The sequence below is a fragment of the Solenopsis invicta genome, chromosome 14 (assembly GCF_016802725.1).
Source record: "Solenopsis invicta isolate M01_SB chromosome 14, UNIL_Sinv_3.0, whole genome shotgun sequence".
NCBI classification, from domain to species: domain Eukaryota; kingdom Metazoa; phylum Arthropoda; class Insecta; order Hymenoptera; family Formicidae; genus Solenopsis; species Solenopsis invicta.
In genome coordinates this window covers 9,395,229-9,466,362 of record NC_052677.1, presented here as the reverse complement: position 1 = coordinate 9,466,362, position 71,134 = coordinate 9,395,229, and the positions used below count along the sequence as shown (strand labels likewise).

At 32.2% G+C, this 71,134-nt stretch overlaps 5 protein-coding genes across 20 annotated transcripts; 3 read left to right on the top strand and 2 right to left on the bottom strand.

The window, feature by feature from the left end:
• Window positions 1-40,231: 40,231 nt before the first annotated feature.
• LOC120359495 lies at window positions 40,232-45,056 on the bottom strand. Its single transcript, XM_039457085.1, has 4 exons — window positions 44,987-45,056; window positions 41,024-41,380; window positions 40,810-40,940; window positions 40,232-40,588 (listed from the first exon to the last, which is right to left on the bottom strand). The coding sequence occupies exons 1-4, from the start codon at window positions 45,054-45,056 to the stop codon at window positions 40,232-40,234; spliced, it is 915 nt and encodes a 304-aa protein (XP_039313019.1).
• Window positions 45,057-49,168: 4,112 nt separating this feature from the next.
• On the top strand, window positions 49,169-53,975 carry LOC105199079 (ubiquitin carboxyl-terminal hydrolase 30 homolog). 4 transcript variants are annotated; one of them, XM_039457645.1, is made up of 8 exons: window positions 49,181-49,336; window positions 49,467-49,665; window positions 49,827-50,282; window positions 50,877-51,032; window positions 51,249-51,412; window positions 51,521-51,937; window positions 52,376-52,714; window positions 52,818-53,975. In XM_039457645.1, the coding sequence occupies exons 3-8, from the start codon at window positions 50,183-50,185 to the stop codon at window positions 53,070-53,072; spliced, it is 1,431 nt and encodes a 476-aa protein (XP_039313579.1). In that variant the 5' UTR covers window positions 49,181-49,336; window positions 49,467-49,665; window positions 49,827-50,182; the 3' UTR covers window positions 53,073-53,975. The 4 variants fall into 4 exon arrangements, with proteins under 4 accessions (XP_011164317.1, XP_039313579.1, XP_025995356.1 ...); XM_011166015.3 differs by having other exon boundaries at window positions 49,169-49,220; window positions 49,467-50,282; XM_026139571.2 differs by having other exon boundaries at window positions 49,467-50,282.
• A 253-nt stretch (window positions 53,976-54,228) lies between these two features.
• Window positions 54,229-57,381, top strand: LOC105199008 (mediator of RNA polymerase II transcription subunit 18). The gene is made up of 4 exons (XM_026139572.2): window positions 54,229-54,556; window positions 54,633-54,927; window positions 55,053-55,526; window positions 57,116-57,381. The coding sequence occupies exons 2-4, from the start codon at window positions 54,716-54,718 to the stop codon at window positions 57,123-57,125; spliced, it is 696 nt and encodes a 231-aa protein (XP_025995357.2). The 5' UTR covers window positions 54,229-54,556; window positions 54,633-54,715; the 3' UTR covers window positions 57,126-57,381.
• Window positions 57,146-66,113, top strand: LOC105199014 (RNA-binding protein 1). Of its 13 annotated transcripts, XR_003269278.2 has the most exons (8): window positions 57,409-57,583; window positions 58,397-58,613; window positions 58,851-58,943; window positions 60,186-60,233; window positions 60,430-60,477; window positions 62,072-63,290; window positions 64,320-64,406; window positions 65,137-66,108. XR_003269278.2 is itself a non-coding variant. In XM_026139561.2 (7 exons), the coding sequence occupies exons 2-7, from the start codon at window positions 58,405-58,407 to the stop codon at window positions 64,579-64,581; spliced, it is 513 nt and encodes a 170-aa protein (XP_025995346.1). In that variant the 5' UTR covers window positions 57,146-57,379; window positions 58,397-58,404; the 3' UTR covers window positions 64,582-66,108. The 13 variants fall into 13 exon arrangements, 9 of the variants coding, with proteins under 9 accessions (XP_025995346.1, XP_011164303.1, XP_011164287.1 ...); XM_026139561.2 differs by lacking the exons at window positions 57,409-57,583; window positions 62,072-63,290 and adding an exon at window positions 57,146-57,379 and having other exon boundaries at window positions 64,554-66,108; XM_011165920.3 differs by lacking the exon at window positions 62,072-63,290 and having other exon boundaries at window positions 57,408-57,583; window positions 64,554-66,108.
• On the bottom strand, window positions 65,662-70,594 carry LOC105198995 (SET and MYND domain-containing protein 4). The gene is made up of 7 exons (XM_011165887.3): window positions 70,081-70,594; window positions 69,241-69,784; window positions 68,459-68,784; window positions 67,888-68,096; window positions 67,651-67,775; window positions 67,102-67,311; window positions 65,662-66,748 (listed from the first exon to the last, which is right to left on the bottom strand). The coding sequence occupies exons 1-7, from the start codon at window positions 70,388-70,390 to the stop codon at window positions 66,427-66,429; spliced, it is 2,046 nt and encodes a 681-aa protein (XP_011164189.1). The 5' UTR covers window positions 70,391-70,594; the 3' UTR covers window positions 65,662-66,426.
• Window positions 70,595-71,134: the final 540 nt, after the last annotated feature.

Here is a 71,134-nt window from a genome sequence, read left to right as displayed (position 1 = left end):
ACGAAAGAGTTATATCAGTCAAAGTTCGAAATTTTTGAGTAAAATTGGTTTTTTTCCTAATTTTTCCAATATCTCTGTGTTCTGATAGCCCACAGAAGAGTTGTAACTTTTATCACGATGTATCGAATTGTTGAAGTGAAAAAGGGAAGACTTATATCAGTCAAATTGCGAAATTTTTGAGTAAAATTTTTTTGCGAATTTCCTTAATATCTCTGTGTTTTTATAGCCTCCAGAAGAGTTCTAACTTTTATCATAATAGATCGAATCGCTAAAATGCAAGACGAAAGTGTTATAACAGTCATAGTTCGAAATTTTTGAGTAAAATTGGTTTTTTTCCGAATTTCTCCAATATCTCTGTGTTTTGATAGCCCACAGAAGAGTTGTAACTTTTATCACGATGTATCGAATTGTTGAAGTGAAAAAGGGAAGACTTATATCAGTCAAATTGCGAAATTTTTGAGTAAAATCTTTTTGGCGAATTTCCTAAATATCTCTGTGTTTTTATAGCCCCCAGAAGAGTTCTAACTTTTATCTTAATAGATCGAATCGCTAAAGTGCAAGACGAAAGTGTTATATCAGTCAAAGTTCGAAATTCTTGAGTAAAATTGGTTTTTTTCCGAATTTCTCCAATATTTCTGTGTTCTGATATCCCACAGAAGAGTTGTAACTTTTATCACGATGTATCGAATTGTTGAAGTGAAAAAGGGAAGACTTATATCAGTCAAATTGCGAAATGTTTGAGTAAAATTTTTTTTGCGAATTTCCTTAATATCTCTGTGTTTTTATAACCCCCAGATGAGTTCTAACTTTTATCACAATAGATCGAATCGATAAAGTGCAAGACGAAAGATTTATATCAGTCAAAGTTCGAAATTTTTGAGTAAAATTGGTTTTTTTCCGAATTTCTCCAATATCTCTGTGTTTTGATAGCCCACAGAAGAGTTGTAACTTTTATCACGATGTATCGAATTGTTGAAGTGAAAAAGGGAAGACTTATATCAGTCAAATTGCGAAATTTTTGAGTAAAATCTTTTTGGCGAATTTCCTAAATATCTCTGTGTTTTTATAGCCCCCAGAAGAGTTCTAACTTTTATCTTAATAGATCGAATCGCTAAAGTGCAAGACGAAAGAGTTATATCAGTCAAAGTTCGAAATTCTTGAGTAAAATTGGTTTTTTTCCGAATTTCTCCAATATTTCTGTGTTCTGATATCCCACAGAAGAGTTGTAACTTTTATCACGATGTATCGAATTGTTGAAGTGAAAAAGGGAAGACTTATATCAGTCAAATTGCGAAATGTTTGAGTAAAATTTTTTTTGCGAATTTCCTTAATATCTCTGTGTTTTTATAACCCCCAGATGAGTTCTAACTTTTATCACAATAGATCGAATCGATAAAGTGCAAGACGAAAGATTTATATCAGTCAAAGTTCGAAATTTTTGAGTAAAATTGGTTTTTTGTCGAATTTCTCACATATTTCTTTGTTCTGATAGCCCACAGAAGAGTTGTAACTTTTATCACGATGTATCGAATTGTTGAAGTGAAAAAGGGAAGACTTATATCAGTCAAATTGCGAAATTTTTGAGTAAAATTTTTTTGCGAATTTCCTTAATATCGCTGTGTTTTTATAGCCCCCAGAAGAGTTCCAACTTTTATCATAATAGATCGAATCGCTAAAGTGCAAGACGAAAGTGTTATATCAGTCAATGTTCGAAATTTTTGAGTAAAATTGGTTTTTTTCCGAATTTCTCCAATATTTCTGTGTTCTGATAGCCCACAGAAGAGTTGTAACTTTTATTACGATGTATCGAATTGTCGAAGTGAAAAAGGGAAGACTTATATCAGTCAAATTGCGAAATTTTTGAGTAAAATTTTTTTTGCGAATTTCCTTAATATCTCTGTGTTTTTTAAGCCCCCAGAAGAGTTCTAACTTTTATCATAATAGATCGAATCGCTAAAGTGCAAGACGAAAGTGTTATATCAGTCAAAGTTCGAAATTTTTGAGTAAAATTGGTTTTTTTCCGAATTTCTTCCAATATCTCTGTGTTCTGATAGCCCACAGAAGAGTTGTAACTTTTATCACGATGTATCGAATTGTTGAAGTGAAAAAGGGAAGACTTATATCAGTCAAATTGCGAAATTTTTGAGTAAAATTTTTTTTGCGAATTTCCTTAATATCTCTGTGTTTTTATAGCCCCCAGAAGAGTTCTAACTTTTATCATAATAGATCGAATCGCTAAAGTGCAAGACGAAAGAGTTATATCAGTCAAAGTTCGAAATTTTTGAGTAAAATTGGTTTTTTTCCGAATTTCTCCAATATCTCTGTGTTCTGATAGCCCACAGAAGAGTTGTAACTTTTATCACGATGTATCGAATTGTTGAAGTGAAAAAGGGAAGACTTATATCAGTCAAATTGCGAAATTTTTGAGTAAAATTTTTTTTGCGAATTTCCTTAATATCTCTGTGTTTTTATAGCCCCCAGAAGAGTTCTAACTTTTATCATAATAGATCGAATCGCTAAAGTGCAAGACGAAAGTGTTATATCAGTCAAAGTTCGAAATTTTTGAGTAAAATTGGTTTTTTTCCGAATTTCTCCAATATTTCTGTGTTCTGATAGCCCACAGAAGAGTTGTAACTTTTATCACGATGTATCGAATTGTTGAAGTGAAAAAGGGAAGACTTATATCAGTCAAATTGCGAAATATTTGAGTAAAATTTTTTTTGCGAATTTCCTTAATATCTCTGTGTTTTTATAGCCCCCAGAAGAGTTCTAACTTTTATCATAATAGATCGAATCGCTAAAGTGCAAGACGAAAGATTTATATCAGTCAAAGTTCGAAATTTTTGAGTAAAATTGGTTTTTTTCCGAATTTCTCCAATATCTCTGTGTTCTGATAGCCCACAGAAGAGTTGTAACTTTTATCACGATGTATCGAATTGTTGAAGTGAAAAAGGGAAGACTTATATCAGTCAAATTGCGAAATTTTTGAGTAAAATCTTTTTTGCGAATTTCCTAAATATCTCTGTGTTTTTATAGCCCCCAGAAGAGTTCTAACTTTTATCTTAATAGATCGAATCGCTAAAGTGCAAGACGAAAGAGTTATATCAGTCAAAGTTCGAAATTTTTGAGTAAAATTGGTTTTTTTCCGAATTTCTCCAATATTTCTGTGTTCTGATAGCCCACAGAAGAGTTGTAACTTTTATCACGATGTATCGAATTGTTGAAGTGAAAAAGGGAAGACTTATATCAGTCAAATTGCGAAATGTTTGAGTAAAATTTTTTTTGCGAATTTCCTTAATATCTCTGTGTTTTTATAGCCCCCAGATGAGTTCTAACTTTTATCATAATAGATCGAATCGCTAAAGTGCAAGACGAAAGATTTATATCAGTCAAAGTTCGAAATTTTTGAGTAAAATTGGTTTTTTGTCGAATTTCTCACATATTTCTTTGTTCTGATAGCCCACAGAAGAGTTGTAACTTTTATCACGATGTATCGAATTGTTGAAGTGAAAAAGGGAAGACTTATATCAGTCAAATTGCGAAATTTTTGAGTAAAATTTTTTTGCGAATTTCCTTAATATCTCTGTGTTTTTATAGCCCCCAGAAGAGTTCTAACTTTTATCATAATAGTTCGAATCGCTAAAGTGCAAGACGAAAGTGTTATATCAGTCAAAGTTCGAAATTTTTGAGTAAAATTGTTTTTTTTCCGAATTTCTCCAATATTTCTGTGTTCTGATAGCCCACAGAAGAGTTGTAACTTTTATCACGATGTATCGAATTGTTGAAGTGAAAAAGGGAAGACTTATATCAGTCAAATTGCGAAATTTTTGAGTAAAATTTTTTTTGCGAATTTCCTTAATATCTCTGTGTTTTTATAGCCCCCAGAAGAGTTCTAACTTTTATCATAATAGATCGAATCGCTAAAGTGCAAGACGAAAGAGTTATATCAGTCAAAGTTCGAAATTTTTGAGTAAAATTGGTTTTTTTCCGAATTTCTCCAATATCTCTGTGTTCTGATAGCCCACAGAAGAGTTGTAACTTTTATCACGATGTATCGAATTGTTGAAGTGAAAAAGGGAAGACTTATATCAGTCAAATTGCGAAATTTTTGAGTAAAATTTTTTTTGCGAATTTCCTTAATATCTCTGTGTTTTTATAGCCCCCAGAAGAGTACTAACTGTTATCATAATAGATCGAATCGCTAAAATGCAAGACGAAAGAGTTATATCAGTCAAAGTTCGAAATTTTTGAGTAAAATTGGTTTTTTTCCGTATTTCTCCAATATCTCTGTGTTCTGATAGCCCACAGAAGAGTTGTAACTTTTATCACGATGTATCGAATTGTTGAAGTGAAAAAGGGAAGACTTATATCAGTCAAATTGCGAAATATTTGAGTAAAATTTTTTTTGCGAATTTCCTTAATATCTCTGTGTTTTTATAGCCCCCAGAAGAGTTCTAACTTTTATCATATTAGATCGAATCGCTAAAATGCAAGAAGAAAGAGTTATATCAGTCAAAGTTCGAAATTTTTGAGTAAAATTGGTTTTTTTCCGAATTTCTCCAATATTTCTGTGTTCTGATAGCCCACAGAAGAGTTGTAACTTTTATCACGATGTATCGAATTGTTGAAGTGAAAAAGGGAAGACTTATATCAGTCAAATTGCGAAATTTTTGAGTAAAATTTTTTTGCGAATTTCCTTAATATCTCTGTGTTTTTATAGCCCCCAGAAGAGTTCTAACTTTTATCATAATAGATCGAATCGCTAAAGTGCAAGACGAAAGAGTTATATCAGTCAAAGTTCGAAATTTTTGTGTAAAATTGGTTTTTTTCCGAATTTCTCTCATATTTCTTTGTTCTGATAGCCCACAGAAGAGTTGTAACTTTTATCACGATGTATCGAATTGTTGAAGAGAAAAAGGGAAGACTTATATCAGTCAAATTGCGAAATTTTTGAGTAAAATTTTTTTTCGAATTTCCTTAATATCTCTGTGTTTTTATAGCCCCCAGAAGAGTTCTAACTTTTATCATAATAGATCGAATCGCTAAAGTGCAAGACGAAAGAGTTATATCAGTCAAAGTTCGAAATTTTTGAGTAAAATTGGTTTTTTTCCGAATTTCTCCAATATTTCTGTGTTCTGATAGCCCACAGAAGAGTTGTAACTTTTATCACGATGTATCGAATTGTTGAAGTGAAAAAGGGAAGGCTTATATCAGTCAAATTGCGAAATATTTGAGTAAAATTTTTTTTGCGAATTTCCTTAATATCTCTGTGTTTTTATAGCCCCCAGAAGAGTTCTAACTTTTATCATAATAGATCGAATCGCTAAAGTGCAAGACGAAAGTGTTATATCAGTCAAAGTTCGAAATTTTTGAGTAAAATTGGTTTTTTTCCGAATTTCTCCAATATTTCTGTGTTCTGATAGCCCACAGAAGAGTTGTAACTTTTATCACGATGTATCGAATTGTTGAAGTGAAAAAGGGAAGACTTATATCAGTCAAATTGCGAAATTTTTGAGTAAAATTTTTTTTGCGAATTTCCTTAATATCTCTGTGTTTTTATAGCCCCCAGAAGAGTTCTAACTTTTATCATAATAGATCGAATCGCTAAAGTGCAAGACGAAAGAGTTATATCAGTCAAAGTTCGAAATTTTTGAGTAAAATTGGTTTTTTTCCGAATTTCTCCAATATTTCTGTGTTCTGATAGCCCACAGAAGAGTTGTAACTTTTATCACGATGTATCGAATTGTTGAAGTGAAAAAGGGAAGACTTATATCAGTCAAATTGCGAAATTTTTGAGTAAAATTTTTTTTGCGAATTTCCTTAATATCTCTGTGTTTTTATAGCCCCCAGAAGAGTTCTAACTTTTATCATAATAGATCGAATCGCTAAAGTGCAAGACGAAAGAGTTATATCAGTCAAAGTTCGAAATTTTTGAGTAAAATTGGTTTTTTTTCGAATTTCTCACATATTTCTTTGTTCTGATAGCCCACAGAAGAGTTGTAACTTTTATCACGATGTATCGAATTGTTGAAGTGAAAAAGGGAAGACTTATATCAGTCAAATTGCGAAATTTTTGAGTAAAATTTTTTTTCGAATTTCTTTAATATCTCTGTGTTTTTATAGCCCCCAGAAGAGTTCTAACTTTTATCATAATAGATCGAATCGCTAAAGTGCAAGACGAAAGAGTTATATCAGTCAAAGTTCGAAATTTTTGTGTAAAATTGGTTTTTTTCCGAATTTCTCTCATATTTCTTTGTTCTGATAGCCCACAGAAGAGTTGTAACTTTTATCACGATGTATCGAATTGTTGAAGTGAAAAAGGGAAGACTTATATCAGTCAAATTGCGAAATTTTTGAGTAAAATTTTTTTGCGAATTTCCTTAATATCGCTGTGTTTTTATAGCCCCCAGAAGAGTTCCAACTTTTATCATAATAGATCGAATCGCTAAAGTGCAAGACGAAAGAGTTATATCAGTCAAAGTTCGAAATCTTTGTGTAAAATTGGTTTTTTTTGTAATTTCTCCAATATCTCTGTGTTCTGATAGCCCACAGAAGAGTTGTAACTTTTATCACGATGTATCGAATTGTTGAAGTGAAAAAGGGAAGACTTATATCAGTCAAATTGCGAAATTTTTGAGTAAAATTTTTTTTGCGAATTTCCTTAATATCTCTGTGTTTTTATAGCCCCCAGAAGAGTTCTAACTTTTATCATAATAGATCGAATCGCTAAAGTGCAAGACGAAAGAGTTATATCAGTCAAAGTTCGAAATTTTTGAGTAAAATTGGTTTTTTTCCGAATTTCTCCAATATCTCTGTGTTCTGATAGCCCACAGAAGAGTTGTAACTTTTATCACGATGTATCGAATTGTTGAAGTGAAAAAGGGAAGACTTATATCAGTCAAATTGCGAAATTTTTGAGTAAAATTTTTTTTGCGAATTTCCTTAATATCTCTGTGTTTTTATTGCCCCCAGAAGAGTACTAACTGTTATCATAATAGATCGAATCGCTAAAGTGCAAGACGAAAGAGTTATATCAGTCAAAGTTCGAAATTTTTGAGTAAAATTGGTTTTTTTCCGAATTTCTCCAATATCTCTGTGTTCTGATAGCCCACAGAAGAGTTGTAACTTTTATCACGATGTATCGAATTGTTGAAGTGAAAAAGGGAAGACTTATATCAGTCAAATTGCGAAATATTTGAGTAAAATTTTTTTTGCGAATTTCCTTAATATCTCTGTGTTTTTATAGCCCCCAGAAGAGTTCTAACTTTTATCATATTAGATCGAATCGCTAAAATGCAAGAAGAAAGAGTTATATCAGTCAAAGTTCGAAATTTTTGAGTAAAATTGGTTTTTTTCCGAATTTCTCTCATATTTCTTTGTTCTGATAGCCCACAGAAGAGTTGTAACTTTTATCACGATGTATCGAATTGTTGAAGAGAAAAAGGGAAGACTTATATCAGTCAAATTGCGAAATTTTTGAGTAAAATTTTTTTTGCGAATTTCCTTAATATCTCTGTGTTTTTATAGCCCCCAGAAGAGTTCTAACTTTTATCATAATAGATCGAATCGCTAAAGTGCAAGACGAAAGAGTTATATCAGTCAAAGTTCGAAATTTTTGAGTAAAATTGGTTTTTTTCCGAATTTCTCCAATATTTCTGTGTTCTGATAGCCCACAGAAGAGTTGTAACTTTTATCACGATGTATCGAATCGTTGAAGTGAAAAAGGGAAGACTTATATCAGTCAAAATGCGAAATTTTTGAGTAAAATTTTTTTTGCGAATTTCCTTAATATCTCTGTGTTTTTATAGCCCCCAGAAGAGTTCTAACTTTTATCATAATAGATCGAATCGCTAAAATGCAAGACGAAAGAGTTATATCAGTCAAAGTTCGAAATTTTTGAGTAAAATTGGTTTTTTTCCGAATTTCTCCAATATCTCTGTGTTCTGATAGCCCACAGAAGAGTTGTAACTTTTATCACGATGTATCGAATGGTTGAAGTGAAAATGGGAAGACTTATATCAGTCAATTTGCGAAATTTTTGAGTAAAATTTTTTTTGCGAATTTCCTTAATATCTCTGTGTTTTTACAGCCCCCAGAAGAGTTCTAACTTTTATCATAATAGATCGAATCGCTAAAGTGCAAGACGAAAGAGTTATATCAGTCAAAGTTCGAAATTTTTGAGTAAAATTGGTTTTTTTCCTAATTTTTCCAATATCTCTGTGTTCTGATAGCCCACAGAAGAGTTGTAACTTTTATCACGATGTATCGAATTGTTGAAGTGAAAAAGGGAAGACTTATATCAGTCAAATTGCGAAATTTTTGAGTAAAATTTTTTTGCGAATTTCCTTAATATCTCTCTGTTTTTATAGCCCCCAGAAGATTACTAACTGTCATCATAATAGATCGAATCGCTAAAATGCAAGACGAAAGTGTTATATCAGTTATAGTTCGAAATTTTTGAGTAAAATTGGTTTTTTTCCGAATTTCTCCAATATCTCTGTGTTCTGATAGCCCACAGAAGAGTTGTAACTTTTATCACGATGTATCGAATTGTTGAAGTGAAAAAGGGAAGACTTATATCAGTCAAATTGCGAAATTTTTGAGTAAAATTTTTTTGGCGAATTTCCTTAATATCTCTGTGTTTTTATAGCCCCCAGAAGAGTTCTAACTTTTATCATAATAGATCGAATCGCTAAAGTGCAAGACGAAAGTGTTATATCAGTCAAAGTTCGAAATTTTTGAGTAAAATTGGTTTTTTTCCGAATTTCTCCAATATTTCTGTGTTCTGATATCCCACAGAAGAGTTGTAACTTTTATCACGATGTATCGAATTGTTGAAGTGAAAAAGGGAAGACTTATATCAGTCAAATTGCGAAATTTTTGAGTAAAATTTTTTTTGCGAATTTCCTTAATATCTCTGTGTTTTTATAGCCCCCAGATGAGTTCTAACTTTTATCATAATAGATCGAATCGCTAAAGTGCAAGACGAAAGAGTTATATCAGTCAAAGTTCGAAATTTTTGAGTAAAATTGGTTTTTTTCCGAATTTCTCCAATATCTCTGTGTTCTGATAGCCCACAGAAGAGTTGTAACTTTTATCACGATGTATCGAATTGTTGAAGTGAAAAAGGGAAGACTTATATCAGTCAAATTGAGAAATTTTTGAGTAAAATCTATTTTGCGAATTTCCTTAATATCTCTGTGTTTTTATAGCCCCCTGAAGAGTTCTAACTTTTATCATAATAGATCGAATCGCTAAAGTGCAAGACGAAAGAGTTATATCAGTCAAAGTTCGAAATTTTTGAGTAAAATTGGTTTTATTCCGAATTTCTCCAATATTTCTGTGTTCTGATAGCCCACAGAAGAGTTGTAACTTTTATCACGATGTATCGAATTGTTGAAGTGAAAAAGGGAAGACTTATATCAGTCAAATTGCGAAATTTTTGAGTAAAATTTTTTTTGCGAATTTCCTTAACATCTCTCTGTTTTTATAGCCCCCAGAAGAGTTCTAACTCTTATCATAATAGATCGAATCGCTAAAGTGCAAGACGAAGGAGTTATATCAGTCAAAGTTCGAAATTTTTGAGTAAAATTGGTTTTTTGTCGAATTTCTCACATATTTCTTTGTTCTGATAGCCCACAGAAGAGTTGTAACTTTTATCACGATGTATCGAATTGTTGAAGTGAAAAAGGGAAGACTTATATCAGTCAAATTGCGAAATTTTTGAGTAAAATTTTTTTGCGAATTTCCTTAATATCTCTGTGTTTTTATAGCCCCCAGAAGAGTTCTAACTTTTATCATAATAGATCGAATCGCTAAAGTGCAAGACGAAAGAGTTATATCAGTCAAAGTTCGAAATTTTTGAGTAAAATTGGTTTTTTTCCGAATTTCTCCAATATTTCTGTGTTCTGATAGCCCACAGAAGAGTTGTAACTTTTATCACGATGTATCGAATTGTTGAAGTGAAAAAGGGAAGACTTATATCAGTCAAATTGCGAAATTTTTGAGTAAAATTTTTTTTGCGAATTTCCTTAATATCTCTGTGTTTTTATAGCCCCCAGAAGAGTTCTAACTTTTATCATAATAGATCGAATCGCTAAAGTGCAAGACGAAAGAGTTATATCAGTCAAAGTTCGAAATTTTTGAGTAAAATTGGTTTTTTTCCGAATTTCTCCAATATCTCTGTGTTCTGATAGCCCACAGAAGAGTTGTAACTTTTATCACGATGTATCGAATTGTTGAAGTGAAAAAGGGAAGACTTATATCAGTCAAATTGCGAAATTTTTGAGTAAAATTTTTTTTGCGAATTTCCTTAATATCTCTGTGTTTTTATAGCCCCCAGAAGAGTTCTAACTTTTATCATATTAGATCGAATCGCTAAAATGCAAGAAGAAAGAGTTATATCAGTCAAAGTTCGAAATTTTTGAGTAAAATTGGTTTTTTTCCGTATTTCTCCAATATCTCTGTGTTCTGATAGCCCACAGAAGAGTTGTAACTTTTATCACGATGTATCGAATTGTTGAAGTGAAAAAGGGAAGACTTATATCAGTCAAATTGCGAAATTTTTGAGTAAAATTTTTTTTGCGAATTTCCTTAATATCTCTGTGTTTTTATAGCCCCCAGAAGAGTTCTAACTTTTATCATATTAGATCGAATCGCTAAAATGCAAGAAGAAAGAGTTATATCAGTCAAAGTTCGAAATTTTTGAGTAAAATTGGTTTTTTTCCGAATTTCTCCAATATTTCTGTGTTCTGATAGCCCACAGAAGAGTTGTAACTTTTATCACGATGTATCGAATTGTTGAAGTGAAAAAGGGAAGACTTATATCAGTCAAATTGCGAAATTTTTGAGTAAAATTTTTTTGCGAATTTCCTTAATATCTCTGTGTTTTTATAGCCCCCAGAAGAGTTCTAACTTTTATCATAATAGATCGAATCGCTAAAGTGCAAGACGAAAGAGTTATATCAGTCAAAGTTCGAAATTTTTGTGTAAAATTGGTTTTTTTCCGAATTTCTCTCATATTTCTTTGTTCTGATAGCCCACAGAAGAGTTGTAACTTTTATCACGATGTATCGAATTGTTGAAGTGAAAAAGGGAAGACTTATATCAGTCAAATTGCGAAATTTTTGAGTAAAATTTTTTTTGCGAATTTCCTTAATATCTCTGTGTTTTTATAGCCCCCAGAAGAGTTCTAACTTTTATCATAATAGATCGAATCGCTAAAGTGCAAGACGAAAGAGTTATATCAGTCAAAGTTCGAAATTTTTGAGTAAAATTGGTTTTTTTCCGAATTTCTCCAATATTTCTGTGTTCTGATAGCCCACAGAAGAGTTGTAACTTTTATCACGATGTATCGAATTGTTGAAGTGAAAAAGGGAAGACTTATATCAGTCAAATTGCGAAATTTTGAGTAAAATTTTTTTTGCGAATTTCCTTAATATCTCTGTGTTTTTATAGCCCCCAGAAGAGTTCTAACTTTTATCATAATAGATCGAATCGCTAAAGTGCAAGACGAAAGTGTTATATCAGTCAAAGTTCGAAATTTTTGAGTAAAATTGGTTTTTTTCCGAATTTCTCCAATATTTCTGTGTTCTGATAGCCCACAGAAGAGTTGTAACTTTTATCACGATGTATCGAATTGTTGAAGTGAAAAAGGGAAGACTTATATCAGTCAAATTGCGAAATTTTTGAGTAAAATTTTTTTTGCGAATTTCCTTAATATCTCTGTGTTTTTATAGCCCCCAGAAGAGTTCTAACTTTTATCATAATAGATCGAATCGCTAAAGTGCAAGACGAAAGAGTTATATCAGTCAAAGTTCGAAATTTTTGAGTAAAATTGGTTTTTTTCCGAATTTCTCCAATATTTCTGTGTTCTGATAGCCCACAGAAGAGTTGTAACTTTTATCACGATGTATCGAATTGTTGAAGTGAAAAAGGGAAGACTTATATCAGTCAAATTGCGAAATTTTTGAGTAAAATTTTTTTTGCGAATTTCCTTAATATCTCTGTGTTTTTATAGCCCCCAGAAGAGTTCTAACTTTTATCATAATAGATCGAATCGCTAAAGTGCAAGACGAAAGAGTTATATCAGTCAAAGTTCGAAATTTTTGAGTAAAATTGGTTTTTTTCCGAATTTCTCCAATATCTCTGTGTTCTGATAGCCCACAGAAGAGTTGTAACTTTTATCACGATGTATCGAATTGTTGAAGTGAAAAAGGGAAGACTTATATCAGTCAAATTGCGAAATTTTTGAGTAAAATTTTTTTTGCGAATTTCCTTAATATCTCTGTGTTTTTATAGCCCCCAGAAGAGTTCTAACTTTTATCATAATAGATCGAATCGCTAAAGTGCAAGACGAAAGAGTTATATCAGTCAAAGTTCGAAATTTTTGAGTAAAATTGGTTTTTTTCCGAATTTCTCCAATATTTCTGTGTTCTGATAGCCCACAGAAGAGTTGTAACTTTTATCACGATGTATCGAATTGTTGAAGTGAAAAAGGGAAGACTTATATCAGTCAAATTGCGAAATTTTTGAGTAAAATTTTTTTGCGAATTTCCTTAATATCTCTGTGTTTTTATAGCCCCCAGAAGAGTTCTAACTTTTATCATAATAGATCGAATCGCTAAAGTGCAAGACGAAAGAGTTATATCAGTCAAAGTTCGAAATTTTTGAGTAAAATTGGTTTTTTTCCGAATTTCTCTCATATTTCTTTGTTATGATAGCCCACAGAAGAGTTGTAACTTTTATCACGATGTATCGAATTGTTGAAGTGAAAAAGGGAAGACTTATATCAGTCAAATTGCGAAATTTTTGAGTAAAATTTTTTTGCGAATTTCCTTAATATCTCTGTGTTTTTATAGCCCCCAGAAGAGTTCTAACTTTTATCATAATAGATCGAATCGCTAAAGTGCAAGACGAAAGAGTTATATCAGTCAAAGTTCGAAATTTTTGTGTAAAATTGGTTTTTTTCCGAATTTCTCCAATATCTCTGTGTTCTGATAGCCCACAGAAGAGTTGTAACTTTTATCACGATGTATCGAATTGTTGAAGTGAAAAAGGGAAGACTTATATCAGTCAAATTGCGAAATTTTTGAGTAAAATTTTTTTTGCGAATTTCCTCAATATCTCTGTGTTTTTATAGCCCCCAGAAGAGTTCTAACTTTTATCATAATAGATCGAATCGCTAAAGTGCAAGACGAAAGAGTTATATCAGTCAAAGTTCGAAATTTTTGAGTAAAATTGGTTTTTTTCCGAATTTCTCCAATATTTCTGTGTTCTGATAGCCCACAGAAGAGTTGTAACTTTTATCACGATGTATCGAATTGTTGAAGTGAAAAAGGGAAGACTTATATCTGTCAAAATGCGAAATTTTTGAGTAAAATTTTTTTTGCGAATTTCCTTAATATCTCTGTGTTTTTATAGCCCCCAGAAGATTACTAACTGTTATCATAATAGATCGAATCGCTAAAATGCAAGACGAAAGTGTTATATCAGTTATAGTTCGAAATTTTTGAGTAAAATTGGTTTTTTTCCGAATTTCTCCAATATCTCTGTGTTCTGATAGCCCACAGAAGAGTTGTAACTTTTATCACGATGTATCGAATTGTTGAAGTGAAAAAGGGAAGACTTATATCAGTCAAATTGCGAAATATTTGAGTAAAATTTTTTTTGCGAATTTCCTTAATATCTCTGTGTTTTTATAGCCCACAGAAGAGTTCTAACTTTTATCATATTACATCGAATCGCTAAAATGCAAGAAGAAAGAGTTATATCAGTCAAAGTTCGAAATTTTTGTGTAAAATTGGTTTTTTTCCGAATTTCTCTCATATTTCTTTGTTCTGATAGCCCACAGAAGAGTTGTAACTTTTATCACGATGTATCGAATTGTTGAAGAGAAAAAGGGAAGACTTATATCAGTCAAATTGCGAAATTTTTGAGTAAAATTTTTTTTGCGAATTTCCTTAATATCTCTGTGTTTTTATAGCCCCCAGAAGAGTTCTAACTTTTATCATAATATATCGAATCGCTAAAGTGCAAGACGAAAGAGTTATATCAGTCAAAGTTCGAAATTTTTGAGTAAAATTGGTTTTTTTCCGAATTTCTCCAATATTTCTGTGTTCTGATAGCCCACAGAAGAGTTGTAACTTTTATCACGATGTATCGAATTGTTGAAGTGAAAAAGGGAAGACTTATATCAGTCAAATTGCGAAATTTTTGAGTAAAATTTTTTTTGCGAATTTCCTTAATGTCTCTGTGTTTTTATAGCCCCCAGAAGAGTTCTAACTTTTATCATAATAGATCGAATCGCTAAAATGCAAGACGAAAGAGTTATATCAGTCAAAGTTCGAAATTTTTGAGTAAAATTGGTTTTTTTCCGAATTTCTCCAATATCTCTGTGTTCTGATAGCCCACAGAAGAGTTGTAACTTTTATCACGATGTATCGAATGGTTGAAGTGAAAATGGGAAGACTTATATCAGTCAATTTGCGAAATTTTTGAGTAAAATTTTTTTTGCGAATTTCTTTAATATCTCTGTGTTTTTACAGCCCCCAGGAGAGTTCTAACTTTTATCATAATAGATCGAATCGCTAAAGTGCAAGACGAAAGAGTTATATCAGTCAAAGTTCGAAATTTTTGAGTAAAATTGGTTTTTTTCCGAATTTCTCCAATATCTCTGTGTTCTGATAGCCCACAGAAGAGTTGTAACTTTTATCACGATGTATCGAATTGTTGAAGTGAAAAAGGGAAGACTTATATCAGTCAAATTGCGAAATTTTTGAGTAAAATTTTTTTGCGAATTTCCTTAATATCTCTGTGTTTTTATAGCCCCCAGAAGAGTTCTAACTTTTATCATAATAGATCGAATCGCTAAAATGCAAGACGAAAGTGTTATATCAGTCAAAGTTCGAAATTTTTGAGTAAAAGTGGTTTTTTTCCGAATTTCTCCCATTTCTCTGTGTTCTGATAGCCCACAGAAGAGTTGTAACTTTTATCACGATGTATCGAATTGTTGAAGTGAAAAAGGGAAGACTTATATCAGTCAAATTGCGAAATTTTTGAGTAAAATCTTTTTTGCGAATTTCCTAAATATCTCTGTGTTTTTATAGCCCCCAGAAGAGTTCTAACTTTTATCTTAATAGATCGAATCGCTAAAGTGCAAGACGAAAGTGTTATATCAGTCAAAGTTCGAAATTCTTGAGTAAAATTGGTTTTTTTCCGAATTTCTCCAATATTTCTGTGTTCTGATATCCCACAGAAGAGTTGTAACTTTTATCACGATGTATCGAATTGTTGAAGTGAAAAAGGGAAGACTTATATCAGTCAAATTGCGAAATTTTTGAGTAAAATTTTTTTTGCGAATTTCCTTAATATCTCTGTGTTTTTATAACCCCCAGATGAGTTCTAACTTTTATCACAATAGATCGAATCGATAAAGTGCAAGACGAAAGATTTATATCAGTCAAAGTTCGAAATTTTTGAGTAAAATTGGTTTTTTTCCGAATTTCTCCAATATCTCTGTGTTCTGATAGCCCACAGAAGAGTTGTAACTTTTATCACGATGTATCGAATTGTTGAAGTGAAAAAGGGAAGACTTATATCAGTCAAATTGCGAAATTTTTGAGTAAAATCTTTTTTGCGAATTTCCTTAATATCTCTGTGTTTTTATAGCCCCCAGAAGAGTTCTAACTTTTATCTTAATAGATCGAATCGCTAAAGTGCAAGACGAAAGAGTTATATCAGTCAAAGTTCGAAATTTTTGAGTAAAATTGTTTTTTTTCCGAATTTCTCCAATATTTCTGTGTTCTGATATCCCACAGAAGAGTTGTAACTTTTATCACGATGTATCGAATTGTTGAAGTGAAAAAGGGAAGACTTATATCAGTCAAATTGCGAAATGTTTGAGTAAAATTTTTTTTGCGAATTTCCTTAATATCTCTGTGTTTTTATAACCCCCAGATGAGTTCTAACTTTTATCACAATAGATCGAATCGATAAAGTGCAAGACGAAAGATTTATATCAGCCAAAGTTCGAAATTTTTGCGTAAAATTGGTTTTTTTCCGAATTTCTCACATATTTCTTTGTTCTGATAGCCCACAGAAGAGTTGTAACTTTTATCACGATGTATCGAATTGTTGAAGTGAAAAAGGGAAGACTTATATCAGTCAAATTGCGAAATTTTTGAGTAAAATTTTTTTTGCGAATTTCCTTAATATCTCTGTGTTTTTATAGCCCCCAGAAGAGTTCTAACTTTTATCATAATAGATCGAATCGCTAAAGTGCAAGACGAAAGAGTTATATCAGTCAAAGTTCGAAATTTTTGAGTAAAATTGGTTTTTTTCCGAATTTCTCCAATATTTCTGTGTTCTGATAGCCCACAGAAGAGTTGTAACTTTTATTACGATGTATCGAATTGTCGAAGTGAAAAAGGGAAGACTTATATCAGTCAAATTGCGAAACTTTTGAGTAAAATTTTTTTTGCGAATTTCCTTAACATCGCTGTGTTTTTATAGCCCCCAGAAGAGTTCTAACTTTTATCATAATAGATCGAATCGCTAAAGTGCAAGACGAAAGAGTTATATCAGTCAAAGTTCGAAATTTTTGAGTAAAATTGGTTTTTTTCCGAATTTCTCCAATATTTCTGTGTTCTGATAGCCCACAGAAGAGTTGTAACTTTTATCACGATGTATCGAATTGTTGAAGTGAAAAAGGGAAGACTTATATCAGTCAAATTGCGAAATTTTTGAGTAAAATTTTTTTTGCGAATTTCCTTAATATCTCTGTGTTTTTATAGCCCCCAGAAGAGTTCTAACTTTTATCATAATAGATCGAATCGCTAAAATGCAAGACGAAAGTGTTATATCAGTTATAGTTCGAAATTTTTGAGTAAAATTGGTTTTTTTCCGAATTTCTCCAATTTCTCTGTGTTCTGATAGCCCACAGAAGAGTTGTAACTTTTATCACGATGTATCGAATTGTTGAAGTGAAAAAGGGAAGACTTATATCAGTCAAATTGCGAAATATTTGAGTAAAATTTTTTTTGCGAATTTCCTTAATATCTCTGTGTTTTTATAGCCCCCAGAAGAGTTCTAACTTTTATCATAATAGATCGAATCGCTAAAGTGCAAGACGAAAGAGTTATATCAGTCAAAGTTCGAAATTTTTGTGTAAAATTGGTTTTTTTCCGAATTTCTCTCATATTTCTTTGTTCTGATAGCCCACAGAAGAGTTGTAACTTTTATCACGATGTATCGAATTGTTGAAGAGAAAAAGGGAAGACTTATATCAGTCAAATTGCGAAATTTTTGAGTAAAATTTTTTTTGCGAATTTCCTTAATATCTCTGTGTTTTTATAGCCCCCAGAAGAGTTCTAACTTTTATCATAATAGATCGAATCGCTAAAGTGCAAGACGAAAGAGTTATATCAGTCAAAGTTCGAAATTTTTGAGTAAAATTGGTTTTTTTCCGAATTTCTCCAATATTTCTGTGTTCTGATAGCCCACAGAAGAGTTGTAACTTTTATCACGATGTATCGAATTGTTGAAGAGAAAAAGGGAAGACTTATATCAGTCAAATTGCGAAATTTTTGAGTAAAATTTTTTTTGCGAATTTCCTTAATATCTCTGTGTTTTTATAGCCCCCAGAAGAGTTCTAACTTTTATCATATTAGATCGAATCGCTAAAATGCAAGAAGAAAGAGTTATATCAGTCAAAGTTCGAAATTTTTGAGTAAAATTGGTTTTTTTCCGAATTTCTCCAATATCTCTGTGTTCTGTTAACCCACAGAAGAGTTGTAACTTTTATCACGATGTATCGAATTGTTGAAGTGAAAAAGGGAAGACTTATATCAGTCAAATTGCGAAATTTTTGAGTAAAATTTTTTTTGCGAATTTCCTTAATATCTCTGTGTTTTTATAGCCCCCAGAAGAGTTCTAACTTTTATCATAATAGATCGAATCGCTAAAGTGCAAGACGAAAGAGTTATATCAGTCAAAGTACGAAATTTTTGAGTAAAATTGGTTTTTTTCCTAATTTTCCAATATCTCTGTGTTCTGATAGCCCACAGAAGAGTTGTAACTTTTATCACGATGTATCGAATTGTTGAAGTGAAAAAGGGAAGACTTATATCAGTCAAATTGCGAAATTTTTGAGTAAAATTTTTTTGCGAATTTCCTTAATATCTCTGTGTTTTTATAGCCCCCAGAAGAGTTCTAACTTTTATCATAATAGATCGAATCGCTAAAGTGCAAGACGAAAGTGTTATATCAGTTATAGTTCGAAATTTTTGAGTAAAATTGGTTTTTTTCCGAATTTCTCCAATATCTCTGTGTTCTGATAGCCCACAGAAGAGTTGTAACTTTTATCACGATGTATCGAATTGTTGAAGTGAAAAAGGGAAGACTTATATCAGTCAAATTGCGAAATTTTTGAGTAAAATTTTTTTGCGAATTTCCTTAATATCTCTGTGTTTTTATAGCCCCCAGAAGAGTTCTAACTTTTATCATAATAGATCGAATCGCTAAAGTGCAAGACGAAAGTGTTATATCAGTCAAAGTTCGAAATTTTTGAGTAAAATTGGTTTTTTTCCGAATTTCTCCAATATTTCTGTGTTCTGATAGCCCACAGAAGAGTTGTAACTTTTATCACGATGTATCGAATTGTTGAAGTGAAAAAGGGAAGACTTATATCAGTCAAATTGCGAAATTTTTGAGTAAAATTTTTTTTGCGAATTTCCTTAATATCTCTGTGTTTTTATAGCCCCCAGAAGAGTTCTAACTTTTATCATAATAGATCGAATCGCTAAAGTGCAAGACGAAAGAGTTATATCAGTCAAAGTTCGAAATTTTTGAGTAAAATTGGTTTTTTTCCGAATTTCTCCAATATCTCTGTGTTCTGATAGCCCACAGAAGAGTTGTAACTTTTATCACGATGTATCGAATTGTTGAAGTGAAAAAGGGAAGACTTATATCAGTCAAATTGCGAAATTTTTGAGTAAAATCTTTTTTGCGAATTTCCTAAATATCTCTGTGTTTTTATAGCCCCCAGAAGAGTTCTAACTTTTATCATAATAGATCGAATCGCTAAAGTGCAAGACGAAAGAGTTATATCAGTCAAAGTTCGAAATTTTTGAGTAAAATTGGTTTTTTTCCGAATTTCTCCAATATTTCTGTGTTCTGATAGCCCACAGAAGAGTTGTAACTTTTATCACGATGTATCGAATTGTTGAAGTGAAAAAGGGAAGACTTATATCAGTCAAATTGCGAAATTTTTGAGTAAAATTTTTTTTGCGAATTTCCTTAATATCTCTGTGTTTTTATAGCCCCCAGAAGAGTTCTAACTTTTATCATAATAGATCGAATCCCTAAAGTGCAAGACGAAAGAGTTATATCAGTCAAAGTTGGAAATTTTTGAGTAAAATTGGTTTTTTTCGAATTTCTCACATATTTCTTTGTTCTGATAGCCCACAGAAGAGTTGCAACTTTTATCACGATGTATCGAATTGTTGAAGTGAAAAAGGGAAGACTTATATCAGTCAAATTGCGAAATTTTTGAGTAAAATTTTTTTGCGAATTTCCTTAATATCTCTGTGTTTTTATAGCCCCCAGAAGAGTTCTAACTTTTATCATAATAGATCGAATCGCTAAAGTGCAAGACGAAAGAGTTATATCAGTCAAAGTTCGAAATTTTTGAGTAAAATTGGTTTTTTTCCGAATTTCTCCAATATTTCTGTGTTCTGATAGCCCACAGAAGAGTTGTAACTTTTATCACGATGTATCGAATTGTTGAAGTGAAAAAGGGAAGACTTATATCAGTCAAATTGCGAAACTTTTGAGTAAAATTTTTTTTGCGAATTTCCTTAACATCGCTGTGTTTTTATAGCCCCCAGAAGAGTTCTAACTTTTATCATAATAGATCGAATCGCTAAAGTGCAAGAGGAAAGAGTTATATCAGTCAAAGTTCGAAATTTTTGAGTAAAATTGGTTTTTTTCCGAATTTCTCCAATATCTCTGTGTTCTGATAGCCCACAGAAGAGTTGTAACTTTTATCACGATGTATCGAATTGTTGAAGTGAAAAAGGGAAGACTTATATCAGTCAAATTGCGAAATTTTTGAGTAAAATTTTTTTTGCGAATTTCCTTAATATTTCTGTGTTTTTATTGCCCCCAGAAGAGTACTAACTGTTATCATAATAGATCGAATCGCTAAAGTGCAAGACGAAAGAGTTATATCAGTCAAAGTTCGAAATTTTTGAGTAAAATTAGTTTTTTTCCGTATTTCTCCAATATCTCTGTGTTCTGATAGCCCACAGAAGAGTTGTAACTTTTATCACGATGTATCGAATTGTTGAAGTGAAAAAGGGAAGACTTATATCAGTCAAAATGCGAAATATTTGAGTAAAATTTTTTTGCGAATTTCCTTAATATCTCTGTGTTTTTATAGCCCCCAGAAGAGTTCTAACTTTTATCATATTAGATCGAATCGCTAAAATGCAAGAAGAAAGAGTTATATCAGTCAAAGTTCGAAATTTTTGAGTAAAATTGGTTTTTTTCCGAATTTCTCCAATATTTCTGTGTTCTGATAGCCCACAGAAGAGTTGTAACTTTTATCACGATGTATCCAATTGTTGAAGTGAAAAAGGGAAGACTTATAACAGTCAAAATGCGAAATTTTTGAGTATAACTTTTTTGTGAATTTCCTTAATATCTCTGTGTTTTTATAGCCCCCAGAAGAGTTCTAACTTTTATCATAATAGATCGAATCGCTAAAGTGCAAGACGAAAGAGTTATATCAGTCAAAGTTCGAAATTTTTGAGTAAAATTGGTTTTTTTCCGAATTTCTCCAATATTTCTGTGTTCTGATAGCCCACAGAAGAGTTGTAACTTTTATCACGATGTATCGAATTGTTGAAGTGAAAAAGGGAAGACTTATATCAGTCAAATTGCGAAATTTTTGAGTAAAATTTTTTTTGCGAATTTCCTTAATATCTCTGTGTTTTTATAGCCCCCAGAAGAGTTCTAACTTGTATCATAATAGATCGAATCGCTAAAGTGCAAGACGAAAGAGTTATATCAGTCAAAGTACGAAATTTTTGAGTAAAATTGGTTTTTTTCCGAATTTCTCCAATATTTCTGTGTTCTGATAGCCCACAGAAGAGTTGTAACTTTTATCACGATGTATCGAATTGTTGAAGTGAAAAAGGGAAGACTTATATCAGTCAAATTGCGAAATTTTTGAGTAAAATTTTTTTTGCGAATTTCCTTAATATCTCTGTGTTTTTATAGCCCCCAGAAGAGTTCTAACTTTTATCATAATAGATCGAATCGCTAAAGTGCAAGACGAAAGAGTTATATCAGTCAAAGTTCGAAATTTTTGAGTAAAATTGGTTTTTTTCCGAATTTCTCCAATATTTCTGTGTTCTGATAGCCCACAGAAGAGTTGTAACTTTTATCACGATGTATCGAATTGTTGAAGTGAAAAAGGGAAGACTTATATCAGTCAAATTGCGAAATTTTTGAGTAAAATTTTTTTTGCGAATTTCCTTAATATCTCTGTGTTTTTATAGCCCCCAGAAGAGTTCTAACTTTTATCATAATAGATCGAATCGCTAAAGTGCAAGACGAAAGAGTTATATCAGTCAAAGTTCGAAATTTTTGAGTAAAATTGGTTTTTTTCCGAATTTCTCCAATATTTCTGTGTTCTGATAGCCCACAGAAGAGTTGTAACTTTTATCACGATGTATCGAATTGTTGAAGTGAAAAAGGGAAGACTTATATCAGTCAAATTGCGAAATTTTTGAGTAAAATTTTTTTTGCGAATTTCCTTAATATCTCTGTGTTTTTATAGCCCCCAGAAGAGTTCTAACTTTTATCATAATAGATCGAATCGCTAAAGTGCAAGACGAAAGTGTTATATCAGTCAAAGTTCGAAATTTTTGAGTAAAATTGGTTTTTTTCCGAATTTCTCCAATATCTCTGTGTTCTGATAGCCCACAGAAGAGTTGTAACTTTTATCACGATGTATCGAATTGTTGAAGTGAAAAAGGGAAGACTTATATCAGTCAAATTGCGAAATTTTTGAGTAAAATTTTTTTTGCGAATTTCCTTAATATCTCTGTGTTTTTATAGCCCCCAGAAGAGTTCTAACTTTTATCATAATAGATCGAATCGCTAAAGTGCAAGACGAAAGAGTTATATCAGTCAAAGTTCGAAATTTTTGAGTAAAATTGGTTTTTTTCCGAATTTCTCACATATTTCTGTGTTCTGATAGCCCACAGAAGAGTTGTAACTTTTATCACGATGTATCGAATTGTTGAAGTGAAAAAGGGAAGACTTATATCAGTCAAATTGCGAAATTTTTGAGTAAAATTTTTTTGCGAATTTCCTTAATATCTCTGTGTTTTTATAGCCCCCAGAAGAGTTCTAACTTTTATCATAATAGATCGAATCGCTAAAGTGCAAGACGAAAGAGTTATATCAGTCAAAGTTCGAAATTTTTGAGTAAAATTGGTTTTTTTCCGAATTTCTCCAATATCTCTGTGTTCTGATAGCCCATAGAAGAGTTGTAACTTTTATCACGATGTATCGAATTGTTAAAGAGAAAAAGGGAAGACTTATATCAGTCAAATTGCGAAATTTTTGAGTAAAATTTTTTTTGCGAATTTCCTTAATATCTCTGTGTTTTTATAGCCCCCAGAAGAGTTCTAACTTTTATCATAATAGATCGAATCGCTAAAGTGCAAGACGAAAGAGTTATATCAGTCAAAGTTCGAAATTTTTGAGTAAAATTGGTTTTTTTCCGAATTTCTCCATATTTCTTTGTTCTGATAGCCCACAGAAGAGTTGTAACTTTTATCACGATGTATCGAATTGTTGAAGTGAAAAAGGGAAGACTTATATCAGTCAAATTGCGAAATTTTTGAGTAAAATTTTTTTTGCGAATTTCCTTAATATCTCTGTGTTTTTATAGCCCCCAGAAGAGTTCTAACTTTTATCATAATAGATCGAATCGCTAAAGTGCAAGACGAAAGAGTTATATCAGTCAAAGTTCGAAATTTTTGAGTAAAATTGGTTTTTTTCCGAATTTCTCCAATATTTCTGTGTTCTGATAGCCCACAGAAGAGTTGTAACTTTTATCACGATGTATCGAATTGTTGAAGTGAAAAAGGGAAGACTTATATCAGTCAAATTGCGAAATTTTTGAGTAAAATTTTTTTTGCGAATTTCCTTAATATCTCTGTGTTTTTATAGCCCCCAGAAGAGTTCTAACTTTTATCATAATAGATCGAATCGCTAAAGTGCAAGACGAAAGAGTTATATCAGTCAAAGTTCGAAATTTTTGAGTAAAATTGGTTTTTTTCCGAATTTCTCCAATATTTCTGTGTTCTGATAGCCCACAGAAGAGTTGTAACTTTTATCACGATGTATCGAATTGTTGAAGTGAAAAAGGGAAGACTTATATCAGTCAAATTGCGAAATTTTTGAGTAAAATTTTTTTTGCGAATTTCCTTAATATCTCTGTGTTTTTATAGCCCCCAGAAGAGTTCTAACTTTTATCATAATAGATCGAATCGCTAAAGTGCAAGACGAAAGAGTTATATCAGTCAAAGTTCGAAATTTTTGAGTAAAATTGGTTTTTTTCCGAATTTCTCCAATATTTCTGTGTTCTGATAGCCCACAGAAGAGTTGTAACTTTTATCACGATGTATCGAATTGTTGAAGTGAAAAAGGGAAGACTTATATCAGTCAAATTGCGAAATTTTTGAGTAAAATTTTTTTTGCGAATTTCCTTAATATCTCTGTGTTTTTATAGCCCCCAGAAGAGTTCTAACTTTTATCATAATAGATCGAATCGCTAAAGTGCAAGACGAAAGAGTTATATCAGTCAAAGTTCGAAATTTTTGAGTAAAATTGGTTTTTTTCCGAATTTCTCCAATATTTCTGTGTTCTGATAGCCCACAGAAGAGTTGTAACTTTTATCACGATGTATCGAATTGTTGAAGTGAAAAAGGGAAGACTTATATCAGTCAAATTGCGAAATTTTTGAGTAAAATTTTTTTGCGAATTTCCTTAATATCTCTGTGTTTTTATAGCCCCCAGAAGAGTTCTAACTTTTATCATAATAGATCGAATCGCTAAAGTGCAAGACGAAAGAGTTATATCAGTCAAAGTTCGAAATTTTTGAGTAAAATTGGTTTTTTTCCGAATTTCTCCAATATTTCTGTGTTCTGATAGCCCACAGAAGAGTTGTAACTTTTATCACGATGTATCGAATTGTTGAAGTGAAAAAGGGAAGACTTATATCAGTCAAATTGCGAAATTTTTGAGTAAAATTTTTTTTGCGAATTTCCTTAATATCTCTGTGTTTTTATAGCCCCCAGAAGAGTTCTAACTTTTATCATAATAGATCGAATCGCTAAAGTGCAAGACGAAAGAGTTATATCAGTCAAAGTTCGAAATTTTTGAGTAAAATTGGTTTTTTTCCGAATTTCTCCACATATTTCTTTGTTCTGATAGCCCACAGAAGAGTTGTAACTTTTATCACGATGTATCGAATTGTTGAAGTGAAAAAGGGAAGACTTATATCAGTCAAATTGCGAAATTTTTGAGTAAAATTTTTTTGCGAATTTCCTTAATATCTCTGTGTTTTTATAGCCCCCAGAAGAGTTCTAACTTTTATCATAATAGATCGAATCGCTAAAGTGCAAGACGAAAGAGTTATATCAGTCAAAGTTCGAAATTTTTGAGTAAAATTGGTTTTTTTCCGAATTTCTCCAATATCTCTGTGTTCTGATAGCCCACAGAAGAGTTGTAACTTTTATCACGATGTATCGAATTGTTGAAGTGAAAAAGGGAAGACTTATATCAGTCAAATTGCGAAATTTTTGAGTAAAATTTTTTTTGCGAATTTCCTTAATATCTCTGTGTTTTTATAGCCCCCAGAAGAGTTCTAACTTTTATCATATTAGATCGAATCGCTAAAGTGCAAGACGAAAGAGTTATATCAGTCAAAGTTCGAAATTTTTGAGTAAAATTGGTTTTTTTCCGAATTTCTCCAATATCTCTGTGTTCTGATAGCCCACAGAAGAGTTGTAACTTTTATCACGATGTATCGAATTGTTGAAGAGAAAAAGGGAAGACTTATATCAGTCAAATTGCGAAATTTTTGAGTAAAATTTTTTTTGCGAATTTCCATAATATCTCTGTGTTTTTATAGCCCCCAGAAGAGTTCTAAGTTTATCATATTAGATCGAATCGCTAAAATGCAAGAAGAAAGAGTTATATCAGACAAAGTTCGAAATTTTTGAGTAAAATTGGTTTTTTTCCGAATTTCTCCAATATCTCTGTGTTCTGTTAACCCACAGAAGAGTTGTAACTTTTATCACGATGTATCGAATCGTTGAAGTGAAAAAGGGAAGACTTATATCAGTCAAATTGCGAAATTTTTGAGTAAAATTTTTTTTGCGAATTTCCTTAATATCTCTGTGTTTTTATAGCCCCCAGAAGAGTTCTAACTTTTATCATATTAGATCGAATCTCTAAAATGCAAGAAGAAAGAGTTATATCAGTCAAAGTTCGAAATTTTTGAGTAAAATTGGTTTTTTTCCGAATTTCTCCAATATTTCTGTGTTCTGATAGCCCACAGAAGAGTTGTAACTTTTATCACGATGTATCGAATTGTTGAAGTGAAAAAGGGAAGACTTATATCAGTCAAATTGCGAAATTTTTGAGTAAAATTTTTTTTGCGAATTTCCTCAATATCTCTGTGTTTTTATAGCCCCCAGAAGAGTTCTAACTTTTATCATAATAGATCGAATCGCTAAAGTGCAAGACGAAAGAGTTATATCAGTCAAAGTTCGAAATTTTTGTGTAAAATTGGTTTTTTTCCGAATTTCTCTCATATTTCTTTGTTCTGATAGCCCACAGAAGAGTTGTAACTTTTATCACGATGTATCGAATTGTTGAAGTGAAAAAGGGAAGACTTATATCAGTCAAATTGCGAAATTTTTGAGTAAAATTTTTTTTGCGAATTTCCTTAATATCTCTGTGTTTTTATAGCCCCCAGAAGAGTTCTAACTTTTATCATAATAGATCGAATCGCTAAAGTGCAAGACGAAAGAGTTATATCAGTCAAAGTTCGAAATTTTTGAGTAAAATTGGTTTTTTTCCGAATTTCTCCAATATTTCTGTGTTCTGATAGCCCACAGAAGAGTTGTAACTTTTATCACGATGTATCGAATTGTTGAAGTGAAAAAGGGAAGACTTATATCAGTCAAATTGCGAAATTTTTGAGTAAAATTTTTTTTGCGAATTTCCTTAATATCTCTGTGTTTTTATAGCCCCCAGAAGAGTTCTAACTTTTATCATAATAGATCGAATCGCTAAAGTGCAAGACGAAAGAGTTATATCAGTCAAAGTTCGAAATTTTTGTGTAAAATTGGTTTTTTTCCGAATTTCTCTCATATTTCTGTGTTCTGATAGCCCACAGAAGAGTTGTAACTTTTATCACGATGTATCGAATCGTTGAAGTGAAAAAGGGAAGACTTATATCTGTCAAAATGCGAAATTTTTGAGTAAAATTTTTTTTGCGAATTTCCTTAATATCTCTGTGTTTTTATAGCCCCCAGAAGAGTTCTAACTTTTATCATAATAGATCGAATCGCTAAAGTGCAAGACGAAAGAGTTATATCAGTCAAAGTTCGAAATTTTTGAGTAAAATTGGTTTTTTTCCGAATTTCTCCAATATCTCTGTGTTCTGTTAACCCACAGAAGAGTTGTAACTTTTATCACGATGTATCGAATCGTTGAAGTGAAAAAGGGAAGACTTATATCAGTCAAATTGCGAAATTTTTGAGTAAAATTTTTTTTGCGAATTTCCTTAATATCTCTGTGTTTTTATAGCCCCCAGAAGAGTTCTAACTTTTATCATAATAGATCGAATCGCTAAAATGCAAGACGAAAGTGTTATATCAGTTATAGTTCGAAATTTTTGAGTAAAATTGGTTTTTTTCCGAATTTCTCCAATTTCTCTGTGTTCTGATAGCCCACAGAAGAGTTGTAACTTTTATCACGATGTATCGAATTGTTGAAGTGAAAAAGGGAAGACTTATATCAGTCAAATTGCGAAATTTTTGAGTAAAATTTTTTTTGCGAATTTCGTTAATATCTCTGTGTTTTTATAGCCCCCAGAAGAGTTCTAACTTTTATCATAATAGATCGAATCGCTAAAGTGCAAGACGAAAGAGTTATATCAGTCAAAGTTCGAAATTTTTGAGTAAAATTAGTTTTTTTCCGAATTTCTCCAATATTTCTGTGTTCTGATAGCCCACAGAAGAGTTGTAACTTTTATCACGATGTATCGAATTGTTGAAGAGAAAAAGGGAAGACTTATATCAGTCAAATTGCGAAATTTTTGAGTAAAATTTTTTTTGCGAATTTCCTTAATATCTCTGTGTTTTTATAGCCCCCAGAAGAGTACTAACTTTTATCATAATAGATCGAATCGCTAAAATGCAAGACGAAAGAGTTATATCAGTAAAGTTCGAAATTTTTGAGTAAAATTGGTTTTTTTCCGAATTTCTCCAATATCTCTGTGTTCTGATAGCCCACAGAAGAGTTGTAACTTTTATCACGATGTATCGAATTGTTGAAGTGAAAAAGGGAAGACTTATATCAGTCAAATTGCGAAATTTTTGAGTAAAATTTTTTTTGCGAATTTCCTTAATATCTCTGTGTTTTTATAGCCCCCAGAAGAGTTCTAACTTTTATCATAATAGATCGAATCGCTAAAGTGCAAGACGAAAGAGTTATATCAGTCAAAGTTCGAAATTTTTGAGTAAAATTGGTTTTTTTCCGAATTTCTCCAATATTTCTGTGTTCTGATAGCCCACAGAAGAGTTGTAACTTTTATCACGATGTATCGAATTGTTGAAGTGAAAAAGGGAAGACTTATATCAGTCAAATTGCGAAATTTTTGAGTAAAATTTTTTTTGCGAATTTCCTTAATATCTCTGTGTTTTTATAGCCCCCAGAAGAGTTCTAACTTTTATCATAATAGATCGAATCGCTAAAGTGCAAGACGAAAGAGTTATATCAGTCAAAGTTCGAAATTTTTGAGTAAAATTGGTTTTTTTCCGAATTTCTCTCAATATTTCTGTGTTCTGATAGCCCACAGAAGAGTTGTAACTTTTATCACGATGTATCGAATTGTTGAAGTGAAAAAGGGAAGACTTATATCAGTCAAATTGCGAAATTTTTGAGTAAAATTTTTTTTGCGAATTTCCTTAATATCTCTGTGTTTTTATAGCCCCCAGAAGAGTTCTAACTTTTATCATAATAGATCGAATCGCTAAAGTGCAAGACGAAAGAGTTATATCAGTCAAAGTTCGAAATTTTTGAGTAAAATTGGTTTTTTTCCGAATTTCTCCAATATTTCTGTGTTCTGATAGCCCACAGAAGAGTTGTAACTTTTATCACGATGTATCGAATTGTTGAAGAGAAAAAGGGAAGACTTATATCAGTCAAATTGCGAAATTTTTGAGTAAAATTTTTTTTGCGAATTTCCATAATATCTCTGTGTTTTTATAGCCCCCAGAAGAGTTCTAACTTTTATCATAATAGATCGAATCGCTAAAGTGCAAGACGAAAGAGTTATATCAGTCAAAGTTCGAAATTTTTGAGTAAAATTGGTTTTTTTCCGAATTTCTCCAATATCTCTGTGTTCTGATAGCCCACAGAAGAGTTGTAACTTTTATCACGATGTATAGAATCGTTGAAGTGAAAAAGGGAAGACTTATATCAGTCAAAATGCGAAATTTTTGAGTAAAATTTTTTTGGCGGATTTCCTTAATATCTCTGTGTTTTTATAGCCCCCAGAAGAGTTCTAACTTTTATCATATTAGATCGAATCTCTAAAGTGCAAGACGAAAGAGTTATATCAGTCAAAGTTCGAAATTTTTGAGTAAAATTGGTTTTTTTCCGAATTTCTCCAATATTTCTGTGTTCTGATAGCCCACAGAAGAGTTGTAACTTTTATCACGATGTATCGAATCGTTGAAGTGAAAAAGGGAAGACTTATATCTGTCAAAATGCGAAATTTTTGAGTAAAATTTTTTTTGCGAATTTCCTTAATATCTCTGTGTTTTTATAGCCCCCAGAAGATTACTAACTGTTATCATAATAGATCGAATCGCTAAAATGCAAGACGAAAGTGTTATATCAGTCAAAGTTCGAAATTTTTGAGTAAAATTGGTTTTTTTCCGAATTTCTCCAATATTCTCTGTGTTCTGATAGCCCACAGAAGAGTTGTAACTTTTATCACGATGTATCGAATTGTTGAAGTGAAAAAGGGAAGACTTATATCAGTCAAATTGCGAAATTTTTGAGTAAAATTTTTTTTGCGAATTTCCTTAATATCTCTGTGTTTTTATAGCCCCCAGAAGAGTTCTAACTTTTATCATAATAGATCGAATCGCTAAAGTGCAAGACGAAAGAGTTATATCAGTCAAAGTTCGAAATTTTTGTGTAAAATTGGTTTTTTTCCGAATTTCTCTCATATTTCTTTGTTCTGATAGCCCACAGAAGAGTTGTAACTTTTATCACGATGTATCGAATTGTTGAAGTGAAAAAGGGAAGACTTATATCAGTCAAATTGCGAAATTTTTGAGTAAAATTTTTTTTGCGAATTTCCTTAATATCTCTGTGTTTTTATAGCCCCCAGAAGAGTTCTAACTTTTATCATAATAGATCGAATCGCTAAAGTGCAAGACGAAAGAGTTATATCAGTCAAAGTTCGAAATTTTTGAGTAAAATTGGTTTTTTTCCGAATTTCTCCAATATTTCTGTGTTCTGATAGCCCACAGAAGAGTTGTAACTTTTATCACGATGTATCGAATTGTTGAAGTGAAAAAGGGAAGACTTATATCAGTCAAATTGCGAAATTTTTGAGTAAAATTTTTTTGCGAATTTCCTTAATATCTCTGTGTTTTTATAGCCCCCAGAAGAGTTCTAACTTTTATCATAATAGATCGAATCGCTAAAGTGCAAGACGAAAGAGTTATATCAGTCAAAGTTCGAAATTTTTGAGTAAAATTGGTTTTTTTCCGAATTTCTCCAATATTTCTGTGTTCTGATAGCCCACAGAAGAGTTGTAACTTTTATCACGATGTATCGAATTGTTGAAGTGAAAAAGGGAAGACTTATATCAGTCAAATTGCGAAATTTTTGAGTAAAATTTTTTTTGCGAATTTCCTTAATATCTCTGTGTTTTTATAGCCCCCAGAAGAGTTCTAACTTTTATCTTAATAGATCGAATCGCTAAAGTGCAAGACGAAAGAGTTATATCAGTCAAAGTTCGAAATTTTTGAGTAAAATTGGTTTTTTTCCGAATTTCTCCAATATTTCTGTGTTCTGATAGCCCACAGAAGAGTTGTAACTTTTATCACGATGTATCGAATTGTTGAAGTGAAAAAGGGAAGACTTATATCAGTCAAATTGCGAAACTTTTGAGTAAAATTTTTTTTGCGAATTTCCTTAATATCTCTGTGTTTTTATAGCCCCCAGAAGAGTTCTAACTTTTATCATAATAGATCGAATCGCTAAAATGCAAGACGAAAGAGTTATATCAGTCAAAGTTCGAAATTTTTGAGTAAAATTGTTTTTTTTCTGAATTTCTCCAATATCTCTGTGTTCTGATAGCCCACAGAAGAGTTGTAGCTTTTATCACGATGTATCGAATTATTGAAGTGAAAAAGGGAAGACTTATATCAGTCAAAGTGCGAAATTTTTGAGTAAAACTTTTTTTGCGAATTTCCTTAATATCTCTGTGTTTTTATAGCCCCCAGAAGAGTTCTAACTTTTATCATAATAGATCGAATCGCTAAAGTGCAAGACGAAAGTGTTATATCAGTCAATGTTCGAAATTTTTGAGTAAAATTGGTTTTTTTCCGAATTTCTCCAATATCTCTGTGTTCTGATAGCCCACAGAAGAGTTGTAACTTTTATCACGATGTATCGAATGGTTGAAGTGAAAATGGGAAGACTTATATCAGTCAATTTGCGAAATTTTTGAGTAAAATTTTTTTTGCGAATTTCTTTAATATCTCTGTGTTTTTACAGCCCCCAGGAGAGTTCTAACTTTTATCATAATAGATCGAATCGCTAAAGTGCAAGACGAAAGTGTTATATCAGTCAAAGTTCGAAATTTTTGAGTAAAATTGGTTTTTTTCCTAATTTTTCCAATATCTCTGTGTTCTGATAGCCCCCAGAAGAGTTCTAACTTTTATCTTAATAGATCGAATCGCTAAAGTGCAAGACGAAAGAGTTATATCAGTCAAAGTTCGAAATTTTTGAGTAAAATTGGTTTTTTTCCGAATTTCTCACATATTTCTTTGTTCTGATAGCCCACAGAAGAGTTGTAACTTTTATCACGATGTATCGAATTGTTGAAGTGAAAAAGGGAAGACTTATATCAGTCAAATTGCGAAATTTTTGAGTAAAATTTTTTTTGCGAATTTCCTTAATATCTCTGTGTTTTTATAGCCCCCAGAAGAGTTCCAACTTTTATCATAATAGATCGAATCGCTAAAGTGCAAGACTAAAGATTTATATCAGTCAAAGTTCGAAATTTTTGAGTAAAATTGTTTTTTTCCGAATTTCTTCAATATCTCTGTGTTCTGATAGCCCACAGAAAAATTACAACTTTTATCATGATGTATCGAAACGCTGAAGTGAAAAAAGAAATACTTATGTCAGTCAAAGTTCGAAATTTTTGAGTAAAATTTTTTGTGCGAATTTCTCCAATATATCTGTGTTCTGATAGCCCCCAGAAGAGTTCTAACTTTTATCATAATGGAACGAATCGCTAATGTGAAAAACGAAAGACTTATATCAGTCAAAGTTCGAAATTTTTGACTAAAATTTTTTTGCGAATTTCTCCGATATCTCTTTGTTCTGATAGCCACCGACGAGTTCTATCTTTTATGGTAATGGATCGAATTTCTAAAGTGAAAAACGAAAGACTTATATCAGTCAAAGTTCGAGATATTGAGTAAAATTTTTTTTGCGAATTTCTCCAATATCTCTGTGTTCTGATAACCCCCCGAAGAGTTCTAACTCTTCTGATAATTTATCGAATCGCTAAAGTGAAAAACGAAAGACTTACCCTATGATCAGAAAGTACCGAGAATTTTTTATTTAAAAATACCGCGCATGCGGGAACCGGTTTATTTTTTTTTTTATGTTGGTACGACCTTAAGACGCACATCTGTCAGGTTTTAGTGCCATCCGATCATTAGTGTCTGCCTGGCGTTTGTTTACATTAGTCAACTTTTTTCATTTTGCCGCATTTTACCATGAATAGTTTTGTTGAACAAAGAGTTTGTTTGAAATTTTGTGTTGCGAACGATATTTCGTGTGCCGATGCACTGAAAATGTTGCAAAAAGCATTTTGCGAATCTGCTCTATCAAAAACAAGAGCATATGAGTGGTATAAATACTTTAAAAGTGGTTGTACAGTGGTGGAAGATTTCCCTCGTTCCGGACGTCCATCGACGTCGAACACCGATGAAATCGTGAAGAAAGTGAAAGAAATGGTGCTTGAAAATCGTCATACCAGCTTAAGAGAGATGTCTAGTGAACTTGGCATTGCATATGGAACGGCACAGCATATTGTGGTTGATGTTTTGGGTATGGATTCTTGGATTTTGCATGATGATAACGCACCATCGCACCAAGCCCAAATTGTACTGAATTATGTGACAAAACATCAAGTAAATATCATCAAGCAAGCACCCGTATTCACCTGATATGGCCCCGTGCGACTTTTTTTTGTTCCCCAAGTTGAAGTTGACACTTCGTGGAAAGAGATTTCAGTCGATCGAGGAGATCAAAGAGGATGCGACGAGGGAACTAAAGGCCATCCCTTCGTCGGCCTACCAGGGATGCATGGAAGACTGGGTCAAGCGTTGTCACATGTGTGTTGCTTCAGATGGATCTTATTTTGAAGGAGATAGAATAAATTTGCTTGAAATTTAACTCTATTTTGTTTTATTTAAAAATTCCCGGTACTTTCTGATCATAGGGTATATCAGTCAAAGTTCGAGATTTTTGAGTAAAATTTTTTTTGCGAATTCCTCCAATATTTCTGTGTTCTGATAGTCACTAGAAGGTTTCTAACTTTTATGATAATGGATCGAATCGCTAAAGTGAAAAACGAAAGAGTTATATCAAAGTACGAAATATTTGAGTAAAATGTTTTTTGCGAATTTCATCAATATCTCTGTGGTCTGATAGCGCCACGAAGAGTTCTATCTCTTATCATAATGGATCAAATCGCTAAAGTGAAAAACGAAAGAGTTATATCGGTCAAAGTACGAAATTTTTGAGTAAAACTATTTTTGCGATTTTCTCTAATATCTCTGTTCTGATAGCCCACCGCAGAGTTCTAACTTATATCATAATGGATCGAATTCCTAAAGTGAAAAACGAAAGAGTTATATCAGTCATAGTTCGAAATTTTTGAGTGAAATTTTTTTTGGGAATTTCTCCAATATCTCTGTGTTCTGATAGCCCACCGAAGAGTTCTAATTTTTATCATAATGGATCGAATCGCTAAAGTGAAAAACGAAAGAGTTATATCAGTCAAATTTCGAAATCTTTCAGTAAAATTTTTTTTGTTATATCAGTCAAAGTACGAAATTTTTGAGTAAAACTATTTTTGCGAATTTCTCTAATATCACTGTTCTGATAGCCCACCGAAGAGTTCTAACTTTTATCATAATGGATCGAATCGCTAAACTAAAAAACGAAAGAGTTATATCAGTCAAAGTTCGAAATTTTGAGTAAAATTTTTTTTGCGAATTTCTCCAATATCTCTGTGTTCTGATATCCCCCAGAAGAGTTCTAATTTTTATCATAATGGATCGAATCGCTAAAGTGAAAAACGAAAGGGTTATATCAGTCAAAGTACGAAATTTTTGAGTTAAACTATTTTTGCGAATTTCTCTAGTATCTCTGTGTTCTGATAGCCCACCGAAGAGTTCTAACTTTTATCATAATGGAAGGAATCGCTAAAGTAAATACGAAAGATTTATATCAGTCAAAGTTTGAAGTTTTTGAGTAAAATTTTTTTTGCGAATTTCTCCAATATTTCTGTGTTCTGATAGCCCCCCGAAGAGTTCTAACTTTTATCACAATGGATCGAATCGTTAAAGTCAAAAACGAAAGAGTTATATCAGTCAAAATTCGATTTTTTAAGTAAAATTTTTTTCGCGAATTTCGCCTATATTTCGCGAGTTCTGATAGCCCCATAAGAGTTCTAACTCTTATCATTATGGATCTAATCGCTAAAGTGAAAAACGAAAGAGTTATGTCAGTCAAAGTTCGAAATTTTTGAGTAAAACTTTTTTTCGAATTTCTCAAAAATCTCTGTGTTCTGATAACCCCCCGAAAAGTTCTAACTTTTATCATAATGGATTAAATCGCTAAAAGATATCGCGATGCAAATTCTAATCTCTCTACATTTTTCTGTAAGGTACGTCTCCTTGGTCGTCGCCCTCAGAAATTCTCCTGTAAAAAATTTTATACGTAGCACTCGTAGGAGTATAATATAATATTGGCTCTAGTTAATGCAAAATATATATTCGGCTGAAAAAAAGTGCATAATATATAATCTTGTCTATACAAGAGACATATTATTTATTGTGGATGGGAGCTGAGGTTAATTATATTCACGTATGCAGTTTTTGAAATTTGTTTGGTATATATACACACACACGCGCGCGCGCGCGCGCACACACACACACACACACACACACACACACACACACATACACATTATAATCTTACTTGTAAGTTGAAATCATGACTTATCACAAAAAGTAAATATATTGCTTTACATCACAAAAAGGCGTGATATCAGTACAAAATTTACCTTTTCAAAAAAAAGGTAAAAAAAGGCGCCTGTTTTTGTGTGCACGCGTCTAAAAGTCTTAATTTTTTTAACAAAATGATATGTATTAATATTTTTTACAAAATCTTTTATTCAAACCTAAGTGGTATTTACTTAAAATAAATATCTTGAAATTGTGTAATCTAATAAAAATAATATGCGTTTGTTCGAAAAAATGTATGAAATCTTGAAAGTGCGCCTGTTATATACAGAATATACTTTTTCTACAAAACTCAAGTGGTAGTATTTGTATTTTCAAAAAATTGTTAATGCACAAAAACATGGCGCTGCTAGATAGGAAAAACAATGAGAAAAATTGAATAATTTCTATACAAAACCTAATTGTTACTATCTATATTTTTTGTTACAGCCTGTGTTCTATAAGTTTTATAGATAACTATTTAAGTGAGTAAATCAGATAGATCAGATGCAATTAGCTGCAGTGATACGCCGCGAGGGATAAAGCAAGAATTTTCATTTGATAAAGTGTTTAGATCCAACGCGTCACAAGCGAATGTATTTGAAGAATTATCCCTTTTAGTGCAATCAGCATTTAATGGATATAACATTTGCGTGTTTACTTATGGCCAAACTGGTTCTGGAAAAACGTACACTATGGAAGAAGAATGTGGATGTGAGACCGAAGGCATGATACCTAGAACGATACGTCATATATTTCAAGCAAAAAAGGATTTGGAAGCTATGAATTATAAGTGCAAAATAGAAGCAAGCTTCATAGAAATTTATAACGAGAAAATTATTAAGATGCTGCCATACCAGAAACAAAATACATCAATAAATCGTTAGCAAATCTCGGCAATGTCATTTTAGCTCTTTTGAAAAAACAAGAACAATTACTTAAAAAACAAGAACAATTACTTTCTCCTTTCAATTTTATTTCCATTCTACACTCCTTCGATACTTTCTCCTTCCTTCTTTCCTTTTTCTACACTGAAAAAAAAATTTATTAATATCAACAAAAAATTACTTGATCAAAGTAAATGATTTCGTTGAACAGTCGCAACGAAAGAATTTATTAGAATGAAGATATGCAGCTTCTGTGGAGCAATGGAATATTTACTTAAACCAAGGAAATATATATTTCAAGGAAAATATATATTATTCCAAATGAAATAAATATTGCTTTGCCTCAAAAAAATGTATATTTAAATTGAATAAATATTTACTTAAAATAGATAAATATTTGTAAGGAAATAAAAGACCGTGTATTGAAGTTCACTGAATACTGAATTCACTGCAGTAAACATTTTGTTTGATCTAGAAAATCAGGTCTTGTTTCAAGATATACATTTTTAAGGTCAAATAAATAAAAACTTAAAAATAATAAATATTTACTTGAGAATGCACAATCGTTCCGAGTGATTAATTAAAATTTAATGAATATGTGTTTAATGACAGTGAATATTTCGTTCATGCAAGAAACTCGGATCTTGTTTCAAGATATGCATTTCTAACATCAAATAAATAATAACTTAAAAAAAAGCAATATATTCTTGAGCGTAAACAATCATTCCGATTGATGAATTAAAATGTAATAAATATATACTTAATTATAGTGAATCATTCTTTATTTTCAGAAAATCAGATTTTGCTTTAAAGAATGAATTTCTTAGATTTAATAAATAATAACTTGAAAAAAAACGTATTTACTTAAGAATGCACAATTATTCCAATTGATGAAGTAAAATGTAATGAATATATACTTAATTATGGTGAATTATTCGTTCATTTCTAAAAATCAGATCTTGCTTTAAAGAATGAATTTCTTAAATGTACTAAGTAATAACTTAAAAATAGTAGATATTTACTTAAAAATGTGCAATTATAACAAATGATGAATAAAATTAAATACATGTACACTTAATTGTAATGCTTCATTACTTCATTTTGGAAATTAGATCTTACTTCAAGGAATGCATTTCTTAGATTTAATACAAAATACGTTTAAAAAATGTATATTTACTTGAGAATGCTCACTTATTACGATTAATAAATTAAATTAAATTAATATATACTTGATTATAGTCAATTATTTGTTTACTTTAGATAATCAGATCTTGTTTTAAGATGTGTTTGTCTTAGATGTAAATAATATTTTGTTTGATAAGATAAAAATTTGTTTGAAAATATAAAATCATTTCATTAGTAAATTTAAATTCAGTAAATAATTACTTGTTTTAAGTTTACATCTTTTTATTGAAGAAAAACATTTTGCTCCAATATATAAATTTCATTGATCATATTAATTTTTACGTAAACAAAATAATTAAATTGATATTATATGTATATAACGAATTTACTATAATTAAGTATGTGTATGTAATATCAATTTAATTATTTTGTTTACGTAAAAATTTATTTGATCAATGAAAAGATGTAAACTTAAAACAAATAATAAATTACTAAATTTAAATTTAATAATAAAATAATTTTATATTTTCAAACAAATTGTTATCTTATCAAACAAAAAATTATTTACATCTATTAAAAACACATCTTAAAACAAAATATAATTTTCTAAAGTAAACAAATGATTGACTATAATTAAGTATATATGTGTCGCAATAAAAGGTTTATAAATGAAAACTTGAAATATTATAAAAGCTTGAAATATTATAAATGTTTTTTTATTTGTCTTCAATCATTTAAACAATTTCACCATAAACAATTAGAAGGTACATAAGGTTTAAGATCGGACATTGTATGTATATTTTGTACTCTATTATTAGAAAGATTTTTATAGTTCACAAATCCCCACTCTTCTGTCTCTGTGATTTCAAAAGCGCTTAAATGAAAACAGTTTTCTACAATTTGAATTGTGCAATACAAAAAAAAAATTTCTTTTACAAAACTGACTATTATAAATTTTATTTTACCGAGAGAAACGTCAAAGTTGTTTGTATTATAATTAATAACATTATTTATTTCATAACGCGTCCCATTTATCCTTATCCAAGAGTAGCAATTAAAATTTATAAAATCATTTGAAGATAAATATTCTTTAAATTTTTCAAATTGACTTGTTAATCTCAGTTTTCCAAAAGAAAGACCATAAGAAAGATCATCAGAAAATCCAATATTACGAACTATTCTATGAGAAAATTGTAATTGATGTTTTATTGCTAAACTATATGAAGGGTTTTTACGAGTGGTGATAATTTTACTAGTTTCTTTTATTTGCTTGTGCTTGGCTTCGTAACGTATACTGGACATATTTTTGAATGGACCAAATAAACGCATAATTCGAGGATAATGCAGGAGAATATGATGCTTAAATTTAAAGTTGCATTTAAATAATTATTTATAGGATGTTAAATATTGGAAAACTAATTTCTCAAAAATTTCAATAATTTCTTCGTTAATAGCATCTGCTATTGCTATGCACACAATTTTACGCATTATTAAATATAATTGCCAATATTTATTATTACTTTTAATTAAATCACCAACGAACAAACCGAGATTTTTTATTAGATAATGCATTTCAGATGCTGATAATATAATTAGTTCTTTTTTAATGGAATCTGATTGTATAGGTGGTGGAACATTAGAGTCGGCAGTATGATTGAAACAGTTAATTCGTTCGTTCAAAACATCCAAGGTAAAAAAGTTTTCTTTATTAATAAAATTATTCAAAATTTTAGCCAAATCGTATCTGCATATCCCTTCGAATAAATCGTGCATTGGGTCCACTGAAAAATTTTGAGTTACATGATAATTTGATATTACATGAAATACACAATTTTCTTTAATTCCAAAAGTTTTTTCACTGCAATGTGTAAAATAATTTTCTCTTGTTCTTAACTTTTCTGGTTTTTCTATTTTTGTTTTACCATTTCATCTTTAGAAAACGTACAAACTCGACAACAGTATGAGGAATTAAAACTTTTCGAAAAACCAAGAATTGTATTCAGTCCTAAGTTGTCACCTACTATAAGTTAAAACAAAAAAAAATTTTCTTTTCCTCTCCATCGATGTTGATAATAATTCCATTATTTTGAAGATCAATGATTTGCTTTATGATGAGATGAAAAATGTTTTTATTCCCTAAAACGTTGTGATCCTGAGAATTATGTAATTGATATAAAAAAATATTTTCCAATTTACTAACGTATTCCGTGGGTAAAATTGGAATAGAACAGTACACTGCGCCTATCTTGTTGACGGTTCTATGCGTCCCTAAAGGATTATTAATTTCTATGTCATCAAAATACAAAACTAAAGGAAAAATAATTTTATCAGTTTGACTAGCTACGATTTTTTTCCAAAAATCACCTTTAATTACCGAATTAATGACCAAACTTCTGTTACATTTGTCTACAAACTTCATTATAGCAGAAAAAACCATTGGCATCTCTAAAAATTTTTTTAATACTAATTTTATAGGTATTATGCTCAATGTTCTTTTACGGATTACGAAACATGTTTTACTTTTTAATTTACCATATTTTAAAAAAGATCTAATAATGACTTTCTTAAAAACAATTTATTTTACTCAAAAATTTTAATGTCAAATGTTCTGTTCTAAATATGTTAAAACCATTTTTCATCACATCTAACATATCATGTAATTCAGTATTTTGAAATTTACATTTCAAAAAATCTAAACAAGTATTAATATACGTTGTATATATATCAATAATAATTTTATGGATTACTTTTCTGTTTAAACTTCCATAGGCATACAGTTGCGTTACTAAGCAAAGAGCAAAATTGAAAACCTTACTTTTAAAATAATCAATACTGAATTCTTCGTTATTGTATAACGTTCCCGATAGATCTTTCAATGGTTCAGTCAGAATAATTTTATGTTGTTCTATTGTATTTGTTTCTTTAATTAAATGTACAACATCTTTATTCGCGTTATTTGATATTTCAGTTATTCCACAAGACCATTTTTGTACAGAATGTTCATTTTTTATATGTTTCATTAATGAATAAACACAAGCAAATTTGTAAAAGCATTCTGTAATATTACATTGCACCTCATAAGTCATAAATGCTTTATGTTTTAAAGAATAAATGGGAGCAGAAAAAGCAAGAAAACATTTTCTATGAAACGCAATTTAACATAAACTTAAAATCTACATAAATACAAGATAAAATAAACATAATAAATGATATTATATCGATATTATATCGGGCGCTTTCAGTTTACAGTATATTATTATATATTTCGTGACTTATCGCAAGACTAAATATTGTAATAAAAAAACAAGAAAATATTTTCTTTCGTGCATTTTATATTAAAATAATTCTTTGTACTCATTCCATTTGTTCCTCTTCGGTATTTCCCTTAGTTAGCTGTTTTACTGCATGTTCAATAGATATGATATGCTTATCACAGGGCAAATTGATTTTATAGATTCCCTTTTGAATTAATATCCATATGTGTTCACTGGCCAAAGGATATTGCAGATTGAATACATGAAATGTCTTGAAACAAATATTTAGACCTTGTAGAAGTCCTTGAACTTTGTATAGCTCGTTGTCAACACAAACATAAACATCTTGTACGTCTTCAATAGATCCCACGATGATTAAAAAGGGTTGGATTGGAAGTTTAAGATCTGTCGCCCTCGATTTTGCTTCTTGCCTTAATCTTACCATGTCACCAGGAATCTATTACATAATTTATAAATACGTGTAAATACATAATACATAAAAAATAATTATATTGAAAAATATGCATTGAAATACACGGTTATTAATACAGTTAATTGCTTACATACTTTACATAAATTTATAATACTTTAAAATATTTTTAAATCTAAATTCTCAACATTATTAAATTAAAATAAATCCAATAATAAATAATTTGTTATAAATAGATACATACTAACATTTGCAAATTTTAATATAGTCTCTTTTGCAAGTCCAATAGAAGGCTTGAAACTCTTATTCCGTATTCTTTTCATATGTTTTGGCGGATACAAGTGAGGGAGTAAACTTACACTCATGGCCACTAATGCATCTGTAATATAAATTAATGACTTGAAACTTAATAAAAAATTAGAAACTTCCATACATTTTTAGAAATAAACTGCATGTATTTACTGTCTGAAACATCTTTAGATTTCATAGATTCCAGAAGCATCTTTGCTGTTTCGTCTTTGGAGCTAAGAGAGGCGTGCTTTAGCAAAGTATCAAAAAAATTAAACCAAACATCTTTATCCAAATTTACTTTGGATAAATTTAGGCATTGAAAATCAGTATCAATTAATTCATGTCCACTAGGGTGCTTATAGAGTTTCCATTTTTCAAATATATCCACCAAATTAGTGTCACTTGATTCTTTTAAAGCTTTGGTTCGATGAGCAGAAGTTTTTCTCCAATGGTCTAAAACCATGTCCCAAGGAGCTTGATTTTTGTCTAGCCAGTCTAACGCCTTTTGAATATCATCTTGTATTGTTTCTATAAGATGTAATATGTATACGAATTATGTTATTATAAAAAAATGATAATGAAAGTTTTTAATGTGCAAGGTAACAAATTATATAATATAGAAAGATATAAATCAATTTTTACGAGAATATGATGCACCTTTGTGCTTCTCAAAAATTATTTGTTAAAAATAAAATATATTTTTAATTTTAATTCAAAGTTTATTTTTTGTTCAAAGTTTATTTCTTGTTCACAAAAAAGTTATCTTACCGGGCTCTATACTTCGATCGTTTGTTTTTTCCTCATCTATTATCCTTCTATGCAATTTTTTATATTGACACTGACAGTTTCGCCACATACTAATTAACTTTCCACGAGCAAGAATGGATTTATTACAGAGAATTTTTTTTTTATTGGTGACATAAAATACGTATTTGCTGCTTCAGATGGGAATATATCGACGATCATTTTAACAATCGTGTTTGCTAGCGCGTTATCTAATCTATGAAATAAAAAATACAAGTAAAAATAAAAATCTATGGAATTAATCTAAAAATTTTCAGATAAAACTATTAAACAATATAAAATCAATATTTTAAAACAATTTTATCTATTAATTGTTTTAAATCTATACATCTTTTAAGTATCAGTATAAAGTCTTTTAATATTTTACATGTCAAAAAGATTTGCTACATTTGTAATTCTCATTCAGTCATTATTTTGTTTTCGAGAAATATAAAAAAAATTTTGTTAAAAAACTAAAATTGTTCAAAAAAAATTTTTTTATTTGATCAACTGTAACTTTATTAATTTTTAGAATTTTTATAGCTCTTAAAATATGTTTTAAATTCTAAATATTAAAAAAAGTTTACAAATAATTCATTTTTGCCTAACATCAATAGAGTTTCATTTTAAATTTAGTACACACTTTTTTCAAGTATTTTCCTTATAAATCTATTTTCCAAATCTGTTATGATAATGTTACATAATTTATTCCTATATTTGTCTGGAATAACCTCATTCTCTTCAAATGAGGTTAAAATCTCTTTTCCTAACATAGATTCCATGAGTAGATCCTTTAGAGGTTTCAGTGATTGTTTATCATTAATATATGAAACATTCGCAAAACTGGATGGATTTTCTTTTTCTTTTGCTTTTTTAGCTGTATTCATCTGACTTTTGGGTATTACAGAATTATCATCTCTATTCTATACACACAAATTTTTCGAAAAAAATTTAGTATTTCAATGACAATGATTTTTACAGGGAGGGTTCCGATAGCGCACATCCCAATAGCCCACCAACCAATCATCTTGACTTATCTAACCCAACCTACGGAAAATCTCTAGGCATCTGCCATTGTGAGTGGTTTGTTGCTATCGGGATGTGTGCTATCGGGACCCGCCGATTTTTACATATTAGAGTGAGCAAGTTAAAATAAAAATAGTATGTAATAATTGAAGTTAATATTGTCCTAATATTGCGTTATACACATTTCAAATAAAACATTGCATTTATTGCATAGCTTTTGGAAGAACAGAATCGTAACTATTTCTTATTTATTATAATGGAGTTCATGTATAATATTTTAAGCGAATTGGGCAAAAATTGAAATAAAAAATTGTGCAAAAAAATATGAATTTTATGATTTAAACACGAATAGATCGTTGGAGTCATATTTTATCGTACAAAATTTTACTTGTTAAATTCAAATTTCTTTTTGTTTTTATAAAACTTGTTTCTTTATTTAAAGCAGTAGTTGTATACTATCACATAGGATTATAAAAATTTTGTACAGAAATTAAAAATTATTTACTTTAACCCGTAATTTTGGTTTAAACACTGTATTTTTTTAAACTGCAACTTACTCTTTTATTATTTGCATGATGATTATTATTTAATTCATCTATGCACAAATGTTTATGCCAATAACTAAGGAAAATGGCTCTATCACCAATAATAGGTATAAGATCACCTATTAATGCTTCTGTCATTATTTTTAAAATATCCATAGTAATATTATTTCTTAAAAAAAAAAAGTAAATATTTTTGATGATGCTGAAGCTAGCGGTCACTTCTAGTGTCCATATTTGCAAAGCCAAAATAATGAATCCATTGCAGTAAAATTTCGTTGTAGCAAGAAAGTCAGATCTCGGTTTGAGAGTCATTTGTTAGATGAAATAAATATTAATTCAAAAACATAAATTTTTACTTGATTCAAGTGATTGGATTTCATAATTTATATTATTAACAATTAGCAGCCAGATCGTGCACAAGTCACACGCATGGTGGTAGAATTTTAGAAAAAATTCAAAAATGTAGTGTGGGGCGTAAGAAACCGAAAAACTTTGCACTTTTTAGTATCGCGTATTCATTGTTTAATTTAAAAAAATTTAAACAATGAGTGCGCGATACTGAAAAATTTAAATTTTTAGTTTTCTTATGTCCCACATTACTTCATAATTATTTCTGAAACTCTACCACCATGCGTGTGACTCGTATACGATTTAACCGTTAATTGCTAATAATTTTTAAATAAACAATGAGTGCGCAATACTAAAAGTGAAAAGTTTTTTGCTTTCCTTATGCCGCACACTTTATTTTAGAATTTTTTCTAAAACTCTATCACCATTCGTGTAACTTGTAGACAATCTGACTACTAATTATTAATAATTTTTAAATAAACAATAAGTGCGCGATACTAAAAAATTCAAACTGTCTTGGTTTATCAAATTTTCGATCTAATGCGAATTTAATTTGCGATGGAGATGCAGCTTACACTGACAAAAAATTTATTCGATTTAATCAAATATAACATGAAATCTAATCATTTGATTTAAGTAAATATTTAATTTTTTAGTGTTATTATTTATTAGATGTAAAAAATGAATATTTTGAAACGAGATTTTCCTGTTTCAACCAAATATTAACTGTAATGAATTCATTATTAAATAAATTTCAATTCGTTTTTATTTCCGAAGAAATATTTATCTATTTTTAGTAAATATTTTTTTATTTTAAATGTATATTTTTGAGGAAATACAATATTTCGTTTAGTTTATACACTAATCTAAACAAAATAAATATTGTTTAAATATTAAATACTTTTTAATTTAAATTTTGATTTTCTAGAGGAAAACAATATTTACTTAGTTACTTAAAATAGTGCACTTTAAATATGTAAATATTTCTGTAGAAATAAAATCTATGAATTGAAATTCATTGAATAATTAATCCATTGAAGTCAACATTTTGTTGAATCAAGACAAAATATATTTTAACTGAACTAAATATTTCCTTGGTTTAGATAAATATTTATTTAAAAGAAGCTACATATCTTGATTCAAATACTTTCGTTGGGACTATTGATTAAAATAATTAATTTCAATTAAGTACATTTTTGTTGATATTATTACATTATTTTTTCCGTGTAATAAAGGTTCAATAGAATAAAACATATTTTTCAATCAATTGCAATAATGCAAGTTAGTGGTCGATTCGTATTAATGTTTATTTAATGAAAACTAAATCAAAAAACATTGTACATCTTAATTCTTCATATTTTTTCACTTAAATTCTATTTTATCTAATCGACCACCAACTTTAGTCAAATACAAAGTAACAAATAAAACTTACTTTCAAAAGTTTCCACCAGATGAGCCAGATTCAGTTCTTGCAATATATTTTTTATTTGTTCGTCAGCCATGACGAAAATTTCAGTTTGCAGGCAAATGCCTGCACAGCAAGAATTACTGGTCGTACTGTTAAATATTTTACATAAAGTGGATAATATTCCTATATACAAAAGCGTTTGAAGATTATACATGTGTGGAGACATACGCCGAAATGTAGGTACCCAAATCGCTCATCACTCGTTCGTTTGGCGTTTTTATATCACTGGCGAATACGTAATATCCGACAATTGTGCAAATTTAATTTGCGACAGAGATGTAGCTTACACTAGACAAAAAATTTAATCGATTTAATCAATATAACATGTAAGGCAATCACTTGAACCAAGTAAATACTTAATTTTTTAGAGATATTATTTATTAAATGTAACAAATAAATATTTTGATACGAGATCTGATTTTCTTGATTCAACGAAATATTTACTGCAATGGATTTTTGTTCAATGAATTTCAATTGACGGTTTTTTATTGGGCGATGATGGCGATGATGGCGATGATGGCGATGATGATGGCGATGATGGCAATGATGCCAATGATGGCGATGATGATCGGGCAATCGTATTGTCACTATTATGACGGCAATGGAAATGGCAATGATAGAAATGATAACAATAGTGAGAATGATGGCAATTGTGGCGTTAGTGATAGTCCACTGAATTTCTGCAAAATTAAAAAGAACTTGAAAAAGGATTCACTTCTGACATCTATTCTTGTCAAAAAATTGACCAAAGTTGGACTATCTCTCACCGTTTTTCCGCTAAAGATTATTCATGTCATTATAGTGGCAAAATATCGATCACGATGTATGCAAGACTTACGAGCGTTGAATGGGTATCGGAAAATCTCGAGCAAGCCTACCAAAAACAAGTTATGTATTATAATCAGCGTCGGCGTGGTAGTTTTGTAGTGGAAGCTCGTTTTGAAGAGATACCACGTCCTATCGTCCGTGGCTCAAAGCATTACGGCAAAATTGTTACCGAAATTTTATGGACTATTCCGCGTTTTAATAGCCCTCTCGCCTGTCGTATACGAAATGTCAGAAGTTAATTTTTTCCAAGTTTTTTTTTAATTTTGAAAAAATTCATCATTTTTCGTCAAGTTTTTATCAAAAAATCGACTAAAGGTCTATGGTCGATTTTCTCACCATTTGTCCGCTAAAGATTAATCCCAAGCAGAACAGTAAGTGAAAATGACATCAAATCTTAATTGATCGAAAAGTGACTTTTAATGATCATTTTGATATTATTTTGATGTAGTGGTGACTCCCTGTTCTGCTTGGAATATGTGAGATAGTCTCTCATTCACAGCATTCCCATTATTGCCATCATTACCACTATTGCCATCATTCCCATTATTGCCATCATTTTCATCATTGCCATCATAACATTCATTCCATTATTTCCATCCCATTTCCATCATTTCTACAATTGCCATCATTCCCATTATTGCCATCAATGACATCTTTGCCATCGTCGTCATCCCATTGCCATCATTGCATTCATTTCAACATTGCCATCCCATTGCCATCATTGCATTCATTTCAACATTTCAACAATGCACATGACATCAGTGCCATTAGTCAGCCTATAGCCTGACAATCTTAGGGCAATGTTCTCGATAATTTTAATGATGGCAATGAAATGGCAATATGGAAATGGAATGACACATTATGGAATAAATGCTTGGTAACGTTATCAAAAAGATGGCAATGATAGCAGTAGCAGAAATGGTGGCATTTGTGACAATGATAGCAATGATGGCAATTGTGATAATGAAGGCAATCGTGGCAATGATGGCATTGATGGTAATGGCTTAGTTTACACCGGTTGTTTGATACGCGTACTAAGTACAATATACGTACTAAATTAATTTAATTCGATGGTGTAAACGATGACGTATAGTCTGGTACGATACAAATCAAACAGACGTATCGTATCAAAATAGTACGCATTTTCAGCACACATGTAACGGTGTAAACATTTCCGTATTATGTAATAGGCGATTTAGGTTTTCTCAAGTTTTCTTCAGTTAATAGTTAATAATGTCTTCGTCTTGTGAGAATAAATCTGCGATAATTAATATAATGTGTAAAAAAAGACAAAATTGGGAAGAAGAGGAGACGCGTGTTTTTTTAGAATTATGCGGAAAAACAAATATTATCAATAATGGATGGAAAAAGACATAAACATGTTGAAATTTTCCGGCTACTTTTGTTTCAGAAATGGAACAACGAGGTTACAATAAAACTGCAGAGCAGATAAAGCTAAAATTAAAAAATTTAAAACTTGCATACTTTAAATGCTAAAGAGATAATAGTGTTAGTGGAGCTGCAACTAAACGTTGTCCATTCTATGATGAAATGGAAATATTATATGGCTGCAGACCAAATACAGCAGCAAGCTCATGTCATTCAGGAATCGATAATTGCATTCCATAATTGCATTCTTTCCATCATTGCCATTCAATGGGATGGCCTACTTTTCATCTTTTCCATCATTGTCATTATTGCCATCATTGTCATCCCATTTTCATCATTGCCATTATTATTACGCCATTGCCGCCACTGCCGACATTGCCACCATTTTTATTATTGCCATCATTGCCATCTTTTTGATAACATTTCCATCATTGCATTCATTCCATTATGCGATTCCATTTCCATATTGCCATTCCATTGCCATCATTAACATCGAGAACATTGTCATAATTGCCATCATTTCCACCATTGCCGTCATTGCCGTCAGGCTATACATATTGTCATTGTCATCATTTCCATTATTGCCATTCCATTAACATCATTGCATTCATTCCAATATTTCCATCCCATTGCCATCCCATTTCCATCATTTCCACAATTGCCATCGATTAATATCGAGAAGAATTTGATTACAATCCGTTACTTTACTGATTAACACTTTAATACCTTATATCGTATATTATTATATAATTCTTTATTAATTTTTTTTTCTAAAGTTTTGATTAATCTTTACGTGATATTTCGTAAAAACTGTTGAAAGGTTGTATTAAAATCAGATCAATAATCTTCACGTTTGTAAGTTAGAGAATAAAAATAATACTCAAGTATCCATATATTTCATTGATTTTTATTACATTATTATTATTATTATTATTTATTGTGCCATATTAATCGCGCGTATTGTCATTTGTAAATCATGCGTATGCATGTATATGCCATTGTAACATAATAAAAAAAGAGTGGGCGCTTTCTAGTCTCTCTACGTCCCTGCGCAGAAATCATCCGAAATCCTCTTTCTGAATTTTACGGCCTAAACGTAGCACGGAAAACGTGATGGGTCGAGAGGAGAATGAAGAGGAGGGTATCCATAGAGATAACATCGCCGCTTGCTCCATGTCTATCACCGCGATGCTTTCTCTCTCTAACTGAAGGCCTAAACAATTAAAGGACAATCACGTTAAAAGAGAAAGAGAGAAAGAGAGAAAGAGAGAAAGAGAGAAAGAGAGAAAGAGTGAGAGAGAGAGAGAGAGAGTTGCGTCAAGATTTAAAAAAATTAAAAAAGCTAATTTTTTCAAAAGCATAATTTGAAGACATTTAAATAATAAAGAATTATGTAAAAATAAAAAAATGGTATATTTATTCGTGGAAAGACATTTATTTCTTCTTCATCATATGATGCGATGTTAATTACAATTATTTTTTAAGTAAAATAAATGTTTCTTTATTAAAGAACCAAATTCTCTCTGTTACTATTAAACATCTTTTTTAAGTAAAAATATGATTGTGCAAAATATGGGCATAAACGTATTGATATGTATTAATATCAATGTTAATGTAAATAATTCAGACTATAATAAATAAAAAATTACGCGAAAGTAGACGTAATTAATCATTTGTGCACATTCTCGACCCCTGTTCTGGATGCAACACACGCGATACGCGTCAGATTTTATTTACAGCAAAATGGATGTTAGCACGGACAACAACCCACATCCATCTCTCGAGAAATGGATGTAGGTTGTTGTCCGTGCTAACATCCACACTGTTTTTAACGGCGGGTTGCAAAATGAATGTGACACGTAGTTCCCATTCTGGCCAGAATAGATGTGCGTCACTAGTGTACGGGAGTTTCGAAGCGTTAATAGCGTTATAGTATGTTATAGGAAAAAGGCCGCCGTGGCCGCTCTCAGGTTCCTCTCTGGTATTGATAAAATAAAAATATATAATGTTAAAAATATAAATAAATGAAATATAAATTTTAATATTTTTTTATGAAATCTGAATCTTTGATAATCCTGCTGATTATTGTTTACACAGGTGACACGTAAAACACGTAATTCACATAGTTAACATTGTGTACATACATGTAATATGCGTAGATTATTTTTATATTTAATGCGTAAACACTGACGTCTTTTTCATTCCTATTTTTTTTCTTTTTTTGCAGATCTGCATTATCTTACAATTCTACATTTCTCAAAGTGTTCCAGGAGAGATCGCTAGCGCACAGATGAATTTTTATGTTGCACGCTCAGTATTACGAAGCATATATACAGAAATACGAAAAATATTTGCGTTAATTGTTATGTAGGTAGTGCAAATCCGAAAGAATAAACTCCGGATTCTCAGGCATTTTTCAACATCTCGTGAGCAATAATTTTGGAAGATAATATATTTGCATTTTTTACCTCTAGACTATTCAATCGATAGAATTGCGTGACTTTATTTCTCCAATGAATCACAATCTAGAATCATCCGATGATCATCCATGATTATCTGATTAACACACGTTATGTTGTACAAGCAGATTAAGCAGAATCGAAGGTTGCATTCTGAAGGCGACATTCGCCGTTTCGTGTTTCGTTCTGTTTATTGTCGCGCTCGTCGATCGAACATAACCTGCAAATCGCTCGTATCGCCAAGTGAGCTCGCGCACCCGACCGACTCGTGATTCGTGCCGGGGAAAGGTCCCCGGTGACTTCTCGGTGACACTTGGTCACGTTGTTCAATCGTTGAATCTCGTCGTCAAGACACACCTTGGAAGGAGGGTTTCGTCGTGGAAGTATGCCTGAACGAAGGCCGGGGGTGAGCTGAATTAGCCGGAACGTAGGTTAAAGCGCTGCGTCGTATTAGGGGACTCTCTGTAAAGCGCTGATCGACGCGATGGACGTGGAGAAAATTGCGATGTTCGCCGGCGTGGGCTTCGCCATCGCCGTCGGCCTTTTTGTCCTGTGGGGCCCGTCACCCAAGCCTAGAAAAAAAGGTAACGCCAGGGCTACGTTCGTCAAACGTTCAGTGAATCTTTTTAGCCTTGCGTTTATTTTTATTTTTGTGATGAAACTATAAATAGCGTATTTGTGTGTATCGACTATGGTTGTTTTCCTTTTAGAGAACACAGTTGACACTTTTAACACAAAGCGGCACACTTCGCTTTCCATTTACAAACTCAATCGACACTTTTCGACTCTACTCAGGAGGAAAGTCAGACTGTGTTCGAGTGTGTTAACTTGAATCGATTTGTGTCTTCTAAAAGGAAAACTGCCTATATTATTGTTGCTATCTTTACTGCTAAATATAAATACATTTTTATTGTACATATTTGTAATATGCGTAAAGGATTAATATATAATTTCTTTGTTAAACATTTCTTTCTTAAAATGTATCCTTTTTTATCAAGTTTAATTATCTTGTCTTGGATTTATTATTAAATTATAAATTATGTTTTTTTTATTTTTATTTATGTTCAGTATAATTATTTATATTCAGTTTAATATTTTTCTGTTATTTTTAATTGTGATCAAGAAATATATGCTTAATAGAAACTACATGTTATGATTATTTTATTGTGTACCTTTAGGTCAAGTCATTGGGATCAACAATTTGGGATACACATGCTTCTTGAATTCTCTTTTGCAAGCGCTAGCTGCTTGCCCCTCGTTTATTTTCTGGCTTCAGAGACAGCAGGAGAAGAAGGACAGAAACTTTGCTGACACTCTGCTTTCTGTTCTCAAAAGTATGGTTCTTTGATCTCATATTATCTTCAATACCTTAATTCTAGATTTGTAATATCTAGTTCCTAAACATTGCTTCTAAATTCTTTTGTTACTTGACAATCACAATATTTTTACTTTAATAGTAACTTTTGTATTAAATATTTAACATGTTTTTTTAATTTTTTGTCCTTGTGTTTTTATATCTTTGTAACATTATACTGATTTATATCTGGCAGAAGTCAATGGTTTTGCGGATGACCTATACGGCAATGTAACACCAGTTGAAGTCATTTCTTCTATTGGCTCATTGTGGAATTTTGGGCCTGGTCATCAAGATGCTCATGAGCTGTTTCATGTGGTTCTTAGCGCATTAGACGCTGAAATGCAACCTGCAAATAGAGTATGCATTCTAACGCAATATTGTGTACTACAGAAATCATGACAAGAAGACTTTTGCCTTCAAGACTTTTATAACCAATTATTGATGTGAATTTATTTGTGATTTTAGAAAGGTTGTTTATCCGATGCACTGCCACCAAGCCCAATTAAATTAGATGTAAGAGGAATGAATGATACCCTGAATCTCAGAAGCGCCTCTTGCAATGATATCACGTCACAAGTAAAAAATAATTCTGATAATCCAAAAGGCTTTGACAAGAACTGCAACAATCAGATGATGACTTCGACCTCATCTATATCTAATACGTCTCCAAGTACGTGCAGGCCTGGTATGATCCTTGCTAGATCTTCGGAGCTGCTGTCGCGAAGCATTCAAAGCAATGGTGACTGCATGAGCCTCTTCGAGAGAACATGGAAATCTCTGTGCACTATGCCATTAATGAACATTCCCTCGGTATCAGTAGAGACACATCCATTCTCAGGCCTCATCACAAGCCAAGTTCAATGCAGCGACTGTTTCTGGAAGGTATTAGTCACAAACGCAAAAGAGAATCAATTTTTCTCATTTTAATAATTTCTATCTAATTTCTTTTGTGCGATTCTTTCTTCAAAGCTATCAATTTGAATAATCGTTTATCTCTTCTAAATGGTTTTAAATACACCTTAATAATTATGTGGGGCTGCATTGAACAGAAAAAGCAACTTTGCAACTGTTATAAGACTCTTTAATACAATTGATTCTTGCTCTTAGTTCCTGCCGAATCTGAATGTATAAACCAATCTGTATTAAAAAATCTTATCTTGTATCTTATTTCAATACAATAGTTGCAAAATTGTGTTTTCTGTTGAATGCACCAATTATTTTTTTTCTGCTCTCTCTCACTCAACATTTTATAATTTTAATAATCTTAAATTTTTAATTTTAATAATGCTAAATTTTAATCGTTTATTTCTTTTCTTGCAGTCTTCAGTACGTTACGATAAGCTTGAAACTTTGTCGTTACCATTACCGCCGCTTACTTCATCATTCGTACCGCAACATCACACTTTAGAATGGCTGCTGTCGCGTTTTGTAGACAGCGAAATTGTGCGCGACGTGCAATGCGACGGATGCTCGTCACGTTGCACCGCCATCAAAACTCTCACCCTCGGCAAGCTATCAAAGTGTTTATGCTTGCACATCCCGAGGACCACGTGGAGCTCTTCGGGCATGCCAATTAAAAGAGATGATCAGATCACGTTCCCCGAATTTCTGGTGCTAGATCCCTATACTTATACAGAGACAAAAAAAAGAAGCGCGCAGGTGATTTATAAAAAGATTTGCAGTAAATTTATGCAACTGTAAATATAATTCGCTAAATCTAAGTTCATAATTAATAGTAATTAATTTAATACTTCATTTATAGGGTGACGCAAAATTTCCCGGTAACAGTTTCATGACGCGGATACAGGGTAAACACAAATACCGGTTGTGCGCGGTAATCGAGCATCGCGGCCCGGTCGATTCCGGCCACTTCGTCTGCTTCAGACGCGGAAACAAAACGGATCAATGGTTGTACACGTCCGACGTTATTGTCGAGAGCGTGTCATTGACGCAGGTGCTGCTCGCCAGTCCGTACCTGCTTTTCTACGAGCGCATCAACAGCGTTTATCCTAGCTAGGAACAAATTTTTCAAAATAATAGGCAATCTATAGAAATTACGCAATGACTCATTGATAACCGCTCTTTTTAGCCATGCTTTCTCTCTTACGCTTTCAGCGTTTAAAGCAAAGCAATTTATATAAACAACGGAAATATATCATATGAAAGGATATAATTGCAATTATAAATAAACGTAGAAAACACAGCTAGAAAGAACGGAGGATTTGCGGAATACAAGAGACTGTCGGATTTTCCATAATGAGTTTAGTATCGTCAATATTGCGCGATATTACTTTGTTATAATACATGACTATGAAGTGTGTGGTCCTTAGGTGATCTTTTATAGCAGCAGCGTAAATGTATCTAATATATAATCTAAAATTCAGAAATATTTCATTCGCGACGGATGTGTTAATAATTGTCATTATTAGACGCTGACAAATCTGCCAGAACAATTAGTTTGATGAAACAAAAATTTCTTGCTTCTATAATCACATAGCGATAGTAGATTTCTACCAGGAAGGACTGTCAATTCTTAAGAATTGTTTGATCGGTTCGTTATTGTATCTTTATTTTAACGAAGACTAAAATCGTGCCAAATTCGTCGAATTAAATTTATTAAGAGGATGAGCGAGATCTTGTATTTTTTATTACGTTTATATATTTGGAGCTCTTTGAGCTCTCGCATGTAGTGTGCAATTGTTAAAAATATTACTATTATCGAAGACTGTGAATTTGTTATAATTTGTATATATCTAAACATTTTTTTCCTTTCTCTGGTTGGCATAAAGGAATATGCGAATTACCAGAATACTTTAAGAATATTAGGTATATAAATATGTAATTTAAAGTCTTATAAAAAAAAATACATTAAAGTGGAATAAAATTTACAATGCAGAATCCAGATATACTTTATCCAAAATCACGTAGTGATTTTTCTTTCGCCACAGTTTAATTTCAATTAAAATACTTAATAGATTTGTCATCTAGCTTTCATTGAAATAGATTTATTTGAAATTTTTACACTTTCGAGTTAAAGTATTTAACATATCGAGCATGAATGCATATTGTTTTTTTATCAAACATTTTTATATCGAATCATTATAGTTCTCTATAAATTAAATAAAAATAGAGATGAGCACACCATGCTTTAATTCCCCCCCCCCTCCCCCTTCCTACTTTCCTCTCAATCTCAACCTAACCTAACTTAATCTTCAAATCACAACATTGTGAATTGAAAACATTGGATAATTTGATCTTTATTTTAGTTCTTTTTTCAGTATTATAAGAATATAATTATAACAAGTATAAATAAAATTATATGTGATTTAAGTTTATTGAAATAAAAAAAAGTTATTATATTTTAAGTGACACAGTCATAAATCCATAAATTGATAGTACATTTGGTGGTTATGCTGATAAAATGTATGATGCTTTTTTGATTCCCGAAAGAAAAGAACGTTTAAAAATTCTAATGTGTATAAATAACATATAAAAGCAGAGGTACGTGTACCAAAAATCATATGTAAGAGAAGTTTATGAGAACTATCCAGTATCAATAGTTTTCACTTTTTAACAGGAGGATTCTTTAATTTGCCTTACCTTACAAACAGTCTTACCTTGCAAGTCTGTTACTCTTCGTCGAAATTGATATAAGCCAACATGACCGCTCCCATCAGCACCCAATCTGCTATGGATAATTTGAATGCTGCTGTAAGCTCCAACATTATCCCCAATCAGGAGTACTTGCTGCAGGGATCAGTACTAGACACTTCTGTGGAAGTCCTGCTGCACAGACTCCGTGGTTTGTGCGACAATGTAGACCATGGACCAGAGGGTTTCAATGATCACGAGATGTCTTTCAGTCTTCGCAAGTACGTTGTGTTTGATGGATGTTTGATAGACATGGATAGTCACATGAAAACAATATAAACAAAATAAAATATAATCAAAATCGATTTGCGCATTGAGTTGCAAGAATATGTTTGGCATTTTTCAGGAACGCTCCAAATGAACAGCCGTTGCTGCTGCGAGTACGACGTACCCTGGATTCAGGCTATGCCGACCTACCATGGCAGCTACGATATATCGGTCAACAAGAACTAGGCGACAAATCTCGACCCACGATCGTTCGCAGCAGCATCGACGTCGCTACCAGTAATACTGTGGTGGAATTCCTTACCGAGTTGGGCTGCAAGCTGGACTTTGAATACATTACACGTGGCTACATGTTTCGCAAGGGTCGAATGAAGATTACAGTGTCGAAAATTTTCAAGGTGAATCAAACCAAGGTGCCAGAGAACATACCAGATATGATTTCACAGAGTTACTTGGTGGAGCTCAGTGTGGTGGCTCCCAGTGGGCAGGACGCCGTAGCAGAAGACATGAGGATATTCGCGGAACAGTTGAGACCTTTAGTACAATTGGAAAAGGTGGATTACAAGAGATTTGTGGTTCCCTCTTCTCAGTCTCAGTAAGATTTTTTTATCGCAAGGAGTCACTTTTACATAAAATATCTCGTGTGAATTTTAATGCCTTGGAAAGTATTCGCTATGTATTTGAAAAAAGCAAAGAAATTTTTTAGAATATGTTTTAATTAGTAATTATATTTTAACCCTTAAAATGCAATAAGTGTGAAAAAAGTACTTTCTTGATATGGTAATCATGAGTAATTTGCATCCGATTACTTTTTCACTTATTTAAAGATTCAAAAAATCTCAAAATTTATATGAACATACTTTAAAATTTCTAGAATAAACGTATCTTATTTTGGAAAAAAAATGTATATTTTAATTACCTCTGAAATTTCAAGACTTTCATAGAATAGAAATCGGCATGAATTATCCATGATCACATGATTCCTTCAAGGTTAGCTTTGTATCTCATTAAAATACAAAGTGAAAAGTATTTTTTTCTTTCTATTCTTCCTTTCATAAGAGAATAATTATGAGATTATAGAACAAAACAAATTTTTTAATTTAAATCTTTTTTACCATTTTTTCAACATGGGGGCCAAGTTATGACAATATTTGCTTAACATAAAAGCCCTACATTCTTTGTATTTACAAATTTCCAAATATATAGATTACATGAAAAAACAACGTCGAATTCTTAGAATTAGACACCTAATTTAATACGAAAAGTTTATATAAAAAATTTATCCGTATGTGTGTAAGTCGCTATTCAATAGTAAAATTACGATTTTAACATTCCCTTCATGGAATAAGAAATTTGATTATTAATAGACAATAAGTAAATTTAATGACAGTGAAAATTTCGGGAAATAATTTTCCCCACAAATTTTTAAATATTTATCACGGTTATTGCGAGTATAAGAATATTAATTTTACTCGCAAGAAATCCCGGGATGCTCATAGAAAGGATCAAATATTGCATTTAATTTTAAATCGTGAAATTATGCGGTCAGTACCTTGCCGGTGCATAAACGCATGCGTTCGTCCGACTTCTAGTTGTAAGCACTGTCCTAGTCAACTTACGTTGCGCGGCAAGTGTGTTGTGTGTCAATCGAGTTAGGTGAACGATTGCTCATCTGGGTTGTGTTCTACTATACATTATACACTGCAGTCGAAAAATCTATACTTTATGTTTTACTATACAGATTTTTTTAGTAGACAATGAATTTTGAAACGCAATCCAGTGTCGCGAGTTTCTTTTCTTACGCATGCGCATTGAAAACGTGTAAGTAAAGTATGAAAATCTTCGCAAAAGTGGTACTCTGAGCACCCTGTGTTTCTAAAAATTTTCAGACGTATATCTATATAGAGGATATGTACATACAAAAGTATAGAAATATTTACAAACTATTTATAATTATAAAAATAACTAATAATTCAATAACTTCCAATCCAAGGGTAAAGTAAAAAAAAAAGTAAAAAAAGCCCAGGAGACCAAAAAATGTTTCTTTTGATGTAATTAAACTTATATAATTTTTCGAAATTTTTATTCGAAGTTTAGATTTATCGAACAAAAAATTATTTATAACCATTCAACGATCATATAAAAAAAATAAATAAATAAATTCACATAGATGTTTTTTCGCAGAATAATATAAGGAATCGAATTCGGGGATAAACTGCTTTGCCTAAATACACCGCTGGATCCGCATCCATCGCGCATGCGCGAAAAAAGCGACCCGTCTAGCAGCCACCACTTCCGCTGCTGTTCCTGACGTCCGCGTGTCCGGCAACAGCGCCCGGTGTGATGATGCTGAAAAGTCGTATTGACGGCCATTTTAAGTTCTACCGCTGTTTGATCGTCAGCGATTTTTAAGCGGGGCTTGCTTCTCGTACGACAAATCTCTCGCAGGTAAGTGTTATAGATCACGTCCGACTGACGAATCCTCACGTGTAGCGTCCGCGTGACGATGACGGCGATTCCTGGAGGTTCGAGTTCGCGTAAATAAACGTAGAAACGCGCCTGCGAACCTCGCCATGTCAATTAATGAGCAAAATGAACACAATGGAGGGAAAGTCAGAACCGAGAAGGGGCTCGATGAACAAGTTCGAAGAAGTAAGAGAAGTTGAATGGTTCGTTTTGGAAAAGAGGAAGTACGCGTAATTACGAGAAATCGTTGAGGATGAAAGGAAAGGAGCGCGATCATTCCTAACCTCAGAAATAATCGAAATCGATTGAGTTTTGAAACTGCGCAGCTCTCAATTAGAATGGCGACGGTTTTTTCTTTCCTTTTCTGCCTTTATACAAGATTTTTTACAAAATTTTTAAAGAGACGTCGTAGCCAAACATTTTTCATAAGTAACTAGTACAAAAATTGCTGCTTATATTCGCTTGCGAGTCTGCCACGTTCTACTCCGCATTCGGCACTATCTTGATCTCTTATAACTGCTCCTGAGAGTCCCTTTTACTGCCTTCTTTTAGGGGGAGAAACCAGACAGGCAAGTTTGCCGGTTTTATAATTAGGAGCATTTTGTTACTTCGGTTGCGTTCGTTTTGGCGCTTACAACGCTTCAAACATTATTTCACCCTTCTTTATCAAATATTAAACAAGGACAAATGACGCTTATGAGCGCCAGAGTGAATCCAGCCTTTTGCGTGGGACGTCGTAAACTCATGTGTTTAGTTGGAGGTTAAAATTATCTTGTTATAATGAGAGAGAAATAGATAAACATCCTTGGAGATAGATCAGTAATAACACTTGATTTAATCTATAAGCATATCAAGCTTCTGTCTTTTTATATCATTTTTATTGAAAATTTATGCTGAGAATATATAGCTTGGATCTCTGTTTCCTTCCATTTGTATTGTGTTACAATCGAACAGTGAATCTTTGAATTGCATCATTGTTTACAATGTACTTCTTTGCAGGTCAAAACATGTCTCGCTATCGTGAGTGGGATCTGTCCTGCAAGGTTTATGTTGGTAACTTGGGCAGCAGTGCTAGTAAACACGAGATTGAAAGTGCATTTAGTAAGTATGGTCCTTTGAGAAATGTGTGGGTAGCCAGAAACCCACCTGGCTTCGCATTTGTGGAGTTCGAAGACCCACGAGATGCTGAAGATGCAGTGAGAGGACTGGATGGAACGTAAGTTTAATCTTGTTGGTTGTATTAAGATCTTGTTATCTATGAGCCTTTCTTGATTTGAATTATTTATACAAAGCGTGGTCTCATTTCAATTGTTTTATTATTTAACTTTTAACTAAATACTATTCAATCTTGAATCTGTTCAAAGAGAGAAAGGGAGAGAGAGAGAGAGAGTTTGATGACGTCAAGATGACTATTTCAAAACTAAGAGTATCAAATGTATTTTCCAAATTTCAGTCGGTGCTGTGGTACTAGAGTAAGAGTTGAGATGTCATCTGGAAGAAGCCGCCGTGGAGGTGGCGGCCGTAGGCCTGGTCCTCGATATTCCAGGTAAGAGGTTTTGTAGCATTTTGTAGTAAAACCGCGAACTTTACAGCGAAAACAAGCGTTAAAGCTGTGAGACGGCTTAGCGTTTCCCGCCAACGTAGGTATTGGTGCAAAAGAACTTCTCTCTTGCCCTCAGAGCAAAGAGTTCGTTCTTCTCGAAATAAGCAATGCACGAGTCTTTTTCATCTCAGCGATTACCTTTTCGTGCACATCACCATCGCGAGATTCAATATTTTCCCTTATATCTGTTAGGAATATCGATATATCTACATATTTAGTTATATATATACATATCTGCATATTTATATATTTTTTTACATATATCGTGTTTTTTTTCTTTAATCGGTGTCGTGTGTCTGGCTAATCCTCCTCCTCCTCCTCGTTCACGATTGTGAGTTCGCAGTTTTTCAGATTGCCGATTGTCCAAATTTAAGTTAAGTCGCACAATGCCTCTCATAGAGCTTACACTATTTTAGATGTTAAGTTTGCATGGAATATGGTGGAAGGTTAATTCCGAGGATTAGCCAGAGCGCGGCTAAATCCACACTGCATGCTTGCGCGAACAGAGAAATATCACACCACCAGATCCAAGTATCTATGCACTAAGACAAAAGATCGTGAGGAATATGTCAGAATTGTAACTATTATATTTCTTCATTAAAAAATAAAATGTATCAAACGCAGTTAGTACTAATTACTTTTAATTGTATTTAGTATCATATATTAAATATCTTAATGCAATTTTTAAAGAATTTAAATGTTTATTGTTTAACGAATTAAATTTTAATTAAAATAATTTAAAATGAATTCAATTTATTCCATTTATGTAATATATCAAGGAATTCAAATTTCAAAGTATTCTTGAGATTATATTATGGATCTAGTTTAAATGTATAAAAGAAAAAATGATAATGTATAATTTTTTTTAGTAATTTAATTGAATAATTTGAATCTACTTTTGTAACTATTTTAATTTTTTAATGGTGAAATAAAAATAGAATAAAATAAATTATTCTATTAAATATATAAAGCATACATTTCTTATCTGCTAAATTACTTTTTTAAAAAAATTCCTCGTAGTCTTTATCTTAGCACTCGACTATCTTAGATATTATTGCTCATGTCTATCTTTTTCTCTCGCTATTTTTTTTTCTATTGCGACACTCGTTTGTACGCTTTAGAAAACCATCGGATTACGATATATCTGTTTTTTTTTTTTTTTTTTTTTTTTTTACAAATTTGTAGGTCCAGGTCGCGCAGCCCCCGTAGGAAATCCCTTGGTCGTTACCCGAGGTAAGATTCTCCCACTCCTCTTAATTCCCGGTTTCCTTTTTTACTGTTAAATCCGTTTCGCTTTTTTTTTTCTCTATTCTATCTTGCCGTCGACCGAAATTTTCAGGTGCTAAGATAAACGAAAATCTCTCGAAGCGTGACAATCATCAGCTAAACATTTGACAAACATATATTAGTTATTCTTAATCTTTTGTAGATCCTGGTCGAAAAGTCCACGGAGATCATCGATTAATCGCTACTCCAGGTAATTGATTGACTTTTAACACCGCTGTTCAACTATTTTTCCTATTTCTCGCTTCGCAAAAGTTTTCAGAATCTACCGTCCTGGGAAATCGAGAAGGCAATTAGTAGGTATACATGTATACACTTGCTTGCTATGCGTGTAGTACGCGCATATGTACATAAATTGCATGTATTATGTATCACAATACAGTATTTATAGTATTTACCAGAGGCATTTTTACGGATGGAGAACGATGATGGAAATTAATTAGCAAAAGAAAATTTCGCATTTAACTTAATAAAATTTTCATATAGAAATAAATTTTGTTATTTGTTTCGTCACCGTTCTCTCCGTAAGCGGTCGAAACTTGTATTTGGAAAATTAAAGGACATCTATAGCAATCAATCACGATTTCGGCGAATCGTGGGTGCTCAAGCGGCGGTAAAAAGAAAAAGAAAAACTAGTACTCGATCGGCAATCCAATTGAAAGTGGGAGAATAGGCTTGAACGAACTGTGCGATGGTAGACGAAAATGAGGAGGAATTGGAAACAATTTGATAACGAAGTAAAGGCAGGGCCGCGTATTTTACATGCGTGTAGCGTTGGAAGCAATGAAACTGCACTTCTAAATTTTGCATATGAACTTCTATATCGTGCCATTATCAGTTTTACTCTTTACTTTAAAATGGAGGATTTTCTCGATATAAAAGTAAAATTAAATACTAGTAGTATTGTTAGAAAATATTATGTATATTAGTATTATTAGAAAGTGATATCAAATTAAAAAGTAATATTAAAAATTAAATACTTAGGTCTGCTTTTGATAACTTTTGATGGATTGTTGAAACTGCAAAGACAGATTTATTTCTTGTGATAATAACAAACGAATAATGATTTCTTGTAGCGGAAAGAAGTATACGTGACAGATTAATAAGTCGAATTAATTAGAATAAATTCTCGAGTCTTGTCAACATGGGATCAAAGATTTTGCATTAATATTAACAAATGATTCTTGTTCTTTTAAATGGCGTGTATTTTAAATATATTTTTACTGCTCCTTGAAACTTTTGTTGTCGAAGAAAGTTAAGTCGAACGAACACTGCTTTCATCACTTCTCATCGCACACGCACCGTGGCATGGATGAAGCACGCAATAATTCTATCGTACGGAAATGTGATCGATGTGACCTTATAACAGCATTTATTTCGAGGAAATCGATATATACATGCTTGATGCGTCGCGACGAGAACGTGGTGCGTACGGAAGCGATATATACATCCATCACATATATAGATATCCGAATCGATCAGCACGGAGCACAGAGAGGTCCTCCCTTCTTTTTTTTTCTTTTTTTTTTCCTCTCGTACGTACTCGAGTGGGCAGTCTAGGATAAACGAGAATGAAAGAATATCGATCGGTGAAAACGGCGAGAAGCGAGCGCGCGTGCAATTGTACATCTCGTTCTCGATTCGCGAATTCTTTCTTTTTTTTTTCCTCCTCTCGAAGTGACGAAAGTTCGCGAAAAGAAACAAAAAGAAGTTGAGACGTAATAAATACGCGATAGTGGCCAGGAGTATGATAACGTTGATTATATTGCTAAAACTGACGTTTGCAGATTCTACCAGCGTCAGCTCCTAGCTCTGCTCGTCTCCCCGCCACTACTACTACTTCTACTACTACTACTACTACTGCTACTACTACTACTTCTACAGCCGCCGTGAAAAAAAAGCGTATGCGTACGCGAACCAAAAAAAATATGCGAATCGACAGTCTCGCAATCGTCAATCGAACAAAACTGAACAAAAAAAAATATGCCTGCCTGCCCACTAACTTCCCAACCAAGTCACCATCAGTCACCACCAAGTCACCGAATATATAGGAAGCCGTCCGTACGTCTGTCACGTCACGTCACGTCACGTCACGTCACGTCGCCCGTCGATGTTGTGCGTTGTGGTGTTGCGACGTGCATACAGCACACAACGGCGCAACAACCGAAAACAACAGTTTCCGTGCGCCGTCGCTGCTGCCGGAGTACCGCCAGTGCCCGAGACTGCCACCTTCGGAAAGAAAGAAAAAAAGAGCCAAAACGTTGCTTTTTTTCATTGCTGTCCCTCTCCCCCGTCGTTGCACTGCAAAAAATCGTCTTGAATCGAAATATAAAAAAAAATCGTCTATCGCTCCACTGCGGGATTCTCCCCTTCGATCACCACTACTATTATTACTACTACTCTTCCAACCACAACAACCACCACCACCACCACCACCAACCGACCAATCGACCGATCACCGGGTGTTGTGATCTACTTTCTTCGGCTCTTCGTTTCAGCTTTAGCCCGGGGGACGGCGGCACACATCGACTTTATCACGAAAAATAAAATTTGCCACCGTCACCGTCAGAAAAATGTCACCCACAACCGGCCGCCGCCACCACCAGTTCGTGAACAAAGCAATCGCGATGCAAACTATATATATAAAAAAAAAAAGAATTAAATCGTCTGTACAGTAATTCTGTTCATCGGCGCGTCTCTCCATTTGACTACGATCGACTGTCTTCCGTTTCGAAACCGACGTTTCTATTCTGCCACTGCTACTAGTATTACCACTACTGCTACTTCTACTGCCACTGCCACTACTCGTCGACCATCACTTAGGGACGTGTTTAGCCACAACAAGAACTGAACGCGCGAGAGTTGCCGCCGAGAGATCTTCTCGACCTTCGACTCCTCGAGCGAAATCACGCAAAATAAGTGAAATGAATCACCACCTACTACACACCATCCCACCACCACCCAACTACCACCACCACCACCACCACTACTACATGTTCAAAATTGGTATCACCGATTTTCAAAGATTTTTTATCTCTAGTTTCATTTTGTTATATGTATCTTTTTTACTTTATTATAATTCTTGTTTTGAATTTGTGATTGTTTCGGCAAGGAATTCTATCTGATTCCGTAAAGAATTAATGCGTCATGTAAACAAGGATTTTTTTTTGCAGGAATTGATTAAGAAATTTAAATTGTTTTTAATTTAATTTTTTTTATAAACGAATAAAATGAATGTCAATTGAATCAGAGAACTCCCGGCCGACACGCATAATATCAATGAAATCGATATACATATATCGAGGAATAACACATTTATTGATCAAATTTGATGATTTTACTACTAAAGTTAATCCTGTACTTTCTTTGATTAATTCCACATTCGATTGATGAGACGTCATTTTGTATTAATTCATCATTAATCGTGTCTAACTACATAGTTTTGATACATCACCCTTTAGGTAAAAAAGAAACTAGATAATCCTAATTCTTTTACAGTTGCCTTGCGATGATTTTTCGTACCTGTGTTCTATCACGTCGCTCCGCTCCATCTCAGACAAAATTTGATATTGTAATTTTATACATTACACAAATAATATTAATTAGCAAATGGCTAAGATAATAACATTAAATTAGCAGTTGTCATTTTTTCTGACTATATAATTAAAAAATAAATAAGACATTAGTAAATGATTTTTTTTTTTTAAGGAGAGTAATAATTATAATTGCAATGAAATCATTCGAAAGTAACAATTAAGGAATAAATATTATTACTTTAGCAATTTATTTGCACTTTAAATAATTGCTTGATTATTATAATATTATTGCCAAAGTAATATTAACTAATTGATAATTTAAAGTAAATGATATCAATATGTTGAAACATTACTGTTTTCAGAAATACTAAAAAATAATATATTATTTATTTCCAATAAGTCATTTGCAAGGTTCGTAACGGAGCGGAGAGACGTGTTCTAATAATTTCGTTTGCTGTCTTAAAATGAAAATGATGTCTAACTACCTTTAATTTTTTAGGTCCAGATCTCGCAGTCCTCGCAGGAGATCACTGACCCGGAGCCGTAGCCGAGACCGTCGCTCGCGTTCGGACTCCCGTGACAGACGGTATTAATATATTAACCCTTACAAAGAGACATAAGCTGTCTCATCTTTGAGTGTCATTTTGGTCCTAAGTTCACTTATTCTTAAAAAGAGAAATAGTAAAAGAAAAGAAAAAAAATAGTAAAAAATAATAAAAAATTTTTTTTATAGGGTGAATACTTCGAAGCTCCATTTTTAAAAATAGTGTGTTGCATTAGATATATACTTCAATACACAAGAATTTTTCTTAAAATAGTTTAAAAAGCAAATGTAACTTTAAATATCAATTCTCAAACGTTACCTAGATTTAAAGAATTTCTCTGTGACTCAAAGTTACTCTACGACTTCTAGAATTGCGATTCAAAATTTTTATTAATAAATGAAAAAAAAATGGAACTAAAGAAAAACGGAACCGAAGAACTGGATAATCGAAATTATTTTGAATTTATCTATAACCGTAATGACCTGCATGTTTTATATGTGGAATTTTGTAAGATAGTAATGTGCGATAAAAACAATAAAAAAAAGAGTACAACAATCTAGAGCGACTAAGATTTGATGAAAAATTGGTGTAATTAGGTAGATAAAATCCCATACCATTATACATACAATATAGCGAGAATTCCGTTCACGCGCCGTAAAAATTCATCGTGAAAGAGGCAACATTGCCTCTCTTGCGATAAGAGCGATAAAAAACTTTTTTCCGCACGATACACTCTTTTGTCTAAGCTTTGTATTCTTTATCTAATTGCAGTTAGATGCTAAAAGTTCAAGAAAGAGAAAGTGATAGATAGAAAGAGAGAGAAAGAGAAAACCGAACGACTTTATGTGCCGGATGGAAGACAAAGAAAAAGATAAAACGACAGACAATTTTGTATAAGAATCAATTATTAATCACACATACATACCACACGTTCACGCTTTAAATTATAAACGACCATGATAAAAATACAACAGAAAGCAGAATAAAAGACATTTCGACGAATTTAATGCAGATTTAGTTCGCAATTTGTAAGTTCGTAAGTTATCTTTCTAAGGGCGCATTCAAATTAGATGCGGAAAAGCAAAAATCGAATCACTTATACAATATACCGATAATAAAACAGCTACCAGTATAACTTTTGATCGATTTTTATAATTTCTAATTTTCCGCTGTGTGTGTGTGTCCTAAGGATGAATGCGCTCTAAGTTTCATATATTATATATGTACACATACTTAAAAATTGTAGTGCACGACATAGCATATTACACAATTCGAATAATACTATATTATATTAAGGACTCCGCTATAACATAAAACTACAAAGCAAGTTATTATTCTATATCCATTATTATCATTACATTTAGAGAGATTTCATGATTAATTATAATAATAAAAATAATAATAATAATAATAATAATAATAAAGGCCCGAAAGTTTGCGCAAAACCCGGCGTCGCTGGATACTGCTGCGTGCTAGTTCTATGTGTGACGAACGACTGAACGTACATATGCGCACATGTCGACAATTGCACGTAGTGATGCACAACCCGGAATTTCACACGCAAACTTCTGGGATCTAATTATTATTATTATCATTAATTATCGTTGAGGTGAGTTTATTAATTATCTGCTATTTGATAAAAGAATGAGAAAAGATTTTTTTCTTTCAATACATTGTTTTATATACTTGTATTAGAATGACTTGTATTAGAAATATACAATAAATTTGTGAATAATCAGTGTACAAAATTTGAATAAATTGTCTTTTCTTTGTACGTACGTTACGATTATGATGAGAAATTTGCACGATTGTCTTTACATTGAAAAATAATATTTTGTGTTATTTTTCCCCAAAAAACTTTTTTTTATTTTAAGAAAACTTTGAAAAATTTTAAGAAAACTTTTAAAAATTATATTTTTATATTTTTTATATTTGATGTCTGTAAGCATTCTGATAAGAGATAAGAAATTAACTTTAATATTAATCAAGTTATATTTAAATGCAGAAGAAATGTTATTTTGTAATAGAAAGATTTCTAGTATGAATATTTGATATCTGAGATTAGATATAAGCTGTATTACCTAAAGCAAGGGTGCACAATCTCACTCCTTGCTGACAAAAATGATAATCTCTAATAGGCAAAGCCAGGTTCTCGTCCAGTAGTTTTAAGATCTCCAGATATGCTTTCAGCGCTTGTTCATTTCGACCTTCCTCGAGATTCGTCGATGCGACCCTAAAAAGCGCGTCCGTGTCCTGTAGAACCTTCAAACCCTTCAAGATGTTAGTGCTCTTGCCGCACTTCGCACATCCGATCATGAACTCCTTCGTATCGCTTCTGACCAGCAACACGTTACCGCAGGACGGTCCAGTCTCACATTTAAATCTGGAAAGACGATGTGAGTTTAATGATACGCTTTGAATAAAATATAATTGGATAATTTTTAATATAATTTTATATTTAAGAAAGATATCTTATTTCTCTCCCTTTTCTTAAAAGGAATTTTTTATATTTGGATATATTAACGGTTATTTATTCATTTATACAAGCGATAATTAACAATATTACTAATTAGTCACATTTAATAGTAATGCGAAAAAAAAAACAATGATTGGAAATCAACATTTTTATTATAACTCGATGATTACCACTTATTACGCGCAATCGAAAAAGGTAACCAAGTAATTGCTATTACGTATGCTGGAATAATATTAATATCAAAGAAAGTTGACATATACCTAAGTATTGTTGGATCCAATTCGTCGAGAAGTGGCCAATGCCCCGAGCACGCCTCGCAATTGCAATCGAACCAATATTGCACCCTTAATTTTCTTTTTCGTTCAATCTCGGGCGTGGTTGTGAAGATGGGACCGTAGTTTTCAGAGATCTCTTCACCTACGCTGATCGTACGAATAGCGCGAACTATCATGGTGGTGCCAATGAAATACCTGGGCGATTTAAATGTTTAATTTAATTTATCCGCTTGACATTATAAAACGTTTTGAAACAATCTAATTGATCAATTAATAAAATTTTTTGTTCCAATACTTCAATCAAATACTTTATTTGCATTTGTAATGTCAAGTGGCCCAAGCTTTAATTAATATGCTATTTTTAAATAAATAATTTTTTTTACATTATTTCCTTGATTAAAAAAATATTTTTAAAGTTTATTTTATTATTTGATACTAATGTTCATTTAAATCAAAGGGAATTATTTGATCAGAAAAAAACTCAGCGCGATAATATACATAGTTTAACAAAGGAATGGAGCATTTATTATTTACCGAACTACGCCAGGATTGCATGAATGATTCAACATCGCTACTGTAGGATAAACACCACCGCCTATGAACATACTCTTTGCTTTAGCGAGTGTTTTTGCTCCTTTCGGCCTTACCAGTTCTGAAATCTAGAAAAACAAGCGACATTAATTGTGAGAACAAATACAATAACATATACGTTTCTAAAGCAATAATCAGATACGAGCGAGCAAATTATAATATTGCATGCGTCGTCCTTACTTCGTGTGAATTGAATTGCAATAACTGCAAATTGTGTAACAACAGCTCCGCGATAAACAACTCTTCGTCTGACAATTTACTATCCACTGAGTCGACGGTTTTTACATTTTCTGGGAAGTACTCGCCTGCTCTTAGCAATCTTAACAGCCAGGCCGCCATATAGGCCCGGTGAAAAATATCTTCGGGCATTCTTTTGTCTTCATGAGTAACTGTTGAAATACGTAAAATGTAAATTTATAAAAGATAAAATTCTGGATTGTTTATTAGTTCTAAAATAAATTTTTATAAAATAAACTTTTGAGCAATTGATCTAGATAATGGGAGAATCATCTTACAAGAGATCTAAAATAATTCTTTATAATTTAATAATTAAAGGAAGTGAAAATTTAGCAACATTCTTGTGCGAAGAACTGTAAAAGTAAATGTGCACGAATAAACAATTGTGTAAAAAATTTATTTTAGATTTACAAGCTAATAATCCAGAATTTTATTTATTTATTTTTTTATTATTATGCAGATACACAGTTAACTAGGAAATATTTTTATTATTTTATTGAACTCGGTTAGTTACCTAAATTATAAAAGGTATTTGCATAATCGTCTCCTCGATATGGATTCTCGGTGGAGATCTTCGACGCACTTCCGGGATTCGTGAGTCGTTCCTTCAGCTTCATAGTTTCCTCGAAAGGTTTTTGCGTAATCGCCCTTAGGGCCAGAAAGCACGTGACCGAAGCTTTTGAGTGCCACAAGGCCGGCAGTAACTTGCACTCCCGCGAGTGCACTTCGGCATCCGCATCTCTGCAGCGGCGGCTGCAGTACATGACGCAGTTGCAAGTGCGACAAGCTGCTGGCGTCGGCACGAATATCCTCACGAAGCACAGATTGCAATGCGTGAGCCTTGAACATCGAATGTCGCGCGCATTTTAATCGCAACATAATTTCGCGATTGCGATTTCCGATAAAAAGGAAAAAAAAAAAGAATTAGAAATAGCGCAATAAAAAAATAAATAAAGGATTACGAATTTTATATTTGAAATACATTCACAACTACACTGAAGACAAAATTACTAAATTTTAATAAATATTTATTCGAATTTTATTAAATGTAAGCATATATTTATCATAAGAACCACTAATTTAATTAATGAATTTAATAATTTATTTTTTCTTATGGAGTAAATATTTATTAAAATTCTTTCTTTTACAAATCCTCGATACTGCAGGATTCAAATCTTGAATTATACCCCAAAAAGCCAAATCACTAGTGACAGTGCAATTAAAAATAACAGCATTAATAAATAACGTGACAAGAAGATCTCTAAAGATATAATCGAGCTCGATATTCCGATCTACCTGTTCTCCTCCAGCAGAAACGCGCAATGCGCTCGTTCGACGATCACGATCTCGCCTGGCACTATTTCCCTGGTCGCCACGGCGTGTCTACCTACATCACCCCCATCGTCCCTGATCTCCACCGCTTTGCTGCAAGCGGGATACAGGGGATTCCTCTTCTTCTCCGGGATAAATCTGTCTTCCAAACGCGCGTTGGATTTTTGTTTGCCGTGAACACGCGAAGGATTCGTGGTAGCGGCCTCGTTAAGCTGTTTACCCTTGTCCATCACCGCGAGCATCACCCTGATGTCCGCCTCGAACTTTTGCTTGCGCTCCAAGGGTATCCTGGCATCATCCAGGGCCCGGAGAGCCCGCCTGAACGCCTCGACCGCCTCATCGTATCTCTTCAGGCCCAGTAAACACCTGGCCCGTCGCTCTTCGAGCTTATAAAGAAGATTCTTCGGGTAACCGAGTTGCGAAGCTTCTTCGATGTCTTCCAACGCGTAGTCGTGACGCTCCAAGTGGTACAACGTGGCCGAACGATTCGCCAAAATGACGCTTAGCTCTAAACATTCGGGCATCTCACGTTCTCGATGATCGCGAACGATAATTGTTAAATCGCGAATAACGCGAGGGATAAATATAGAGAATTTCAGATGAATTATCGAATTATATACGGAGCAATGAATTATACACGAGCAATTTATTTGATTAGCGTATTATTATCCGGAATATTATTTTACTTTCTTATTCTATTAATATCTGTAATTAATTACAGATATTAACTGCATATAAAATTACGTATATATGTAATTGTAATTTATACGCTATAAATAAGCATTATGACAATTGTTATACTACCTGTTGACGGCGCTAGAACGGCTGCGCTCGAATACGTTTCCAAGGCCTTCGCGAATTCGCCGCGACCAAAAAATTTGTTCCCGACGTCCTTGAATTGAATAGCACCATCGCGATCCTTGACCATAGGTTTCTCTACCTCCAGGGGTAATTGATGAGCTTCGGGATAGCTCAAAACGAAAGCCACTCTTTTAGCGTTCGATTCGAGAGCAGCAAACTTCTTGAAATCCTGCTGGCGAATCGCCTTTCTCACCGCTAACAAATTCGAGCGAAAAAATCCACCAATTTCTGGTTCGGGCACATTTCCCGACATGATTCTTTTTTTTATATATCTTTCTTTATTAATGCGGGATAACAACTAAGAATTATACGCGCGAATTTACGTTGGACATAATTTTATAGTAGAGCACTTGGATGATTTTAACAATAATATATTAACATATTTATTTTTATCAAGAGAGAGAGAGAGAGAGAGAGAGAGAGAATTAAGAGATATTAATTTCAAATTTATATATAATATCTATTTATTTATATTAAGCATACAGAATTATATTTAATAAGAATTGATTAGAAATTATTAATGAATTATGTCTTCTAATATTAATTAGCAAAATCATTTTGGTAATTATTAGAATTTATAACTATTAATACTTATTTTTATATTTCACTCTGTCGAAACTTCTCTATTACTTTCTCGCGAAATTTTTGGCAAAATTACGTACAAAGATAATGTGAAATTAAATTATAATCACTAATTGGAGAACACACTCCAACGGTGCAAGTCCCCCTATCGACGACTCGAAGTTACTGGCTTCCGATGGTGTGTCTAGCTTCAGCGAGAACTGTACGCGCAGCTATTTCGGCGTGCGCTATTTCGAGATACTTTCGATCCTAGTGTGAGTGGGTGTCGCGACAAGATGGGATCGTGTAACACCTTTCTTGTAGGCGACAATGTAACTTTATCGATGTTCGGATTAGAGCATCTAGTTCACATCTGCCGTTATGCTTCCCTTTCTTTAAATGTTCAAAGCTATACGTATTCTCTCTCGAAGCTTAG

Coding starts and splice junctions, on each gene's coding strand:
- LOC105199079 (XM_011166015.3), top strand. CDS start 50,183: ATGGACGTGGAGAAAATTGCGATGTTCGCCGGCGTGGGCTTCGCCATC. Junction 50,283..50,876: donor ACCCAAGCCTAGAAAAAAAG/GTAACGCCAGGG, acceptor GTGTACCTTTAG/GTCAAGTCATTGGGATCAAC. Junction 51,033..51,248: donor TCTGCTTTCTGTTCTCAAAA/GTATGGTTCTTT, acceptor TATATCTGGCAG/AAGTCAATGGTTTTGCGGAT.
- LOC105199008 (XM_026139572.2), top strand. CDS start 54,716: ATGACCGCTCCCATCAGCACCCAATCTGCTATGGATAATTTGAATGCT. Junction 54,928..55,052: donor ATGTCTTTCAGTCTTCGCAA/GTACGTTGTGTT, acceptor GGCATTTTTCAG/GAACGCTCCAAATGAACAGC.
- LOC105199014 (XM_011165920.3), top strand. CDS start 57,505: ATGTCAATTAATGAGCAAAATGAACACAATGGAGGGAAAGTCAGAACC. Junction 58,944..60,185: donor CCTGGTCCTCGATATTCCAG/GTAAGAGGTTTT, acceptor ACAAATTTGTAG/GTCCAGGTCGCGCAGCCCCC. Junction 60,234..60,429: donor TCCCTTGGTCGTTACCCGAG/GTAAGATTCTCC, acceptor AATCTTTTGTAG/ATCCTGGTCGAAAAGTCCAC.
- LOC105198995 (XM_011165887.3), bottom strand. CDS start 70,390: ATGTCGGGAAATGTGCCCGAACCAGAAATTGGTGGATTTTTTCGCTCG. Junction 69,785..70,080: donor CGTTCTAGCGCCGTCAACAG/GTAGTATAACAA, acceptor CCGAATGTTTAG/AGCTAAGCGTCATTTTGGCG. Junction 67,312..67,650: donor TGCAATCCTGGCGTAGTTCG/GTAAATAATAAA, acceptor TAAATCGCCCAG/GTATTTCATTGGCACCACCA.
- LOC120359495 (XM_039457085.1), bottom strand. CDS start 45,056: ATGGCTGACGAACAAATAAAAAATATATTGCAAGAACTGAATCTGGCT. Junction 41,381..44,986: donor TCTGGTGGAAACTTTTGAAA/GTAAGTTTTATT, acceptor TACATCTTATAG/AAACAATACAAGATGATATT. Junction 40,589..40,809: donor CTATATTAAAATTTGCAAAT/GTTAGTATGTAT, acceptor ATTATGTAATAG/ATTCCTGGTGACATGGTAAG.